At 40.0% G+C, this 72089-nt stretch overlaps 2 protein-coding genes across 2 annotated transcripts; both read left to right on the forward strand.

The window, feature by feature from the left end:
- The first annotated feature begins 15819 nt into the window (after positions 1–15819).
- Positions 15820–35356, forward strand: LOC130360930 (taste receptor type 2 member 40-like). Its single transcript, XM_056563485.1, has 2 exons — positions 15820–16528; positions 35241–35356. Exons 1-2 carry the CDS (start codon positions 15820–15822, stop codon positions 35354–35356), a joined length of 825 nt encoding a protein of 274 aa, XP_056419460.1.
- A 634-nt stretch (positions 35357–35990) lies between these two features.
- On the forward strand, positions 35991–44881 carry LOC130360931 (taste receptor type 2 member 40-like). Its single transcript, XM_056563486.1, has 2 exons — positions 35991–36690; positions 44805–44881. Exons 1-2 carry the CDS (start codon positions 35991–35993, stop codon positions 44879–44881), a joined length of 777 nt encoding a protein of 258 aa, XP_056419461.1.
- Positions 44882–72089: the final 27208 nt, after the last annotated feature.

Raw genomic sequence — 72089 nt, forward strand, 5'->3', positions numbered from 1 at the left:
TTGTGATCGGCTTCATCATCATCAAAAGATGTGTGCACGTCACTGATGTCCTCCTCGTGTTTCACAACAGTGTCTGCCTCAGGACCCTGAACAATTGAAACACCGCCTCCCACGTCACTCTCCGCATCAATACTTGCCCACCTTGCGGATCAAGCGACGCATGTCTCCTCACATTCTTGGCTGCCCATTGGATGCTGACTGTCCTCTATTACATCGTCCTCACTAAATAGTGGAGCTGAACCCAAAGCATGAGATACTTCTTTGGGAGAGGGAACAGCATAGGACAAAGGCAATGGGATTACAGGGACTGCTCCTAGGCCATGCCAACTGAGGGTTGTGTCTGAGGAACCCACCGACTCTTGACTGGGGTTGTCAGATGTCGCTTGTGATGATGGGGATGAGTGTGCAAACCAATTGACGAGGAGAGATGGGTCGACGATAAGACCGCTGGGTGTTAATGGGAGCTCAGGCCTATTGCTGCGACTCCTGCTGCCCCTCGCCTCAAGTCTGCTGCCAACTCTGCCTGATGTATGTAGGCCTCTGCCCCTTCTCTGTGCATGTCCTGGCACTTCCCTGCCTGACATATGAGGGTATAGAACAGCAGTAGGCGATTACTTATGGCTGTCCTTTCAAAGTATATAGGCCCTAGACGGAATAACAGTTACTAAATAGTACACTCCTTTGTTGTCTGTATGCCCTTTGCACTGATGAGCGCACTGGTATGCGTATTTCTACGCAGAAAAAACACTTTTTTTTTTTTTTAAATACACCAGCCAGTGTATTCTAATGTGTGGAATAGCACTGAATTCCTCCATTCACTTTACATCATCTATTCCAAAAGTGAATTAAAAAAGACATGTATCTCAATGTTCTATAGTATTTCATGCTGTGTTCAAAGATAGAAACTATCATATCTAGCTTTCTATCTATGTATTTATGTATCTATTTATCTATCTTGAGTTTTTTCATTTTAAACCCTCAACATCACAGCAAGTTACAGTAGAAATAGTTATCATCTATAATGTTGCTCTTTATTCTCACGTATTTAATGTCTTTGTTCAAAATGATTACCAGTTATTTATTGTAAAGCTTAGGAAAATTCTTCAGCCCTTTCGGGTTCCTGATAATTTATGTTAGTGATGTTGGATACACAGACATGAAACATTTTATATGTCATATGGTATGTAAGACAACGAAAAGAAAATGGAGCGCACCTCGTGCAGATTAACCAGTGGGAACTGTGGAATAAGCAGAGCCAAATGGATGGCCCCTTATCTCTAGAAGTTATGCTGAGAGCAAAACATCTAAAACAGAATAGAACGGAGAACGCAGCCTCTAGTGCCCTCCTGTGGTCCAAGTTAGACGACCGGTACAAAGTGGCAAAACGATGGGTGGAAAATCCTTCCAAAATGAAACATCAATCAGGGTGCAGAACTCTTAGAAGGCTGAAGAAGGTACAAAATGTATTGGGAGATAAAAGTGCAACGCTAGACTGGGGAGCATTTCCACCCCGGACCCAGGCTGGAAACGCTCCCCAGTCTAGTGTTGCACTTTTATCTCTCAATACATTTTGTACCTTCTTCTACTTTATGAGAGTTCTGCGTCCTGATTGATGTTTCATTTTGGAAGGATCTTCCACCCATCGTTTTGCTCACATGGTATATAGTTATATGTACTGTAAAACAAAATAGATAATGAATGGTACAGAAAATAAATATTAATATGGATTCTATAAACAGTCCAGGATGAATTGCTAGAGTCAGAGGATTCTGCATTGTTTATCAGGACGCCCAGAAATTGTTGATAGTAACTTATATAGTAAAGACTCCTAAGAGCACAAGGGCCATTTACACCTACTGTGATGTCTCCACAATGTGCACATGAGGCTGGTCAGGACCTTATATACCGGGTGATTTAAAAAGGACAGTGAAATAAAGTCCTGGAGTTAAAGTAACATTTGTGGTAAATGGGAGCTGAAACAAGATGACAAACCAAAATGCTTTAACTTTTGCAGGACCGATTGAAAGAGGAGAAATTGGCTAACATGCAGGTGATCAGCAAGTAGGTGACCTTTTACCTTGGTTAGAAGGTCAATCATCACACCATTAAAAATTGAGGCTCAGAAAACCCATGTGTCCTCATCGAGCCTATGAGGAACTCACCCAAAGCAACGTGTTTTGTGCAATGAACAGACGCAAAGTCTCTGGTCCCTTCGTATTTTGTGGAGGATCCTGTAACCGGCCGCTCCCACCTGTAATAGTGTAGGAATTGCTTCTGCCAAATATTAGTAGGATGGTCACCTCCACATTTCTATTTGGATGTTCACCGATACCTGAATGAAACTGTACAGAAATGTTGAATCAGCTGCACTGGTAACAATTCACCACTGTGGTGCAGGCCTCTACAAGTACCAGATCTAACACCCTCCTGTTTCTTTCTGTTCGGAGGGTGGGGGGGGGGGGGAGGTTTCTATGGCAAAGAAGAGTATCTTCCCCCTCAGTCACAGGATCTCACCGACCTGAGACAATGCATCACTGACACAATGGAGGTTATATCCGAGAAGATGATGGAGCGTTTTGACAGAACTGGACTACAGCATAGACATCTGCTTTGTTACCAATGGAAATCACTCTGAACATTTGCAGTGTATAGATAAAACTTAGATAGATATTTTGGGGGAGATTTATCAAAACCTGTGCAGAGGTGAAGTTGCTAAGTTGCCCATAGAAACCAATCAGATTTCTTCTTTTATTTTTGAAAAGGCCTCTGAAAAATGAAAGTAGCGATCTGATTGGTTGCTATGGGCAACTCAGTAACTTTTCCTCTGGACAGGTTTTGATAAATCTTCCCCTTTGTCTTTTTATGGTAAAAAAAATTACGTTATGTTCTCTCATTTAAGAATCCCGAAAATATAATTCTGCACCGTCTCTTTTAACCCTGTATTATGTTATGTACAGAAAGATAAGACATCTTGATTTCCTTGCACATAATGAGAGGGAAGAGCACAGAGGAATCACAAGGTGTCTCGGTAGCTATAACTTATTGATGTATTGAATTTTATGACTGATTTGGTTTGTGCTCCTGGGCTAATCTTTTACCTTTTTTTGTTATTTTATCATTTGTTATTTTTGATGTTGTTGTTTTTTATACTGTAACTGTAGTATGCATGTGATGGTTACATTTTTGTTTTATATTATACATTTCTGTGTGATTTAGTTCTATGTACTTCACTTCTGTGTATAATATCGTTTCTTTTTATTTAGATACACTGTTGTTGGTGTGCGGTGAGGGGGACTGTCCCCTTTAACTATTGTGGAGACTTTTTTCTAGCACATTATATTATAATTGTGTAACAAAGCAAACTCTGCAGTTTTCCACGTCTGACAATCTCTGGCTGGAGATGACCGGGTTGCCATATTTTTGATTAATCAAAAAACTCCTTTGATATATTTAATAAAATCGCAATCTGAGGGTCCAACCTTTTTTCCCCCCGCTAATATTGGCCAGACCCTCTTCCCTATAAAAGAGCGGATGTCCACTGTTAGCAAATTGCCCACCCCACCACTCATCAGCGCAGTACCTATTCAGCGTTTTTTGGGGGTGTAGGCATTTTTTCTGGAATAATTGTGTGTTTTTTCTCTCCCCTTAAAAGTTGATAAAATGGCCCGCAGGGTATTTTCGGTGGAGGAGACATGTGCATATGCACAGAAAGTGCCAGGGAGGGCAACAAAGACCCCACTTTTCTGTTGTCTTCCTCGTCCTCCTCACCATCTAGTGATGATGAGAATGCGACGGAGACGTCGCCGTACGAGGCCACAAACACTTCATTCAAGTGACCCAGTGTCCCACACTAGTACGAGTGACACTGTCATCAGTACTAGTGTTCCAACCCCTCAGACAAGTTTACCTGTACCCTTCACCGGTGAACTTGTCTGGAGAGCCCCACAGATCAGCCCGTGATTCTTTAGTTTTTTGGCAACACAGTAGTCCAGATTAAGATTGTCAGATTCACTGAAATGACATTTTTCAGTTATTTTTTCAGTGATGACTTTGTCAATCTAATGGTGGAGCAGACAAACCAGTACGCCCAACAATTTGTCGCCCAACTCCCAGATTCCCTTTTGGCTGGTCTGCCATTCAGCCGAGATGAGGATGTTTTGGGGCCATCAAAGGGAGGTCTCTTTTAATGAATCTCTCATAAACTTTAAAGTGAGACTAATCTTCAATCAATATATCCCCACTAAGCGGGTGCGGTATTGCGTGAAACTCTATAAACTATGTGAGAGTACCTCAGGGTACACTTACAAGTTTAGAGTGTATGAAGGATGGGGTTCCTGTATTGAACCCTCAGAATTTCCCCCTACACTGGGAGTTAGCAGGAAACTCGTGTGGAACCTTTTGCACCCACTGCTGTATAAGGATTACCACCTTTACCTGGATAACTTTTATACCAGTATCCAGTACCTCTTTTCAAATCCACGGTCGCTTGTGGAACAGTGCTGAAGAATCAAAGAGGCTTTCTGACCTATCTGCAGGCAATAGGTTAGGGACAAACACACACAAAACATTCCCAGAATGATGAATCAGAGCATAAGTTTTGGGGCGGACACACGTTGTACTTTTGGCTATGCTCTGGGTCATCATTTTGGGAACATAATTGGCATATCAGTATGAAAATTGCTATTTTTTTCCTCCTAAACTAAACTTCATCCATTCCTGGAAAATAAATTTAGGGAACACCCGTTCATTCCAAATTTCCACTTTACCTCTATTCACTTTCCCCACAGGTTGTACTGTCTGTAATGGGGTCACATGTGGGTGTTTCTTTTTTTAAAATTTCCTTTGAATGTATGTAACCGTCATCTACTGATATGTCACAGGCCCCAAATACCTCTATGACTCTTGAGCCCTGTTGTGCACACGTGTGGCACATTGCATCCCCATATGGGGTATTTCCATACCCAGAAAAAAAAGGCTTCAAAAATTGTAACCCAATCCCTCCTATTACCCCTTCTGAAAAAGAAAATTTGGGGGTAACGCTTGCATTTAAGAGTAAAAAAATTAGTTTTCCCTTCTTATGGCCCACTGTTGCAAACACCTTTAACATGTAAATACGCACTGTACCCCTTGTTATGTTCCTTCAGGGGGTGTGGTCTCAAAATTGAGATCTCTTGGTCAAGTTGTTGTTTTTTTTTAGATTGTCAGAAACTCTGCTATTTCAGTCCAAATCACCGCCTTAGGCCTAAATGTGATCTGTGTTCTCTCACTCCTTAGCCTTGTTGTACACTTGTAGAGCATGTTACATCCACATATGAGGTATTTCCTTACTCCGGAGAAATTGAGCTACCAATATTGTCTTTTTCTCCTATTATCCTTTGTGAAAATGAAAAATTTGTGTAACTATTCCCCTTATTACGTTACTTGAGGGGTACACTATTATGGCACCATGGTAGCTGTAAATGCATGTGGCCCCTAACTTCAATTCCAGCCTAATTCCCTCTCCAATGGCGCTCCTTCTCTTTTGAGCCATAGTTTGAACCTGCAGAGCGCTTTCCATCAAAATGTAAGGTATTTACATACTCTGAAGAAATTAGGTTTTAAATTTTGGGGGCTAACACCAGCATTTTAGTGTTAAAAATCTAATTTTTAATTTTTTACATCCCACTTTAACTAAAGTTTGTCAAACACCTTTGGAGTGTTAAGACTCACTGTACCCCTTGTTACATTCATTGCAGGGTTTAGTTTCCCAAATAACGTGCCATGTGAGCTTCCTAAATGTAACATGCCCCCCAAAAAACCATGACAGCAAATTCTCTCTCCGAAATTCCAAATCCCAAGTTGCTCCTTCCCTCCTGAGCCATGTTGTGCGCCTGCAGAGCACTTTACGTCCATATATGAGGTATTTCTATACTCAAGAGAAATTGGGTAACAAATTTTCAGGGGGAAATGAAAAAAAAAAAAAAAGGACAAGGACATCTTAGTGTAAAAAATTGATATTTTGAGTTTTATTCTCCCCTATGTTGCTATTCCTGTGAAACGCCTAAAGGGTTAACAAACTTTCTGAATGCCATTTTGAATACTTTGAGGGGTTAATTTTCTACAATGGGGTCATTTATGGGGGATTTCTTACAGAATAGCCCCTCAAATCAACTTCAACTTCAGAAATTTGTGAAAATTTGGTAAAATGCTGCTAAACCTTGTAGCTCTCTAATGTCATCAAAAAGTAAAAACATGTCAACTTTATGATGCCAACATAAAGTATACATATTGTATATGTGAATCAATATGTAATGTATTTGGCATGTCCATTTTCCTTATAAGCAGATAGTGTCAAAGTTAGAAAAATGCTACAATTTTCCACATTTTCATGACATTTTTGATTTTTTTTTTTACCAAGAAATTATGCAAGTATCGAGGAAAATCTGCCACTAGCTTAAAGTAAAATATATCACGAAAAAATATTCACGGAATCAGAATGATAAGTAAAAGCATCCCAGAGTTATTAATGCATAAAGTGACAGCGGTCAGATTAGCAAAAAAATGGGCTCATCCTTAAAGGGGTACTCCAGTGAAAAACTTTTTTTTTTAAATCAACTGGTGCCAGAAAGTTAAGCAGATTTGTAAATTACTTCTATTAAAAAAATCTTAATCCTTCCAGTACTTATTAGCTGCTGAATACTACAGTGGAAAATCTTTTCCGTTTGAAACACAGAGCTGTCTGCTGACATCATGAGCACAGTGCTCTCTGCTGACACCTCTGTCCATTTTAAGAACTGTCCAGAGTAGGAGAAAATCCCCATAGCAAACATATTATGCTCTGGACAGTTCCTAAAATGGACAGAGATCTCAGCAGAGAGCTCTGTGTTCCAAAAAGAAAATAATTTTTCTGTAGTATTCAGCAGCTAATAAGTACTGAAAGGATTAAGATTTTTTAATGGAAGTAATTTACAAATCTGTTTTACTTTCTGGCACCAGTTGATTTAAAAAAAAAAACAAAAAAAAACATTTTCCACCCGAGTACCCCTTAAGGTCAAAATGGGCTTCATCCTTAAGGGGTTAACATTGTCAATAACCATATTTCAAGCAGTGATACAATGATGAAGAGATGAAGACACTTCCATGCTCATGTGATATCCTATCCTTACATATTGCTCTACATTCACTTCTGTAAAGAATAAAATATCTGGATACATTACTTTTTGTCCCTTTTACTTTGACTCATAAATAATTCTCAGTTGATTTTATTCTTTATCATATGGATTTATATGGGGATTTCTTGTGTGTAATGATAGAGTGTCAGCTGGTTGTGTTATATCTACTCTTCTAAAGTCCTCAAGTTCAGGTTTTTGAAGAAGATTTTAACTCAAAAAGCCAGGAATGTAACATAAATGAGAATTATACATACAGGAAATACTCTTTTAAAAACCTTAAAGGAGTACTCCAAGATGGAAAAATTGTCCTCCATACTGCCGGCAGTAAAAAAAAATAAAGATATACATACCTTCCTTCGCTCCCCCATGGTTTCCGCCGCGACCCTCGTCCTGGTTGCTGGTGGTCGGTGAGTCAGTCTCGACTCGGCCGGCGATAGGCTCAGCGGCAGTGGGACGTTTTCGACCCCAGCAGCAGGGGGTATGATGGCTCATTTTTTGCACCATGATCTGAAGTTTTTAGCGGTAACATTTTTATATTGATAAGACTTTTTGATCGCTTTTTATACATTTTTTCATGATCTAAAAAGTGACCAAAAATATGCTATCTTGGACTTTGGAACCACAACCATATTGATCTGTGTGCTCTGCACTCAATTGATAAAGCCTGCCAGGCTTTATCATTCAGAGCGCAGGAGCAGCCGCAGCAGGAGAGGTAACAGTGGATCGCGGTGTGTGTGTGTGTGGGGGGGGGGGGGGGGGGGGAATCAACCACACTGGACCACCAGAGAGCATTTAAATGTCCCTTTGGATGCCAATGTCAACTTTGAAGGCATCTAAAGGATTAATAGCCGGCCGTGGCAATCGCCATATGTCGGCTATTAATGCCGGCTCCCAGCTATAGGATTCAGCTGGGGGCTGTGCAGTATGAAGCGAGCTCGAGCCAGGAGCTGAGCCGCGTCATACAACGGTTGCCGGCTCAGGACAAGCCAGCTTGTCCTTTGTTGGCCGCCAGTTAAGAACTGTCCAGAGTAGGAGAAAATCCCCAAACATATGCTGCTCTGGACATTTCCCAAAATGGACAGAGATGTCAGCAGAGAGCACTGTGGTCATGATGTCAGCAGAGAGCTCTGTGTTCCAAAAAGAGAAGAAGAATTTCCTCTGTATTATTCAACAGCTAATAAGTTATGGAAGGATTAAGATTTTTTAATAGAAGTGATTTACATATCTGTTGAACTTTTTGGCACCAGTTGATTTAAAAAAAAAAAAAAAAAAGTTTTCCACCAGAGAACCCCTTTAACCCAAATAGTAGAAGTTCCGCTGTGTAAGCATAGCCTTAGCACAGCAAGTTATATGTATTTTTCAACCCCACCCTCATAGTACACAAGAAAAAACACTGTGGGGGGAGATTTATCAAAATCTGTCCAGAGAAGAAGTTACCCAGTTTCCCATAGAAACCAATCAGATTGCTGCTTTCATTTTTATCAAGGCCTCTGAATAATGAAAGAAGCGATCTGATTGGTTGCTATGGGCAAGTTTTGATAAATCACCCCCTGTATGTATACGTTCTCCTCCCTCTTATACCAAAAATCTATGCTTAAATCTATACCACTATATAGGGTACTTTGTATGAGCTATAGGCCCCACCTCACAAAATCCTATCCCTCATTGTTTAAGGCTTTGGGGGGGAGTCACATTTATTTTCTATTACAGTGATCCCTCAACTTACAATGGCCTCAACATACAATAGTTTCAACATACGATAGTCTTTTCTGGACCATTGTAACTTGAAACCAGACTCAACATACAATGTACTGACAGTCCAGATCTGTGAAACATGTCAATGACTGGAAGAACCGACCAATCAGAATGGGCATTTTACTGGTAAATCGCCTGTAGTACTGAAGTACAAGCACTGACTGTTGTCTGTAAGCGCCCCCTACAGTACATGGAGGAACTGCAAGTTCTGTACTACTACTTACCTGTGCCAGGGTCAACTGCTTCTTTTGGACACCTGGAAAGGGTGGCTCAATTTGGGACACTGTGTGTACGGTACAGGACCCTGAAGAAGCTCCTGTCCTCTACATAAACCATTGTTTCCCAACCAGGGTGCCTCCAGCTAAGGGCTGTCCGGGCATGCTGGGAGTTGTAGTTTTGCAAAAGCTGGAGGCACCCTGGTTGGGAAACACTGACATAGACAGTGATTACAGCTCCCGGCAGATCGTTATTACTTTTATATATAAGGATTTGCTTTATCTGTATTACTTATCTACTTATTTATCTTTAATCCTCACTTTTTCCTATTTTTGGATGACATCTTGGGGGCTTCAGAACCAATTACTAGGTTTCCATAGAGTTATGGTCTCAACATACAAAGGTCTCAACATACAATGGTCTCAACATACAAAGGTCTCAACATACAAAGGTCTCAGCATACAAAGGTCATAACATACAAAGGTCATAACATACAAAGGTCATAACATACAATGGTCCCAACATACAATGGCCCCAACATACAATGGTCATCCTGGAACCAATTAATATTGTAACTTGAGGGACCCCTGTATTTTCGTATTATTTTTGTACCACAGAAAAAAAAAAAACTAAAATCTTGGCCTCTTGGTGTCTCACTTCCCTTCAAACGGCCGCCCACTGTCTGCTGCAGTCTTGTAGATGTTTTGTTTTTTCATGGTATGTCCCCCTTTAGTCATTTTTTCCCCCCAAACTTATTGGCCCATATTTATTAATCAGCCTGAAACCCTAATTGTCTGGTTTTTAGCACAGCAACCAATCACAGTTAATCTTTCACTGTACAAGAGCTCATTAAAGGGCTTTTTTTTTTTAATCCATTGGTGCCAGAAAGTTAAACAGATTTGTAAATGACTTCTATTAATAAATCTTAAACCTCCCAGTACTTATCAGCTGCTGTACGATCCACAGGAAGTTCTTTTCTTTTTGAATTTCCTTTCTGCCTGACCACAGTGCTCTCTGCTGACACCTCTTCCATTTTAGGAACTGTACAGAGTGAGAGCAAATCCCCATAGCAAGCCTATCCTCCTCTGGACAGTTCCTAAAAAGGACAGAGATGTCAGCAGAGAGCACTGTGGTCAGATAGAAAGTAAATTCAAAAAGAAAAGAACTTCCTGTGGAACATAACAGCAGCTGATAAGTACTGGAAGGATTGAGATTTTTTAATAGAAGTCATTTACAAATCTGTTTAACTTTCTGGCACCATTTGATTAAAAAAAAATATTTTCCAGTGGAGTACCCCTTTAACCCCTTTATGACCCAGCCCATTTTCACCTTCAGGATCTGGGCAGTTTTTTGAACATCTGACCACTGTTATTTTAAACATTAATAACTCTGTGATGCTTTTACTTATCACTCTGATGCCGAGATTGTTTTTTCGTGACATATTCTACTTTATGTTATTATTAAAATTTCACTGATATTCGCATCCTTTCTGGGTAAAAATCTAAAAATGTCATGAAAATTTTGAAAATTTAGCATTTTTCTAACTTTGAAACTCTCTGCTTGTAAGGAAAATGAATATTCCAAATAAATTACATATTGATTCACATATACAATATGTCTACTTTATGTTTGAATAAAAAAATTGACAAGTTTTTACTTTTGGAAGACACCAGAGGGCTTCAAAGTTCCGCAGCAATTTTCCAATTTTTCTCAAGATTTTCAAAATCGTAATTTTTCAGGGCCCAGTTCAGGTTGGAAGTGGATTTTAAGGGTCTTCATATTAGAAATACCCCATAAATGACCCCATTATAAAAACTGCCCCCCCCCCCCCAAAGTATTCAAAATGACATTCAGTAAGTGTTTTAACCCTTTAGGTGTTTCCCAGGAATAGCAGCAAAGTGAAGGAGAAAGTTCTAAATCTTCGTTTTTTACACTCGTATGTTCTTGTAGACCCAGTTCTTGTAAAAGGAGAGAAATCACCCTAAAATTTGTAACCCAATTATTTTCTCTCAAGTAAGTAAACACCTCATATGTCTATGTAAAGTGTTCGGCGGGCGCAGTAGAGGGCTCAGAAGGGAAGGAGCGACAATGGGATTTTGGAGAGTGAGTTTTTCTGAAAGGGTTTTTGGGGGGCTTGTCACATTTAGGAAGCCCCTATGGTGCCAGAACAGTGGACCCCCCACATGTGACCCCATTTTGGAAACTACACCCCTCATGGAATTTAATAAGGGGTGCAGTGAGCATTTACACCCCACTGGCGTTTGACAGATATTTGAAACATTGGACTGTGCAAATGAAAAATTGTATTTTTCCTTTTCACAGACCACTGTTCCAAAAATCTGTCATATACCAGTGGGGTGTAAATGCTCACTGTACCCCTTATTAATTTAAATGAAGGGTGTAGTTTCCAAAATGGGTTGTTTTGCGTTTATGTCAAAACCGCTGTAACAATCAGCCACCCCTGTGCAAATCACCTCAAATGTACATGGTGCACTCTCCCTTCTGGGCCTTGTTGTGCGCCCCCAGAGCACTTTGCGCCCACATATGGGGTATCTCCGTCGTCGGGAGTAATTGAATTACAAATTTTGAGGGTCTTTTTTCCCTTTTACCTCTTGTGAAAATGAAAAGTATGCGGCAACACCAGCATGTCAGTGTAAAAAATGTAATTTTTATATACTAACATGCTGGTGTGGACCACAACTTCACCTTTTCATAAGGGGTTAAAGAAGAAAAAGCCCCCAAAATTTGTAAGTCAATTTCTCCCCAGTACGGCGATACCCCATATGTTTGCCAAAACTGTTGCCCTGAAATACGACAGGGCTCCAAAGTGAGAGCACCATGCGCATTTGAGGCCTAAATTAGGGATTTGCATAGGGGTGGAGATAGGGGTATTCTACGCCAGTGATTCCCAAACAGGGTGCCTCCTGCTGTTGCAAAACTCCCAGCATGCCTGGACAGTCAATGGCTGTCCGGCAATACTGGGAGTTGTTGTTTTGCAACAGCTGGAGGCTCTGTTCCGGAAACAGTAGCATACCAGACGTTTTTCATTTTTATTGGGGAGGGGAGGTGGGCTGTGTAGGGGTATGTGTATATGTAGTGTTTTTTACTTTTTATTTTAGGTTAGTGTAAGTGTAGTGTAGTGTTTTTAGGGTACAGTCACATGGGCAGAGGTTCACAGCAAGTTTGCCGCTATCTCAAACTTGCAGCACTCACTGTAAACCTCCGCCCATTTGAGTGTACCCTGTACATTCACATTGGGGGGAGGGGGCAAACATCCATCTGTTGCAAACTCCGAGCATGCCCTTTGGCTGTCTGTACATGCTGGGAGTTGTAGTTTTGCAACAGCTGTAGGCACACTGGTTGCGAAACACGGAGTTAGATAACAAACTGGTGTTTCGCAACCAGTGTGCCTTCAGCTGTTGCAAAAACTACAAATCTCAGCTTGCAGTTACAGCAGAAGGGCATGCTGGGACTTGTAGTTATACAACAGCTAGAGGCATACTGCTACAACTCCCAGCATGCCCTTTGGCTGTCTGTGCATGCTGGGGGTTGTAGTTATCTAACAGCTGAAGGCACACTGGTTGCAAAACACTTGAAAGTTTATTACTTAACTTAGTGTTTCCAAACCAGTGTGCCTCCAGCTGTTGCAAAACTACAACTCCCAGCATGCATGGTCTGTCAGTGCATGCTGGGAGTTATAGTTTTGCAACAATTGCAACAGCTGGAGGCACTGTGGTAGGAAACGGACAATGTTTCCCAACTAGTGTGCCTCCAGTTGTTGCAAAACTACGACTCCCAGCATGCCCAGACTGCCCAGCATGCTGGAAGTTGTAGTTCGGCAATATCTGAAGGATCAGATGTTGCCGAATGACAACTTCCAGCATGCTTGGGCAGTCTGGTATGCTTTTACAACATCTGGAGGTCCACAGTTTGGAGACCACTGTATAATGGTCTCCAATCTGTGCTCTTCCAGATGTTACAGAACTACAATTTCCAGCATGCCTAGACAGACGGAGCATGCTGAGATTTGTAGTTTTGCACATCTGGAAGAGCACACATTGGAGACCATTATACAGTGGTCTCCAAACTGTGGACCTCCAGATGTTGCAAAACTACAACTCCCAGCATGCACAGAAAGCCAAAAGCTGTCTGGGCATGCTGGGAGTTGCAGTTTTGAAGCTCCAAGAGGCAGCGGTGAGATCGCTTTACGGCGATCTCACTGCTGCCAATGAAGATGCTGCCCTGCTGCTGCAAACTCACCGCCGGGACCGCCTGGAGGACGCTGCTCGCGCCGGGACCACTCGGGACACCGCATGGCAGGGTAAGTGACGCTGGGGGACGGGTCAGGGACACTTAGCAGAGCGGTGTGTGTCCTGATCCCCGTGATCGAGACTCACACACCGCGCTGCTAAATATTCTCATTGCGAAACGCTGCTATCAGCTAGTCAGATTTGATTAGCTGATAGCAGCGATTGCTGGGGGGGAGGGGGGATGAAACCCCCCGTGGTCGCATGGTAAGATGGCTATCATCCAACCACTATCTTACCGGGCGCTGCGAGATGCCACGAGTAGCGGCAAAAATGTTCATGACGTACCTGTATGTCATGGGTCGGGAACACCTTGCCACTCATGACGTACAGGTATGTCATAGGTCGGAAAGGGGTTAAGATATGAAAGCTGAGCTGGGATTGGTTGCTGTGGTGAAACCCAGACAATTATGGTTTCAGGGTGATTGATAAATCTGGGCAATTATGTTGTAAACACACTTTTTTTCATCAGTCTTTACCAGTGTTAAGCAAACCAAAATTGTAAAACCTGGTTTCAGCCAGAAGTTTGGGAAATATTTGCTTAAATATTGCCCGTTTTGTTTTGACTCAACCTGGTTACGTGGCATCAGTGCCATGTGAGAAATATACTAAGACCAATATTACCAATAATGCCAGTATACAAGAAGGAATATTATCACCATACATATTACCGTCATACTGTCACTGACCAAATCCTGTATACTGAGACCAATATTACCAATAATACCAGTATACAGGGAGGAATATTATCACCATACATATTACCATCATACTGTTACTGACCAAATCCTGTATACTGAGACCAATATTACCAATAATACCAGTATACAGCGAGGAATATTATCACCATATATATTACCATCATACTGTTACTGACCAAATCCTGTATACTGAGACCAATATTACCAATAATACCAGTATACAGCGAGGAATATTATCACCATACATATTACAATCATACTGTTAGTGAACAAATCCTGTATACTGAGACCAATAATATCAATAATTCCAGTATACAAGGAGGAATATTATCACCATGTATATTACCATCATAATGTTTAACAGGAACAAAATGGTACACCACTTAGATCTGCACACAGGTTACACTTAATAGAGGACAATACACTTTTAGTGCTCTTATCACCCTAACTGGCTGGCTACTATTAACCTTTCAGTTATTGTACACACCAGTGCTGCAGCACACAGTCGCTGTGTACTACACCGTAAATTGCACTCTCCCAATCTCACCCCCTTCCCTGTCAGTGCTTCTAGGCTGGATTTGCCCACAATTGCACTTTCTCTCCCAATCTCTCTCCCTTCCCTATCTGTGCTTCTAGGCTGGATTTGGGTTTGAGGTGAATCGCTGCTGTAATACACCCCCAATTGCACTTTCTCTCTAAATCTCTCTCCCTTCCCTATAAGTGCTTCTAGGCTGGATTTGGGCTTGAGGTAAATCTACTATAAAAAAAAAGCTTGTGCAATACACACTGCTCTCTGTCCCTGTCTCTCTCTGCAATAGAATGCTAATGTGAGTGGCCACAAGATGGCTGCCAATAATATAGGGCTGTGGCATCACAGGGGAGACTGTCTGCTGATAGACTGCATGTGATTCAAGGTCATCCTGCCGACCCTTGATCCCGCCTTCCCAGGATTCCTTGCTCCATGTCCTCACATGTGGATCCGCCATTTTAGATGCCCTGGAGCCTGGACAGCACTAAATGGACTTTAATTAAACGATTCACACAATCTAATCGTGGCGATATTTGCATTCGTTATGAATCAAATTTTTCCTGAAATTCGTAACAAATTCCGATTCATCAGGTTCGATTCGCTCATCCGTAATTATTATTATTATTATTATCATCGAATAAAATGGCATAAGGAATACACTGAGTGTGAGAGAATTTACTTTTCCCCACAGTTTCTAGTTCACTGTAGGAATTAAGAAATTAACTCTTCCTTTCCAGCAGGTTGGCCCAGCTGCCTCACCTTTAGGAAGAGCTAACATGCAACTAGGAGCTAAAAGTTGGGCATAGCTTTGGGATCTCCCATTATGTAACATTATGATACACGTCATAGATTCATTTTTCTGGGTTGAAGGTTCTATCTACAGATTCCCCTCAGTTTAAATCACGAGACAATGAACTAATTTTTTATTGAGGTTACACAAGAGCACAGTGGTTGTTTTTTCTTACATGTATTTGTTTGTTCTACAGAACACATTTGTATATTTGTATAGAGCGGATTAGAGATTTGCATGAAAAAACAACCTGCTAGAAGAATGTATCTGAGTAATGGAAACAAAACTGTTATAAAGAAGCTGAGCTGATAGGATCTGTATACAAAACCTTAGACGATACAAGAAAGAGAAGATTGTACATCTTAGAAGGATGACTGCATTGTCTCTCTCATACATTCTCCTGGCCGTGCTCTATGTGGAATGTCTGGTGGGATTCACAGTAAATATGATTATTGTGGTGGCTAACTTCATGAAATGGAAAAGCCTGAGATCTCTCCCGACCTGTGATAAGATCTTTAGCTCTTTGGCCATGTCCAGAGCTTTGTATTTTATAAGTATTGCTTTGCGGAACTCCATCTTTGAACTTCTTCCGTGGCTAATAAAAAGCAAAATGTTAAGGTCAACCGTGTACATTCTGACTTTGTTCATGTTCTCCAGCAGTCAGTGGTTGGCCACCCTCCTCTGTGTCTTCTACTGTGTGAAGATTGTGACCTACGACTATAAACTCTTCATCTTCCTGAAGACCCGGATCTCCATCATGGTCCCGCAGTTGATTCTCTTTTCTCCGCTGATCTCACTGATCTCCAGCCTTCCATTGGGTTGGTTTGTCTTTGAATCAGAGCCTCAAAATGTATTGAATGGTTCCAATGAAACTATGGTGGACTATGGAAGTGCTCCTGGCTCAGGCTTCAATAACCAGTTCATGATTTTTGCTGTCGGCTCCTTTCCACCATTTGTTATATTTTGTGTCTCCGTCTCCTTGTTGATTCATTTCCTTCTCATTCACACCAGACGGATGAGGAGCAATGAGTCACATATCCAGAGCCCAAGCCTAAAATCTCACTTTGGTGCTTTAAAAAGTATGAGCTTATTTTTGATGCTACAGATGATGTTTTTTCTATGTATGAGCCTTTTCACTTTTGGTATATTTTTTACTGCCAATTTTACATTTTTGACAAGTTCCATAATAACGTGTAGCCTCCCATTGGTCCATTCCCTCTATGTGATCTCTTCCAGCGGTGAGGTGAGGAAGATGTTTATTTCAATGTGTCTGGGTGTTATCAGAAGTTCCTAAAGGATCCTGTACACTCCTCTCACCCATGTATGTAGAATTATTATAGTTATTAAATGTTCCCAGACATTTGTTAAATAAATGGGAAGTGGGGATTTTTTTTTATTCACTTTTTTATGTAATTCTACATTTCACCATTAAAGCAGTAACAATAGGCTTGTTTATACTTTCTGCAGCTAACTTGTCAGCTTTGCTATATAGACTGGAGCAGATGAGCAGAGGCATCTCTTTCTCATTTGACTGTGACAGATTAATGTCAGCTATGTTGCATTTCTGCATATCTAGATAAAACAAGGATAATACAACTGTAAGATGGATAGATAGTTAGATAGATAGATAGATAGATATGACATAGATAGATATATAGATAGATATGAGATAGATAGATATATAGATAGATAGGAGATATATGGATAGATAGTCCAAGGAGAGCAGCCCAATCCGAATAAAGTGCACTTGTGCAAAAAGCCCAATATCCCTCATCACAGGCTTCCAGATAGCAGCAAAAAGAAAACAGCAGAAACACTAGATAGATAAATAGATAGATAGATAGATAGATAGATAGATATGAGATAGATAGACACATGTGAGATATATCTATCTATCTATCTACATTGTTAATCCCTGGCCACTGGGGCAAGTCACTGCTTTCATCACACACACACACACAAACACACACACACATACCTATACAGTTCCAGCATTTAACAAATAACAAACACATTGGCCCAGATTTACTAAAACCGTCTCATATTTACGCAATGGAAACATAGACTATCCAATCTAAGAATACACCATATTCATGAATGCATCTCATGCTAGCTGGTGAATCTGTAACATTCTTAGGCTGTTTAGTCTATGATTTAGAACAACTCATTGTGAGGGAAAGTTTCTAAAAAATAGTTTAAAGCTTTATAAATATGACCCAACTTTATGTATGACACTTTTTGGTGCAGATCACCGTACATCAGAATTCTGGTACATTTGCAACATAAATCTGCCTTACTATTTCTGTTTTACAAACTGAGATTAAAATAAGGAAACTGAAGTAGAATGAAGAAGTTATTCTCTTAGTTTAATGCATTGTTTATTATGTGATTTTACCTTCCAATATTTTTACATTTACGCTGGAATCAATGAAAAACAGTTATTTTGATTGGCCTAATTTACTCCCTAAAGGGGTTCTCCGCTGCCATGCCTTCCTGAGCTCCGCTCGCAGCGTCCGGAAGTTTATTACTCCGAACGCTGTGTGCGGGCTTCCGTGTTCGAGGCCGCCCCCTCGTGATGTCACGCCCGCCCCCTCGTGATGTCACGCCTGCCCCCTCAACGAAAGTCTATGGGAAGGAGACGCGACCGCTGTCAGACATCTTATCCCCTATACTTTGGATAGGGGATAAGATGTCTGATCACGAGGGTCCCGACGCTGGGGACCCCCGCAATCTCCCTGCTGCACCCGGCATCTGTTTTAAGTGTTGGGTGCAGCACCGGAGGTGCCACGCTTGTGATGTTATGACCATGCCTCCTTAATGCAAGTCTATGGGAGGGGGCGTGACAGACACCATGCCCCCTCGAATAGACTTGCATTAAGGGGGCATGGCCATGATGTCATGAGTGTGACTGTGACATCACGAGCCTCCGCCCCACATCGCCAGTCATCCGGCACGTTGTGAAGTTCGCTCTGTGCACCGGATGTCTGGGTTGCGGCAGCTGAGATTGCGGTGGTCCCCAGCAGCAGGACCCCTGCGATCAGGCCTCTTATCCTTTGGATAGGGGATAAGATGTCTAAGGGTGGAAAAACCCTTTGACCCCTTAAGGACTGAGCCCATATTGGCCTTAAGGACTCAGACAATTTAATTTTTACATTTTCATTTTTCCTCCTAAAAATCATAACTCTTTTATATTTTCATCCACAGACTAGTTTGAGGGCTTGTTTTTTGCGCGACCAGTTGTCCTTTGTAATGACATAACTCATTATATCATAAAATGTATGGCGCAACCAAAAAACACTATTTTTGTGGGGAAATTAAAAAGAAAAACGCAATTTTGCTAATTTTGGAAGGTTTCGTTTTCACGCCGTACATTTTACGGTAAAAATGATGTGTGTTCTTTATTCTGAGGGTAAATACGATTAAAATGATACCCATTATTACATACTGTTCTATTATTGTTGTGCTTAAAAAAAATCACAAACTTTTTAACCAAATTAGTACGTTTATAATCCCTTTATTTTGATGACCTATAACTTTTTTATTTTTCCGTATAAGCGGCGGTGTGAGGGCTCATTTTTTGCGCCATGATCTGTACTTTTTTTTGATACCACATTTGCATATAAAAAACTTTTAATACATTTTTTATAATTTTTTTTTATATAATGTATTAAAAAAGTAGCAATGTTGGACTTTTTTTTTTAAGTTCACGCCGTTCACCATACGGGATCATTAACATTTTATTTTAATAGTTCGGACATTTACGCACGCGACGATACCAAATATGTCTATAAAATTTATTTTTTACGCTTTTTGGGGGTAAAATAGGAAAAAACTGACGTTTTACTTTTTTATTGGGGGAGGGGATTTTTCACTTTTTTTTAACTTTTACTTTTACATTTTTTTTACATTTTTTTACACTTGAATAGTCCCCATATGCTCCTAATCTGGGGGACATCTATGCTGCCTAATCTGGGGGACAAGTATGCTCCTAATCTGGGGGACATCTATGCTGCCTAATCTGGGTGGCATATATGCTGCCTAATCTGGGGGACAACTATGCTCCTAATCTGGGGGACATCTATGCTGCCTAATCTGGGTGAAATCTATGCTGCCTAATCTGGGGGACAACTATGCTCCTAATCTGGGGGACATCTATGCTGCCTAATCTGGGGGACAACTATGCTCCTAATCTGGGGGACATCTATGCTGCCTAATCTGGGTGACATCTATGCTGCCTAATCTGGGGGACAACTATGCTCCTAATCTGGGGGACATCTATGCTGCCTAATCTGGGTGACATCTATGCTGCCTAATCTGGGGGACAACTATGCTCCAAATCTGGGGGCATCTATGCTGCCTTATCTGGGGGACAATGATGCTCCTAATCTGGGGGACATCTATGCTGCCTACTTTGGGGGACAAGTATGCTCCTAATCTGGGGGACATCTATGCTGCCTAATCTGGGGGACATCTATGCGGCCTAATCTGGGGGACAAGTATGCTCCTAATCTGGGGGACATCTATGCTGCATACTCTGGGGGACAAGTATGCTCCTAATCTGGGGGACATCTATGCTGCATACTCTGGGGGACAAGTATGCTCCTAATCTGGGGTACATCTATGCTGCCTAATCTGGGGGACAACTATGCTCCTATTATGGGGGAAATTGATTTGAAGTTTAGCAGTAGCTAAATACATGCTTAATGCAAATGTCAACATTGATCTTTAAATATAAGGGGTTATGAAACCCTCTTGGGTACTGCGAATGACTGCTCCAGACTCATTCTGTGTCTGTCACAAACTACTTGCCTCCCTGGTGCCTCAGGCCTTGGGCCTATAATTTTTTGAAGTTTAGCTGTAGCTAAATACATGCTTAATGCAAATGTAAACATTGATCTTTAAATGTAAGGGGTTATGAAAACCTCTTGGGTACTGCAAATGCATGCTCCAGACTCATTCTGTGTCTTTCAGGAACTACTTGCCTCCCTGGTTCCTCTGGCCTTGGGCCTTACATTTTTGGATGTTTAGCAGTAGCTAAATACATGCTTAATGCAAATTTCAACAATGATCGTTAAATTCTCTGCGCTCTGCCAGGGCCTTCTCCTACCCGACGACCTCACTTACCAACTCACTAACTAATCCAATCGCTTATAGCGACGGGCGGTGTGTACAAAGGGCAGGGACTTAAGCAACGCCAGCTTATGACCCTCACTTACTGGTAATTCCTAATTTTAAGGTTATATAATTGCAATCCCAGATCCCCATCACAAACTGGTTTCAGCGTGCAACATGCACCTGTCCTTGAAAGATAGAGAGACGCTAATCCGTTGAGTGGAGCGCTAGTGCGGCCCAGGACATCTGAGGCCATAACACACCTGTTATTGCTCGATCTCGCAATTGCAAGGTAAGGGGTTATCAAAGCCTCTTGGGTACTGCTGAGGCATACTCCTGACTGCTCCTGGTGCAATGTATGGGGTAATTAAACACTCTTGGGTAGTGTTATTGTTAAATTTACTGGTAATTTTATCAGTAATAAAATAGAATTTTGCAGAATGCAAACCGTTACACAACAGAACCCTTGTTGCGTGGGATTTTTTAATGGAAAAAATGAATAAATAGATGGAGAGGGATTAACTCTGCTGAATCATTTTTGGCGATTAGAATCCTTTTGTCATCTGATTTTTTGGAGACAGATGCGCTTACACACATGTAATAATTTTTTTAACCAAGTTTCAAACATTGTGTGGTTTATTATTTTTGAGTAGAATGTCTTTTGGTGGTCCACCATCCTGCATTAGAGAGTCTTCTGAACTGCTGTATATGCACTTTTTTTCTTTTTTTTGAAGGTATTTTGTCAGACAATTTCAATAAAATTTTGCGTTTTTTTGGGGTGGATTGTGAAGCCCGGGTGACGGGTGTGTAGTGTGTACTCATGCATCAGTCAACTCCAGTCTGTGTCCGTTAGGCAATATATGGGTTACTGATGCAGCAGAGGTGGGGCCTTGGTCTTGGAATTTCAATTATTTAACAAAATTGAACATATTGTGTGGTTTATTATATTAGAGAAGAATGTCTTTGGGTGGTCCACCGTCCTGCATTATTGAGTCTTCTGAACTGCTGTATATGCGCTTGTTTTGACAAAAAGGTATTTTGTCAGACAATTTCAAAAAAAAAATGCGGTGGATTGTGAAGCCCGGGTGTGTACTCGTGCATCAGCCAACTCCAGGCTGTGTCTTTCAGGCAATCTATGGGTTATTGATGCAGCTGAGGTGGGGCCTGGGTCTTGGAATTTTTTTTTTTAAATTCAACAATTGTGTGGTTCATTATTTTTTAGAAGAAAATCTTTGGGTGGTCCACCGTCCTGCCTTATAGAGTCTTCTGAAATGCTGGATATGCGCTTGTGCTTACACAAAGTTAGAAATAAAAAAAAATAAAAAATTATACAATTTTGTTGATTTTGGGGCGGATTGTGAAGCCCTGTGTGTACTGGTGCATCAGCCAACTCCAGGCTGTGTCCTTCAGGCAATAAATGGGTTCCTGATGCCACAGAGGTGGGGCCTGGGTCTGGGAATTTAAAATTTTTGGATTGCGGGTGATACAAAAAAAGATGGACACACCCTAATCCGTTCAGTGGAGTGCACCTGCGGCCCCGGACATCTGAGGGCATAACACACTTGTTATTGCTCGATCTCAGGAGAAGGTGGGTTCATCATCGGGAGAAGAGAGTTGCAGGTTGCCCTTGAGTCAGCAAGGCGGTAGCACGGTTGGCAGTCAGCGTGGTGTGGCAGTAGTGGAAATTCTGGAGCCAAACGTGCCCGGGGGAGACCACCTGCTTCGCGGCAGCTCACCTTACCGGGATTTAGCGGGTTACCAGCACCGGTCGATGAAAGATAAAGACACACTAATCCGTTTAGTGGAGCGCGCCTGTGGCCCGGAAATCTGAGGGCATAACACACCTGGTATTGTTCGATCTCGTAATTGATTGTGCAAAGGTAGGGGGTTATTAAAGCCTCTTGGGTATTGCTGAGGCCTACTCCTGACTGCTCCTGGTGCAATGTATGGGGTAATTAAACACTCTTGGGTAGTGTTTTTTTTATTTTTTATTTACTGATAATTTTATCAGTAATAAAATAGAATTTTCCAGAATGCTAATCGTTACACAACGGAACACTTGTTGCGTGTGATTTTTTAATGAAAAAAAAAAAACGGACAGGGATTAACTCTGCTTCATCATTTTGAGCGAAAAAAGTCCTTTGGTGATCTGATCTTTTAGAGACAGATGCGCTTATACACATATTGAATTTGTTTTTGTAAAAAAAATTCAAACATTGTGTGGTTTATTATTTTTGAGAAGAACGTCTTTGGGTGGTCCACCGTCCTGCGTTATAGAGTCTTGTGAACTGTTGGATATGCGCTTGTTCTTACACAAAGGTATTTCTTTAAACAATTTCAAAAATGTTGTTGTTTTTTTAGGGGGGATTGTGAAGCCCTGGTGTGTACTCTTGCATCAGCCAACTCCAGGCTGTGTCATGCAGGCAATATATGGGTTACTGATGCCGCAGGGGTGGGGCCTGGTTCTGGAAATTTCAAATTTTGGAAATTTCTCATTGTTTTGATTTTGGAGGGGGAATTGTGAAGCCCTGGTGTGTACTGGTGCATCAGCCAACTCCAGGCTGTGTCCTTCAGGCAATATATGGGTTACTAATGCCGCAGAGGTGGGGCCTGGGTCTGCTAATTTCAAATTTTTGGATAGCGGGTGCTACCAATGAGAAATCTTTGTCAAAAATTTCATATATTGTGTTGTTTTTTTGGGGGGGATTGTGAAGCCCTGGTGTGTAGTGTACTAGTGCATCAGCCAACTCCACGCTGTGCCATTCAGCCACTAAATGGTCTCCTCTTGCTGCCAACATGTCCACGCTATGTCATTCAGTCACTATATGGTCTCCTGACACTCATGCCACCACCAGGCTCTGTCATTGTGCTGCTGTGGGGCAGTGATTCTAAGAGCGATGCCGGTAATCTGCATGTTATTCTGAATAACAGTATTATTTCACTACCCCAGCACACTCCATATGCGTTTTAGGACAGCACAAATTGTTCTATACCCCTATAGATGCTGTATGTAGGCTAGAAATAGCCTTTTTTAATATCGATTCGTTGCGAACAAATTCGGATCAAAACAAACTTTTCGGGCAAATTCGGCAAATCGGCCGAATCAAATTTTTGAAAAGTTCGCTCATCTCTAGTGGACATGAGATGATGAGGAATAGAATGAACCTGATATGAATGTAATAATGTTCCTCATCTCTGGATAAAGTCCTATTTGTGATTGAGACATCTGTTAGATTCTGTATCTGTATTTCATAAAAATGCCAAACAAGTGGAAGACTAGAAGATATGGAAATGAGCAGAGAAGCCAGAAGGAACCATGGAGCCAGGGTGGAGATCTTGGTCTTCAGAAAGATGAAGAACTTCCAGTTGTAGCTTGTAATCTTCACACAGTAAAAGACACAGAGGACTGTGGCAAACCAGAGATTAGTAGAATGTAAAACCCTTGTGACTATTGTTATTATAGACTCAGCCAGAAATGTGTCCTCAAATAGGTCATGGAGAATAGGAAGGTGATAGATGAATACAATGAAGGGGAATACGCTTCTGGAAATTGCCAAAGAGCTGAGGATTTTATCCCCAATATTAAGAGATTTCATTGTTTTCCATTTCATGAGATTTGCAGCCACGATGATGAGATTTATTATGACTCCGGCGATGCATTCAGTATACAGCACAGATAGAAGAACAAGTGTTATTGTATCCATCGTATTGTTTCCTCTGAGATAGATATTGTGACTCGTCTGCAGGGTGGAAGCCGTTGTGTAATGATCAGGTTATGTGTTTTCCCTATACAGATTTCATGTCCATCTCTCATGGAAATTCTATTCATCTGTTCCAATGCCATGTAAATATCTGACTGGAACACTGACTATGAAAAATATCTGCAGTGTTCTATCCAGAATCACTCACACTCACAAAACTACATTAACCCCTTAATGACCCAGTTATTTTTCATTTATAGTCATAATGCTGTCAATTACAGACCCATATGAGGAACCAAAATTCACATTTATTAACTTTTTTGACATTTTATTAACTATTTTTTGTCCCCATAGGGGGCTATTACTTTTAGTCTTTAGATTGCAAGTACTGAACAATGTTGCTCCATAGAACAGAATTAATCAGTGTTTTCTCTGTCTCCATGGGTCCAGTCTGCCATTGTTCTTGGAGCATTAATTGGACGACAAGAAGGAAGGTAAGAGACCTCTAGTCGTCCTCTCAGCTGATTGGCACCCCATGATTTTGCCACAAGTATCCCAATGAGGTCCACTAAGCTACCTGCATGTGAATTTTCCAGTTTAAAACATGCAATCCACTTTGATCATGGTGTCTAAGGGGTTAATGTCAAACATTGGCCCAATTGTCGATGTCTGTCATTAATAGTGGATCCTAGGTTTGAAGCGGGTGCAGCTCCTTCATATCATGGGAGCATGCTCATGACGTACATATACAGTAAAGGCTATAAATGTTGGCACCCCTGACATTTTTCAAGAAAATGAAGTATTTCTCACAGAAAAGGATTGCAGTAACACATGGTTTGCTCTACATATGTTTATTCTCTTTGTGTGTATTGGAACTAAACAAAAAAGGGAGGAAAAAAAGCAAATTGAACATAATGTCACCAAACTCCAAAAATGGGCTGGACAAAATTATTGGCACCCTTAACTTAATATTTGGTTGCACACCCTTTGGAAAAAATAACTGAAATCAGTTGCTTCCTATAACCATCAATAAGCTTCTTACACCTCTCAACCGGAATGTTGGACCACCCTTCTTTTGTAAACTGCTCCAGGTCTCTCTTATTGGAAGGCGCCTTTTCCCAACAGTAAATTTAAGATCTCTCCACAGGTGTTCAATGGGATTTAGATCTGGACTCATTGCTGCCACGTCAGAACTCTCCAGCACTTTGTTGCCATCCATTTCTGGGGGCTTTTCGACAAATGTTTTGGGTCATTGTCCTGCTGGAAGACCCAAGATCTTGGACGCAAACCCAGCTTTCTGGCACTGGGCTGTACAGTGCAACCCAAAATCCGTTGGTAATCCACAGATTTCATGATGCCTTGCACACACTCAAGGCACCCAGTGCCAGAGGCAGCAAAAAAAAAAAAAAAAACATCATTAACCTCCACCATATTTCACAGTAGGTACTGTGTTCTTTTCTTTGTAGGCCTCATTCCGTTTTCGGTAAACAGTAGAATGATGTGCTTTACCAAAAAGATCTATTTTGGTCTCATCTGTCCACAAGACGTTTTCCCAGAAGGATTTTGGCTTACTCAAGTTCATCTTGGCAAAATTTAGTCTTGCTTTTATACGTCTCTGTGTCAGCAGTGGGGTCCTCCTGGGTCTCCTCCATAGTGGGGTCCTCCTGGGTATCCTGCTATAGCGTTTCATTTTATTTAAATGTCAACGTATAGTTCGCACTGACACTGGTGCTCCCTGAGCCTGCAGGACAGCTTGAATATCTTTGGAACTTGTTTGGGGCTGCTTATCCATCATCCGGACTATCCTGTGTTGAAACCTTTCATTAGCTACAGTGCCTGTATGGCATGTGTGGTGCCAGAACAGTGGACCCCCCACATTTGACCCATTTTGGAAACTACCCCTCACCGAATTTAATAATGGGTGCAGTAAACATTTATACCACACTTGCATTTGACAGATCTTTGGAACAGTGGGCTGTGCAAATGATTTTTTTTTATCACGGACCACTGTTCCAAAAATCTGTCAGACTTTTGGCACCAGGGAGGCTTTGTAAACACACATGGCCTCCAATTTCGGACACATTCTCTTTTCAAAAGCCCAATGGCACTCCTTCTCTTCTGAGCATTGTAGTTTTCCTGCAGAGCACTTTACAATCACATATGGAGTATTTCCATACTCAGAAGAAATGGGGCTACAAATTTTGGGGGGCTTTTCCCCCCCTATTTTCCGTTGTGAAAACTAAAAATGTAGGGTAACACCAGCATTTTAGTGAAAAAACTTTTTTTTTTTCATTTTCACATCCAACTTTAACAAAAATTCCTCAAACACCTGTGGGTTGGTAAGGCTGACTATACCCCTCGTTACGTTCCGTGAGGGGTGTAGTTTCCAAAATGGGGTCACATTTTTTTTTGCGTTCATGTCCGAACTGCTGTAACTATCAGTCACCCCTGTGCAAATCACCAATTTAAACCTCAAATGTACATAGTGCGCTCTCACTTCTGAGGCATGTTGTTCGCCCGCAGAGCACTTTGCGTCCACATATGGGGTATTTCCGTACTCAAGAGAAATTCTGTTACAAATTTGTGGGTCTTTTTTTTCCATTCACTGCATATGAAAACTAAAAGTATGGGGCAACACCAGGATGTTAGTAAAAAAAAAAAATTTACTAACATGCTGGTGTAGATCGCAACTTTACCTTTTCATAAGGGGTAAAAGGAGAAAAAGCCCCCCAACGTTTGTAACACAATTTCTCCTGAGTACGTAAATACCCCATATGTGGCACTAAACTGTTGCTTTGAAATATGACAGGGCTCCAAAGCGAGAGAGCGCCAAGCGCATTTAATGCCTAAATTATAAATTTGTGTCCTCCATTAAAATACCCTACAGCAGTGTTTCCCAAACAGGGCGTCGTACGCTGTTGCAAAACTCCCAGTGGCTGTCCGGCAATACTGGGAGTTGTTGATTTTAAACAGCTGGAGGCTCCATTGAGGAAACAGTGCTGTACAAGACATTTTATTTTAATTGGGGGGAGGGACATGGGTGTAACTGTGTAGGGGTATGTGTATATGTAGTGTTTTACTTTTTATTTTGTGTAGGTGTAATGTAGTATAGTGTGTTTAGGGTACATTCACATGGGTGGGGGTTTACAGCGAGTTTCCCGCTGGTAGTTTGAGCTGTGGCAGAGAATTTGCCACGTGGATGCCAGGGACCCCGCCTGTCCCGATGGCTCGTGATTAATCAGTCGTCCGGACTGATAAATCACGCGATCGTGAGGTGGCACCTATCACCCTTTTTTTCTGGGTCACCACTTATCGTCGGTCTGCCGACATAGGGGTCTCAGGACCCCTTCGTTCTCAGGTTCCTCCCAGGGGTTTGCAGGGAGTGCTTGCTGAACTATTTCCAGGGTATCAGGGCCTACCTGTACACCCTGGGTCGTTAAGTGGTTAAAGAAATGGAAAGTGGGGGTTTTCTTTTTTTTTCTTTTCTTTATTCATTATTTTTATTTGCTTTTTAATTTTATGTAACTCTACATTACCCCATTAAGGTTGTAACAATAGGCTTTTTATGCATTCTACAGCTAACTTGTCAGCTTTGTTACATAGACTGGTGCAGATGAGCAGAGTCATCTCATTCTCATTAGACTGTGACAGATTAATGACAGCTCTGTTACACTGCTGCAGATCTAGATAAAATAAGAATAATACAACTATAAGATAGATATGAGAAAGATATGTGGTGTCCCGGTACCGTATCCTATACGTTACCTGTATAGAGGTCCCCATAGCCAGGGTCCCTCTTGTCTAGTCTTACCCTTGTCACCTCTCACTTAGTCAGTAGATATATAGTAATTTTATTGGATATTTAAATAGCTATAGGTATAGAAACTATATATTTGGTTATTTGCCTGTACGGAGCGTAACAGGACCTGCGGGTCACATGATCAGGTAGAATCTCTATGGTTTTGCTTAAGGACCTTTGGAGGTCCCTGTGACGTCTTCACCCACCATGCCTTGTAATGGTGAGTGACAGCTGACACGGACCAATCCAGGGCGGCCCTGCCCCTGCCCATATAGGGGAGCGGCAGCCATTACTAGCTCTCTTTCCTCGTGAGCTGCTGATGAGGACGGATTTGCTCAGCTGTCATCAGCAGTAACTAGGCTTAAGCCTTGCGGCAACGGTCATCTATAAAAACTGTGAGTTACTTCAATCCCTATTACCTCAGCAAGATCACCGGACCTAAATATTCCCCTAAATCCGGACGGATCTCTACAAAAATCCTAAATCTAATAACTCTTTGGATAGGTGAATGGTCCTCAGCATCTGTCAATCACTGCCGTGCTATATAGAGACTGTATTACTGAGACTGTTACTGTTAATTGGATGAAGCAAGTACTTCAGTAAAGTTTATGCAAGCTCAAGTTCATCTCCATTGTGGACCTTCATTCATTTAAGCACGCACCTATTGTTCCTGGGAAGGGTGGCGATAGGCCGGAGATTTACCTCAGCGTATTAACCCTCACCCTGGCGTCATGAGTGACAGGGGTAAATTAACCCCTTATATTCTGAAGCAACACCCCAACTACACCATACCCCCCAAGAGCTACCACAGATACATAGATATGAGATAGATAGATAGATAGATAGATAGATAGATAGATAGTCCCCAAGGAGACCATAAATATGCACTGGATGTACTACTTGATGTTTGAGAATGGCTTGGTGAGAAAGCCAAAATGTTACACACGTTGTTGTCTGAATAAAGGCCACCATTTTTTCACTATACTGGTGTGCAGCTGCTCATTCGTTTTAGATAGATAGATATAGGATAGAAAGATATGATATAGCTTAATCGATAGAAAGAAAGATATGATATAGATAGATATGAGATAGATAGATAGATAGATAGACAGATAGAGTCCCCAAGGAGACCATAAGACCCAAGGAGACCATAAATATGCACTGGATGTAATACTTGATGTTTGAGATTGGCTTGGTGAGCAAGCCGAAATGTTGCGCACATCTAGGGGATCTAAAATGGTGGCTACAAGTATGAGGACAGTGTCTGTTTGTGTGTGTTATTAAGAAAAAAGATCAATTCACCTGAAGCCCACATCAATGCAGGCAGGCATATAGACAGGGACAGTAGGAAGATAGAGAGAGTACCCTTTGGCCCTGATTTACGAATTGTCGGGTTGTGTGCCAGAAATTCTGTCTGCGCTAGAATTTGCTCCAGAATTGAAAAAAAAAACGACAAACTCTCCATTTTACTCAGAAAACCTGAAAAGGGGGCGTGATCACCATAAAAAGGGCGTGTTCCTGACATTTTCACACAAAAAACAACTAAGGTTTCCACTGAAAACGTGTTGAATTTGAGCTGAGGAAAACCCTACAGATCAGATAATGTGTAAAAAAAAGCAAAGTGTAGGGAAAACTGCAAAATGTAGTGAAACCTTAGTAAATACCATGAAAAACCTACACTCCACTTTTAGTAAATCAGGGCCCTTATGTTGCAAGTGTACTGGGGTGTAGTACTCTAAAGCTAATAGGGGCCAGTTAGTGTGAGGACTAAAAGACCCAGTCACCTACTTAACTATTGGAAGGATTAAGATTTTTTAATAGAAGTAATTTACAAATCTGTTTAACTTTCCGGAGCCAGTTGATATATATAAAAAAAGGTTTTGCCTGGAATACCCCTTTAATTCAGGTGTAACCGTACTAGGCCGTATTTTCGTATCCTAAGTGTGATATATACACACTCAGCGCTTTTAGGTATTTTCCTGTTAAACTCATAGGGGTCAGTTATCGTTAAAGCCATGAATACCTACACACCTGCTTTCAACACCTAATTCAGGTGTAACTGTACTAAGGTGTATTTTGCTATCATACGTGTAATATATACGCACGCAGAACTTTTACGTTTTTTGCTGTTAAACTCATAGGGGCCAGTTGTTATTAAAGCCATGAATACCTACACACCTGCTTTTAACACCTAATTCAGGTGTAACTGTACTGGTAAACAATGAATAAGTGAATATTCAGCTCACCTTCACCTTGATAAGTGCACAGATCCGCACCCGGTCCAGTGCTGAAGCTTCCAAGAAAAATCGCACACTCAATCCAGCACTTAAATAAACTTGCAGCTTTTATTCATCAACACGAGGGTACAAACAGGTAAAATTAGGTCAGGACAACCACAGACGCGTTTCAACGCATGCGCGCTTTTCATCGGTGACATCATGCATTACACAGGTGAGGTCTTTTATATTCTACCTGGAGGGTGAATATAAAAGACCTCACCTGTGCAATGCATGATGTCACCGATGAAAAGTGTGCATGCGCTTGAAACGCGTCTGATGTTGTCCTGACCTGATTTTATCTGTTTGTACCCTCGTGTTGATGAATAAAAGCTGCAAGTTTATTTAAGTGCTGGATCGAGTGTGCGATTTTTCTTGGTAACTGTACTGGGGCGTATTTTCCTATCATAAGTGTAATATATACTTACTCTGCACTTTTACGTTTTTCCTGTTAAACTCATAGGAGCCATTTATTGTTAAAGGCAATAAATACCTACACACCTGCTTTTTAAGCCTAATTCAGGTGTAACTGCACTGGGGTTATTTTGCTATCATAAGTGTAATATATACATAACTTTTACGTTGTTTCCTTTTAAACTCATAGGGGCTACTCAACACTTTTACGTTTTTCCTGTTAAACTCATAGGAGCAATTTATTGTTAAAGGCCATAAATACCTACACACCTGCTTTTAATGCCAAATTAAGTTGTAACCGTACTGGGGCCTATTTTCCTATCATAAGTGTAATATATATGCACTCAGCTGTTGTACAAGTATGTCAGGCAGAGAAGTACCAGGATGTGCACAGAGGAGTGACAGAGGCCTATATTCATCAGGCGCAGGCAGAGGTCGCAGCAGATTAGGGGCATGGGCCAGCAGGAGTCACAGCGAGAGGCCTGAGCTCCCGGTTTCAGCTAGCAGTCGAATCTTGACCAGCAACCCATCTGCCATCATGGATTGGTTAACACGGTCATCCACTTCATACAAAGTGACATCTGACACCCCCAGTCAACAGTCGGTGGGTTGTATAGCAAGTCACATGCAGATTACAGGCATCACTATTAGAATCACTACCGTAGAGCATCTGGATGTGACAGCAGGGTTGGGAGACCATATGGCGTCACAATTGAAGAGATTAAAGAGATTTTTTAATTTAATTTGCATTTCATTTTATTTAATTTTAATGTATTTACATTTTTTTTTAAATCCTTTTTTGAGGACCCATTGGAGGGCAAGTCTGGTGCCAACAGCCATGGTAATTCCAGCTCCAAGTAGTGGAAGTGTTAAGAATTTTAAAGGGTACCTCTCATCAAAAAAACTTTTGATATATTATAGATTAATGTATGCAGAATAACTTTACAATTGCATGTTATTAAAAAGTATGCTTCTTTCTATTTAATTTTCCACTTTGAAGAAATGACCACTAGGGGTCTCCCTACCAGTCCTGGCAGCAAGCATTTCAGACTCATGCTGGAGTCCTAAACACTACGAGCTGCCAGTCTGCTTTGTTCACAGAGGAGAACACTCAGAGCTGCCAGCCTGCTTTGTTCACAGCCTGTTTGACTGTGAACAAAGCAGGCTGGCAGCTCTGAGTGTTTAGGACTCCAGCATGAGTCAGAAATGCTTGCTGACAGGACTGATCGGGAAAAATACAATAAAAAGAAGCATATTTTTCATTAACATGCTATTGGAAAGTTATTCAACATTCATTAATCTAAAATATATCTAAAGTTTATTTGATGAGAGGTACCCTTTAAGTAGAAGAAAATTACAAATCTGGAAAAAAAAATTTGAACTGGTGGCAAAACATTGATCTCAGAGTTCCCCTTGTTCAACAACCTCACTCACGTTTATGGAACGGACTGTTGCAGAAATTTCTACAACTTAAACTGCCCCCATTTTAAATCCCCCCTTGAAAACCTTGTCACATATAATATGTATTATTATATTATATTATAGCACTATATTATAGCACTATATTATAGCACTTTTATCACAGATCTTAGTGTTTTTGGAAATTTGTATTTTTTGCACTTGTATGTTCTATAATCAGGGCTGTAGCTCTGATTAGGCGAGAGAGGCGATCACCTCAGGTGCACAGTCGCAAGGGGGGACAGCGGCCAGGGCTGCATTGGCCCTTGCCGCTGCACCTGCTTAAACAGGGAGTCCAGCACACATTACACTGAGGCATTGATTCCCAACCGGGGTGATAGGACACTCTGGTGGGAATTATGGCGCTAACATTTTTTGATTTTCCTGCCCAGGATTGCGCACCTGTGAGTCACAAGTGTGCAGGTCAGGTGGGAGGGAAGTCTGTGTGCAATGCCTCATGTATCCTCCCTCTCCTGCGGAGCAGTCTGGACCCTGGATTCTCCCTGTTCCCTCAGCAAAAAGATGTGGATGGAGGGAAGGAGCAGGGGCGGCGCTGACAGAGGCCTACTCAGCTTCAGGTAGGGCACCCCCACCCTTCTTGCACTCCTCTACACCTCTCTGTCACTCCTCTACGCCTCTCTGTAGCCCTTGGATACCCCTCTGTTATTCCATACACCCCTCTGGCATCCCTCTATACCCTTCTGTCACCCCTATACACCCCTCTGTCACCCCTGTACGCCCCACAGTTACCCATGTACACTCCTCTACACCCCTGTCTCCCATGTACACCCCTCTTTCACTGTGTGGGGTAAGGCTGGAGGCATTGTGTGTGGGTGAGGCAGGAGGCATTGTGTGTGGGAAAGGCTAGAGGAACAAGGGAAAGGCAGGAGGCATTTGGTGTGCTTGTGGGGGGGGGAGCTGGAAGCATTTAAGTGCGGCTGGAAACATTGGGGGAGATTTGTCAAAACCTGTGCAAAGGAAAAGTTGCCCAGTTGCCCATAGCAACCAATCAGATTGCTTATTTAATTTTGCAGAGGCTTTGTTAAAAATGAAAGAAGCAAGCTGATTGGTTGCTATGGGCAACTGGGCAACTTTTCCTCTGCTCAGGTTTTGATAAATCTCCCCCCTTGTGCGTTGTGGGAAGGCTGGTGGCATTGTGTTTGGAGGAGGATGGAGTCATTTATAGGGAAAAGGGGTGAATAATGCTGGAAAAGTACAGATCCTAATATGTTTGTGTTGCAGGTTCTGCCCTGAAGAGTTTTGGCTGGAACAGATTATCATGAAAAAAAAAAAAAAAGAGAATGATTCTGATCAGTGAATATGTCATTTGTAATTCACTATATAAAACCATACTATAATCTACATATTAAAAATGTTCTGTTCTTGCCTAAGGAGCAAAAAGAGCTAGCTACAGCTCAGTCTGTAATGCACATCAAGTAACAATGTTTAGCACTTCTCTGATTGCTGTTATAAGAGCCTTGTAGTTTGCAGATTTTGTTTAAAGATGTTTTATAATTTATTAAAAGTGACTTGTAAATTTCATAATCATAATTACCATTCTAATAGGTTATAGATAAATAAACACTTGTATATAAATGAAAAGCTGCACAGCTGTCTGGATTGAAGTGTGAATGTGAGAGATTCGTGGAATAGCTTGGATATGAAGAGTGCTGTAGAAGGGACACTAATGTGAAAAATTTTTTACAAGAACTTCATAGGTGTCCATAGCCTTTAAATTATTTAATTAAAGTGCTGATTTGACTCTAAGTAAGGTTTGTGTTTTTAATGTGAAAGTGTCCAAAACATTTTGTATTTAATTCAGGCTTCAGTTTTCGATAACTTTTGTAGTTTGCAGACTTTGTTTAAAGACATTTTATAATTTATTTAAAGGGACTTTTACATTTTTTAATAATATTCAATATAACTTAAATAAATAACTGCTATACATAAAAGCCAGGTAAGAAGTCCAAAATGGAAGGTAACTCTTGTAACTACATTCTCATGGCATGAAGGACATTTCCAAAAAAATCTGAATGTCATACTGAATAACAGTATTATTTCACTAACCTAGCACACTCCATATGTGTGATACGGCAAGGCAAAGTGTTCAAACACCCCTACTGAGGCTCTCTGTAGCCCGGAAATAGCAAATTAATGCGATTCTAACGAAATTTTGGGGGAAATTTCGTCAAATCAGCCGAATCAAATTTTTCAAAAATTCGCTCATCTCTATTTGCAACATAAATTTGCCCCACTATTTCTGTTTTACAAACTGAGATCCAAGTAATGGAATGGAAGTAGAATGCAAAAGTTATTCTTTTAGTTTAATGTATCACATTTTATATGATTTTACCTTCCAATATTTTTACATTTTCTCTGGAATCGATGAAAAACAATTATCTTTATTGGCCTAATTTAGTCCTTGGAGACAAAGTCATCTCTAGAACTCATCTTTTTCACGCTAAATTTGGATTGTTATAATATTTGTTATTTTTACAAATATTATATGAAATCTTGTTTTTTTTAATTAATTTTAGTTTTTTAGGCTTCATTTAGAGATGCAAATATTTTTGTGGTTTAAATTAGAATTTTAGATCATTTTAATTCACCCTTCTTTCTTATAATATAATCTACATGCGATTTATTGTTAGCTTAAAAAAATATTTATTGCATTGTACAAGATATTGGGATCAGAGGATATCAAATGTGTGATCTGTGTGATATTTGCTATTAAGTTATACATAATAAATTTGGTTTCATTACATATGTAATTTCTTGTATTTTTTATTAAATCATTGTATCAGAAATTAACTCTTTATCTTGACTTAAGAGTAATAATGTAGTTTGTTTTTATTTCAGAAGAAAACATCTATGTATGTTCTATCAACAGGCAGTATAGGAAGTTATCCCTTCAGTACTTTCTTTTTTCAACAAATATTACACTAATAGATGATCTGTAACAACCAGCAGATGCATCATACTAGAGCAGTTACAATTGGCTGCCTTAACTTATTTTTGCTTTTCTTTATAGATTGGGACATACTGAGCAGAGTCATCTCTTTGTCATTAGAAGGACCAGTCACCTTTATCATAGTGAGGAATGCTAAATTGACCAAGTTATTGGTTATAGAACACTATACACTATAAACTGTATATAGACCCATATATGAAGCTTTTCCACTAAAATGAGAGTTCTGGGGTGTTGTACTCCCTATATTTTTTTAAATTGTAGTAATCTATAACTTTTGTTTGCCAATTGACTCCCATTCATTTCAATTGCCATAAAGCACACACACACACACACACACACACTATTCTTTTTTCCCTGTAGGCAATACAATCCAATATATTCATTCAGCTAGCATAAATATATAGCTAAAGCTATACATATGGCTTTTAATTATAAAATGTACAGAAGAAAAGAAGAAAATGCATTTTGAAGGAGAAATTCCTCCTATGAAACGCATTGACTGTTCTATATTGTATGAATATGGGCCTAATCTTTTTTTTATTTTACTGAATGTTTGTCACTAAACATGGGTGATAGTTGTAAATCAGGTCAGCATCGGCAAAGGTCAAAATGACCTTAATGTAGTTTTGTAGATATTTTTCATAGTCAGTGTTCCGGGTCAGATATTTGCATGGCACTGGAACAGATGCCTAGAATTTCCATGAGAGATAGACAAGAAATCTGTATAAAGAAAACATATAACCCGATCATTACACAACGACTTCCACCCTGCAGACGAGTCACAATATCTATCTCAGAGGAAACATTACGATGGATACAATAACACTTGTTCTTCTATCTGTGCTGTATACTGAATGCATCGCCGGAGTCATAATAAATCTCATCATCGTGGCTGCAAATCTCATGAAATGGAAAACAATGAAATCTCTTCATATTGGGGATAAAATCCTCAGCTCTTTGGCTACTTCCAGAAGCTTATTCCTCTTCATTGTCTTAATTTTACACCTTCCTATTCTACATGATCTATGGGAGAACACGTTTCTGGCTGAGTCTATAATAGTAATAATCATAATGGTTTTACATTCTAGTAATCTCTGGTTTGCCACCGTCCTCTTTGTCTTTTACTGTGTGAAGATTACAAGTTACAACTGGAAGCTCTTCATCTTTCTGAAGACCAAGATCTCCACCCTGGCTCCATGGTTCCCTCTGGCTTCTCTGCTCATTTCTTTATCTTCTAGTCTTCCACTTGTTTGGGGCATTTATGAAATACTGAAGCAGAATCCAACAGATGTCTCAGTCACAAATATGACTCTATCCAGAGATGTGGAGATTGAAATCAGTCTTATCATGTTCTTGTTTTATCTCATCACCTCATGTCCACCATTCCTAGTATTCTTGGCTGCATACTGCCTGTTACTTCACTCTCTTTGGATGCACACCAGACGGATGAGGAGCTCTGGGTCCGGATTTCGAAGCCCAAACTTAGAATCTCACTTCAGTGCTGTGAAGAGTATGAGCTTCTTCTTAGTTTTACAGATTATATACTTTTGTATGGTGATGTATACAATTGGTGCTGGGTACAAAAATATATATGAATGGTTTATCATCACATTTGTAACGTGCAGCGCACCCTTCCTCCATTCACTTTACATGATCTTTTCTAACAGTGAACTAAAAAAGACATGTATCTCAATGTTCTATAGTGTTGTATGCTGTGTCCAATGATAGAAACTGTAATGTTTGTATTATCTATCTATCTATCTATTCCATATCTATCTATCTATTTCATATCTATCTATCTATCTATCTCATATCTATCTATCAATCTCATATCTATCTATAACATATTTATCTCATATCTATCTCATATCTATCTATCTCATATCTATCTATCTCATATCTATCTATCTATCTCATATCTATCTATCAATCTCATATCTATCTATAACATATCTATCTCATATCTATCTCATATCTATCTATCTCATATCTATCTATCTCATATCTATCTATCTATCTCATATCTAGAAAATACAGGAAAGCAGCACTCCAAATGAAAAAGTGCACAAGTGCCTACTGTGTCAGGTCCAGGTTAGGGAAACCCTTAGCTACAAAAATCCAAAAAGAACAGTGGCACACCCAGTGTACAAAAGAAAAGTTGTTTTATTCAAAAAAAACGTGTAAGGCGACATTTAGGCTGGCTCACCCAGCCATTTTCAAGCAACAAATGACACACTGTCAACGGTATATATAGGGTACTAATTACAAATTAGTGAACAAATAGGTGAAAAATACATAAAATGCAATAAATATATCCATAAAAAAGTCTATAGTACCACGTATTCACATCAGATGTATAATCCGCAAGTTAACATCCGATGTACATCTGTGTTTACAGTATAAAGTGCATAATCTCATATCTATCTAATATCTATCTATCTCATATTTATCTCATATCTATCTATCTCATACCTATCTATCTCATATATATCTATAACATATCTATCTATCTATCTATCTCATATCTATCTATCTATCTCATATCTATCTATCTCATACCTATCTATCTCATATCTATCTATAACATATCTATCTATCTTTATCATATCTATCTCATATCTATCTATCTATCTATCTATCTCATATCTACCTATCTATCTATCTCATATCTATCTCATATCTATCTATCTATCTATCTATCTATCTCATATCTATCTATCTCACATCTATCTATCTAAATAAATCCAAATAGCAGCAGCACACGAAGTAGTAGATGCAAAATTAAGAAAATGTATTACATAATTCCAGTTTATACAGAGCAACGTTTCTGCGACCTCTCATCACAATTCTCATGCTCCTATCTATCTATCTCCTATCTATCTATCTATCTATCTCATTTCTATCTATCTATCTATCCATCTATCTCATATCTATCTATCTGTCCATCTATCTCATATCTATCTATCTCATATCTATCTATCTATCTCATATCTATCTATCTCACATCTAACTATCTATCTATCTATCTAGGAAAAATAGAAAAGAGCAGCACAACTTCTCATAGGTGTAATAGCGGGTGCAGGCAGTAGAAGGTCCTGGGTCAGGGGTCCCATGGATATCCACGCCAAGAGAAACGAGGAACGCTGCACTCCAGAAGTATAGGTGAAAAAGATTTATTGACCTGACATCAAGGAACAACGTTTCAACTGCCCAATTGCAGTCTTTCTCAAGCTATCTATCCATCTATCTATCTATCTATCTATCTATTTATCTATCTATCTTTCTCATATCTATCTATCTCATATCTATCTATCCCATATTTATCTATCTATCTCATATCTATCTATCTCATATCTATCTATCTATCTATCTCATATCTATCTATCTCATATCTGTCTATCTCATATCTATCTATCTATCTATCTCATATCTATCTATCTATCTCATATGTATCTCATATCTATCTATCTATCTATCTATCCCATATCTATCCCATATCTATCTATCTATCTATCTATCTCATATCTATCTATCTATTAAATATTCAAAGCATAGAAAGGCAGCACAACCCGGTTAGAGTGCAAGTGCAGTGGGTGCAAGCAAGATATACAGTCCAAGTCACAGTCTGTTTGTAGAGCTAATAGCAAAGAGGTTCTGCAGCACTCCAAGAGTAAATTCAAAGTGGTTTATTTTCCCACGTAGGATTCAACGTTTCACCGGTCTCACAACGTCTTTTTCAAGCATGAAAAAGCTGTTGTGAGACCAGTGAAATGTTGTATCCTACATTAGAAAATAAACCACTTTGAATTTACTCTTGGAGTGCTGCAGAACCTCTTTGCTGTTATCTATCTATTTCATATCTATCTATCTATCTATCAATCTCACATCTATCTATCTATCTATCTATCTATCTATCTCATATCTATCTATCTCATATCTATCTATCTATCTATCTCATATCTATCTATCTCATATTTATCTATCTCATATCTATCTATCTATCTCATGTCTATCTATCTAGCAAAGATCTATCAGCTGCACACAAAAATAAAAAATGTTGGAAAAAAGGTGAAAAAATGTACCGTACTCCTAAAAAAAAAGTGTCTTTAAAGCAAGAAGGCTTTCATCCAGCACAATCCGGTCCTCATCAAGCAGTGTATAATTGGTGACTTTCACACAGTTATAAAAAGGTAGCAATTAAGTATCTGTAGTAAACAAATCAAATCACATAATAAAATTACATGAATATTCCACATAGTGTCACTAAAAAAATTACAATAATTTACTAAATAATAATAATTACATAAAATATGCATAAATTGCCAAGTGCATACGATATTAAATATTTTCTATAGGTGGGAAATAATTGATAGTCTACTTCCACATGTAAACATTCAAAAACATTACATTGGGGTCAGAAGCGCTCACTCGACAGATACAATACTACCATGAATCACGGACTCTATTACCCCGCTAGCGGTCAATCGGAGTGCAGGGTCTCCATTGCTATAGTAGCCCTCGGCCTCTCTATTGCCCAGGCGCAGTCAGAGTTGTCGCCTGCATGGTGACCATATCTGTGAAAACAAAAAACATTCTGCTACGCTGCATAATAGTAGAAAAATCTTTATATTACTAATCTTAGTGGATAGAGACTAAGGGCAAAGCATCAGAACATAATCACTATATAATACAATAGGACTATTTACAACTTTTATAGACTATTGTTACAAACATACCCAACTCGTGTATATCTGTGTATAGTGAACTGTGTTGTGCAGTGTTATTTCAGTATTCACAGATACACACAAGTTGAGTATGATTGTAGCAATAGACTAAAAAAGTTTTATGTTTTCCTACTTTAATATAATATATACATGGTCTATAGATGGGGAAAAAACTAAAAGAATTGTTTAATTTAAAACGCGAAGAGGAGATAGCATTTTCCATTTTATACCCTCTACTTAACACATTAAAAAAAGTTATAAATAGTTATCGGTTATTGTTGCTTTATACTCTCAATTTTTTTTTTTTTCCCAAAAACATCATCCAGCCCTTTTGGGTTCCTGATATTTAGGTTAGGAATGTAAGATATTCTGATAGGAAATATTGCATATAGTCTAATGTGTTGTAAAAAAAAATAGATAATGAATGGTACAGAAAATAAATATGAATAAGGATTCCATAAATAGTTTATCCAGGATGAATTTTGAGAGTCAGAGGATTCTCCATTGTTTATCAGAACGCCCAAAAAATGTTGATAGTAACGTATAGAGTAAAGGCTCCTAAGAGCAGAAGGGTCTTTCTTATACAAGGACAAGTGTCGGGTGTAATACAACCGGTCAGCACATCTCCACCTACTGTGATGTCTCTACAATGTGCACATGAGGCCGGTCAGGACCTTATATACCGGGGGATTCAAAAAGGTTGATGCAAAAGTAAAGTTTTATAGTTAAGGTAAAATTTGCCATAAATAGTCAGTGACTTAAAAATTCATAGCAATATCAGGCTGACAAAAATAGGACTACAGGAGCCACAAACCACGGTATGGCATATTTTATGAAAACATCTGCATTATAAGTCGTACAGAAAAACCAGACGACAAACCAAAATGCTATGACTTTTACATTGACTTTCAGGACTGATTGAAAGAGAATGAATTCCCTGACAAACTGGTGTTTGTAAAAGGTGACCTTTTACCTCTGTGAGAAGGTCAATCTTCACAACATGAGAAAATGGGCCCCAGAAAATCCATTTGTCCTTAATAAGCAGTTGGGGGACTCATCCAAAGTAACGTGTTCTATGCAATGAGCGGTGCAAAGTTTAGGCTTCCATTTTTTTGGGAGGAGTATCCTGTCACCGGCCTCTCCTACCTAGACATGGTATAGGAATGGTGTATACCACAGAAAGAGGAAGATCTGCCAAACATAGTTAATCAGCTGCATGGTCACCTCCACAACTCTACCGGAATGTTGAATCGGCCGCACTGGATTAACCAAGGATCACCAAATCTACCAACTTGTGGATTCTTTCTGTGGGGATACACAGCCACAGAATACAAACAACCTGAGACAAAGCATCACTGACACAATGGAGTTTGTATCCAAGGAGATGCTGACTGCGTCTGGACAGAATTGGACTACAATTGAGACATCTGTCATGTCACCAATGGAAATCGCTCTGAACATTTGCAGTGTATAGATAAAACTTTATGACTGTGTCTCTTCATTGAAAATACATTTGTGTTATGTTCTCTCAGTTATGAATCCCAAGAATATCCTTCTGCACCATCTTTTTGAATTACCCTGTATTATGTTATGTACAGAAAGATAAGACATCTTGATTTCCTTGCACTTAATAAGAGCTAAGAGTACAGAGGAATCATAAAGTTTCTTTAATTAAAATAGAGACACAGCATCTCCGAGAGGGATGGGGGACGTGCACAGAGGGTAGCCCAAATATCAGCATAAAATAGTCAGGTCAGTCCGGAGGATCTCTGCAGGAGGAGATCTGGGGGAACTCTGGAGAGATACCTAAAGTGGAGAAAAGATGTCCCTACAGAAAAGAGATCAGATTTAGCGGGGATAGCGGTGATCCTTCATTATTGATTTATTGGATTGCATGTGGGTTACTTTGGCCATTTTGGTTTGTACTTCTGGGCTGATCTTTTCTCATTTGTTGGTTCTATTTATTATTATGTCATTTTATTATTATGTTATTTTTATATTACATTATTAGGTTGATTGTAACTGATTATGTTGTTTTGGTGTTTTTATAGCTGGAGTATGTATACGATGGTTACATTTTAGTTTCATATCATATATTTCTGTGTGAGTTTGTTATATGTTATTCCACTTCATACTGTTCAATTGTCTCTATGTATAATATCATTTCTTTTTATTTAGATACACTCTTGTTGGAGTGAAATTTGTTTCACTCTCCCCTTGAACTATTGTCAGAAGTTTATTCTTGCTCATTACTATTATCATTTCAATTGGTTTTACTATAAATCAAAACTGCCATGTTGGCTTTCTAATGCAGTTTGCATAAGTCCTATTGACATTAATGGTAGTTTCACCAAAGGGGCAGAATCGGGAGCTACTCTGTGTACATAACTGTGTTTACATAAACAGAGAAGCTCATTGGGATACACTGTTTGCTCAATTTCCATTAATTTGAATAGGAATGATACAAATTGCATAACAAAGTATAATTTGCAGTGTTTAGCACCTGGCCATTTCTGTCTGTCACAGACTGGAGAAGACCGGACGACCATTTTTTTAATTCATTAAAAAAAAACAGCTTTAATATTACTAATGTCAATAATCATGTTTCGAGCAGTGATACAATGATGAATACATGAAGATGTTTTTATGTCCATGTGATATCATATGCTTACATATTGTTCTACATTCACTTCTCTCAGTTTTTGGCCTCAAAAATCGCATTAAATACCTGAATGTTAAAAACAGAGTAATTGTGTTTCAATTTATTTTAACATACATATTTTTTTTTCTTAGATTTGTTAAATCCAACCTTTCATTCAAGAGTGCAAAAAATCATAAATCATAAAGAAAATTTTAGGAAATAAATTTCAAGGTCTAAATCATTTGTAGGGTAAAGGGGAGGATGATGCTGGAAAAGTGCAGCGCCTTATATGTTTGTGTTGCAGGTTCTGCCGTGAAGAGTTTTGGCTGGAACAGATTATTATTATTATTATGTCCTGTGCCAGATGGGAAAGAAAAAAAAAAAGAGAATGACTCTGATCAGGGAATATGTTATTTGTGAGTTGTTGCATTAAACCGTATTGTAATCTACATATTAAAACATATTTAAAAAAATGTATTCGGTAATATTCATTTTGTAATATACAAAATGTATTTTTTCCAAGGGGTGCCCCAAGCAAAAATGGGGGAGGGGGGAGGGACAATTTTCTGTTCTCGCCTCAGTCAGTCTGTAATGCCCGTCATGTAACAATGTTTAGCACTTATCTGATCACTGTTATAAGAGCCTTGTAGTTTGCAGACTTTGTTTAAAGATGTTTTATAATTCATGAAACTTGTAAATTTTATAATCATAATTATTCAAACATTCTAATAGGCTATAGATAAATAAACACTTATTTATATTTAAAAAAAAAAGCTACACAGCTGTCTGGATTGGAGTGTGAAAGTGGGAGATTATTGGAATAGCTTGGATATGAAGAGTTCTGTAGAAGTGACACTAATGTGAAGAAATTCTTACAAAAATATCATAGGTGTCCATAGCCTTTAAATCATTTAATTAAAATGCTAATTTGACTCTAAGTAAGGTTTGTGTTTATAATGTGAAAGTGTCCAAAACATTTTATCGTGTTTAATTCAGGCTTCAGTTGTCGAGGATTTTTGTAGTTTGCAGACTTTGTTTAAAGACGTTTTATAATTTATTAAAAGGGTCTTGTAAATTTTTAAATAATATTTAATATAACTTAAATAAATAATTGCTATACAAAATAGCCAGGTAAGAAGTCCAGAATGGAAGGTAACTCTTGTCACTACATTCTCCTGGCATGATGGACATTTCAAAAAGAATCTGCACGTCATACTGAATAACAGTATTATTTCACTAACCCAGCACAAACCCTATGTGTGTTACGGCAAGGCAAAGTGTTCTACACCCTTATTGAGGCTCTCTGTAGCCCGGAAATGGCCATTTTGAAAAGCGATTCAACGCAAATTAATTCGTATCTAACCAAATTTTTTCGGAAAGTTCATCAAATCCGCCAAATCAAATTTTTCAAAAAATTTGCTCATCTCTATTTGCAGCATCAATTTGCCCCACTATTTATGTTTTACAAACTGAGATCCAAGTAATGGAACTGTAGTAAAATGCTGAAGTTATTCTTTTAGATTAACGTATCATCTTTTATATGATTTTACCTTTCAATTTTTTTAACGTTTACTCTGGAATCAATGAAAAACAATTATCTTTATTGGCCTAATTTGCTCCTTGGAAACAACGTCAACTCTAGAACTCATCTTTTTCGCACTAAATTTGGATTGTTCTGATATCTGTTATTTTTACAAATACAAATGTTATATGAAATATTGTTGTTTTTTCTTTATACATTTTATTTTTTTAGGCTTCATTTAGAGATACACATATTTTAGTGGTTTATTTGTATCAATATTTATGCTATCAGAATTTTAGATCATTTTAATTTACCATTCTTTCTTATAATATAATCTGCATGTGATTTATTGTTTGCTTAAAAAAATATTTATTGTATTGTATAAGATATTATGGTTAGAGTATATCAAATGTGTTATTTGTGTGATATTTGTTATTAAAATATACATAATAAATTTGGTTTTATTACATATTTAATTTCTTGTATTTTTTATTAATTCATTGTATCAGAAATTAACTCTTTATGTTGACTATTAAGTAATTATGTAGTTAGTTTTTATTTCAGAAGAAAACATCTATGTATGTCCTATTAACAGGCAGTATAGGAAGTTATCCCTTCAGTACTTTCTTTTTTCAACAAAGTATTACACTAATAGATGATCTGTAACAACCAGCAGATGCATCATACTAGAGCAGTTACAATTGGCTACCTTAACTTATTTTTGCTTTTCTTTATAGATTGGGACATACTGAGCAGAGTCATCTCTTTACCATTAGAAGGACCAGTCACCTTTATCATACTGTGGAAGGGCTAAATTGACCAAGTTAAGAACACTATACACTATAAACTGTATATAGACTTGTATATGAAGCTTTTCCACTAAAATTAGAGTTCCGGGTGGAAGGGCTAAATGGACCAAGTTAAGAACACTATACACTATAAACTGTATATAGACTTGTATATAAAGCTTTTCCACTAAAATGAGAGTTCCACTAAAATTGCAATTGACTCCCTTTCATTGCAATTGCCATAAAGTGCACACACACACTATTCTTTTGTCACTGTAGGCAATACAGTACAATATATTCATTCAGCTAGCATAAATATATAGCTATAGTTATACATATGGTTTTTAATTATAAAATGTACAGAAGAAAAGCAGAAAATGCATTTTGAAGGAGAAATTCCTCCTATGAAAAGCATTGACTTTTCTATATTGTATGAATATGGGCCTAATCGTTTTTTATTTTAGTGAATGTTTGTCACTAAACATGGGGGATAGTTGTAAGTCAGGTCAGCGTCGGCAAAGCACCATTCTTATTCCAAATCAGGACCCAATTTTTCTACCGGAGTACCCCTTTAAGGCCAAAATTACCTTAATGTAGTTTTGTGAGTGATTCTGGATAGAACACTGCAGATATTTTTCATAGTCAGTGTTCCGGATCAGATATTTGCATGGCATTGGAACAGATGCCTAGAATTTCCATGAGAGATGGACATGAAATCTGTATAAAGAAAACATATAACCCGATCATTACACAACGGCTTCCACCCTGCAGACGAGTCACAATATCTATCTCAGAGGAAACATTACGATGGATACAATAACACTTGTTCTTCTATCTGTGCTGTATACTGAATGCATCGCTGGAGTCATAATAAATCTCATCATCGTGGCTGCAAATCTCATGAAATGGAAAACAATGAAATCTCTACATATTGGGGATAAAATCATCAGCTCTTTGGCAACTTCCAGAAGCTTATACCTCTTCATTATCTTCATCTATCACCTTACTATTATACTCAATCTATGGGAGAACACGTTTCTGGCTGCGTCTATAATAGTAATATTCATAATGATTTTACATTCTACTAATCTCTGGTTTGCCACCGTCCTCTGTGTCTTTTACTGTGTGAAGATTACAAGCTACAACTGGAAGTTCTTCATCTTTCTCAAGACCAAGATCTCCACCCTGGCACCATGGTTCCTTCTGGTTTCTCTGCTCATTTCTATATCTTCTAGTCTTCCATTTGTTTGGCACTTTTGTGAAATACTAAAGCAGAATCTAACAGATTTCTCAATCACAAATATGACTCTATCCAGAGTTGTGCAGCATGATAAAATTGATATCAGGTTCATTATTTTCCTCATAACCTCATGTCCACCATTCCTAGTATTCTTGGCTGCAGACTGCCTGTTACTTCACTCTCTTTGGATGCACACCAGACGGATGAGGACCTCTGGGTCCGGATTTCGAAGCTCAAACTTAGAATCTCACTTCAGTGCTGTGAAGAGTATGAGCTTCTTCTTAGTGTTACAGATTATATATTTTTGTATGGTGATGTATACAACTGGTGCTAGGTCCAAAAATATATATGAATGGTTTATCATTATATTTGTAATATGCAGCGCACCCTTCCTCCATTCACTTTACATGATCTTTTACAACAGTGAACTAAAAAAGACATGTATCTCAATGTTCTATAGTGTTGTATGCTGTGTCCATTGATAGAAACTGTAATGTTTGTATTATCTATCTATCTGTCTATCTATTTATCTATCTATCTCATATCTATATATCTTTCTTTCTCATATCTATCTATCCATCTATCTCATTTATATCTATCTATCTCATATCTATCTAAATAAATCCAAATAGCAGTAGCACACGAAGTAGTAGGTGCAAAATTAAGAACATTTATGACATCATTCCAGTGTATACAGAGCAACGTTTCTGCGACCTCTCGTCACCATTCTCAAGCTCCTATCTATCTATCTATCTATCTATCTATCTATCTATCTCATATCTATCTATCTAATATTCAAAGCATAGAAATGCAGCACAACCTGGATAAAGTGCAAGTGCAGTGGGTGCAAGCAAGATATACAGTCCAAGTCACGGTCTGTTTGTAGAGCTAATAGCAAAGAGGTTCTGCAGCACTCCAAGAGTAAATTCAGAGTGTTTTATTTTCCCACATAAGATACAATGTTTCACATAGTCACTATATAATACAATTGGACTGTTCACAACTTTTATAGCCTAATGATACAAGCATACCCAACTCGTTTATATCTGTGTATAATGAACTGTGTTGTGCAGTGTTATTTCAGTATTCACAGATACACAAAAGTTGAGTATGATTGTAGCAATAGACTAAAAAAGTTTTAAGTTGTCCTACTTTATTATAATATATACATGGTCTGTAGATGGAGAAAAACTAAAATAATTGTGTAATTTAAAAAGCGAGGAGGAAAAAGCATTTTCCACTTTATACCCTCTACTTTACACATTAAAACAAGTTATAAATAGTTATCGGCTATTGTTGCTTTATACTCTCATTTTTTTTTCCAAAAACATTATCCAGCCCCTTTAGTTTCCTGTTATTTAGGTTAGGAATGTAAGATATTCTGACAGGAAATATTGTATATAGTTTAATGTGTTGTAAAACAAAATAGATAATGAATGGTACAGAAAATAAAAATTAATAAGGATTCCATAAATAGTTTATTCAGGATGAATTGTTAGAGACAGACAATTCTGCATTGTTTATCAGGACGCCCAGAAAATGTTCATAGTAACTTATATAGTAAAGGCTCCTAAGAGCAGAAGGGCCTTTTTCATACAAGGACAAGTGTCAGGTGTGATACAACAGGTCAGCACATCTCCACCTACTGTGATGTGTCTACAATGTGGACATGAGGCCGGTCAGGACCTTATATACCGGAGGATTCAAAAAGAATGATGCAAGAGTAAAGTTTTATAGTTAAGGTAAAATTAGCAGTAAATAATCGGGGACTGAAAAATTCAAAGCAAGACCAGGCTGACAAAAATAGGAGTACAGGAGCCACAAATCACGGTATGACATATTTTATGAAAACTTCTGCATTATAAGTCATACAGAAAAACCAGACGACAAACTAAAATGCTGTGACTTTTACATTGACTTTCAGGACCGATTGAAAGAGAGCGAATTCCCTGACAAACTGGTGTTTGTAAAAGGCTGACTTTTTACCTCTGTGAGAAGGTCAATTTTCACAACATGAGAAAATTGGGCTCAGAAAATCCATGTGTCCTTATTAAGCAGTTGGGGGACTCATCCAAAGTAACGTGTTCTATGCAATGAGCGGTACAAAGTTTAGGCTCCCATCTTTTTGCGGAGGATCCTGTCACTGGCCTCTCCTACCTAGACATGGTAAAGGAATGGCATATACCACAGAAAGAGGAAGATCTGCCAAACATAGTTAATCAGCTGGATGGTCACCTCCACAACTCTACCAGAATGTTGAATCGGCCGCACTGAATTCACCAAGGATCACCAGATCTACCAACTTGCGGATTCTTTCTGTGGGGATACACAGCCACAGAATAGGAACAACCTGAGACAAAGCAGCACTGACACAATGGAGTTAATATCCTAGGAAATGCTGACCACGTCTGGACAGAACTGGACTACAACCGAGTCATCTGTCATGTCACCAATGGAAATCACTCTGAACATTTGCAGTGTATAGACAAAACTTTATGACTGTGTCTCTTCATTAAAAATACATTTGTGTTTTGTTCTCCCAGTTATGAATCCCAAGAATATCATTCTGCACCATCCTTTTTGAATTACCCTGTGTTATGTTATGTACAGAAAGATAATCTTGATTTCCTTGCACATAATGAGAGGGAAGAGCACAGAGGAATCATAAAGTTTCTTTGATTAAAATAGAGACACAGCATCTCCGAGAGGGATGACTGTTCATTGGGGAGTTGAGTTGCGGAGTACGTTATCATAATTAATCATTGGGATGTTTAGGCATCATCAGAATGGTTAGGACAGTATCATAAATAGATAAGTGATCTAGGATGGATATGGTGCTGGTCGCCTTGTATAACGTCATAATTAGATCTTACCTAGGACTGAGGGTACAAGGGATTTTCCCGGCAATAACAGACTTCTGGAACTTATCCCATTATAACTGATTGAATATGTGTTATGTTTTGTTTTTTTAATGTGTTCATGGAATAATTGTTAAATTCGCTAATTCAGACGAAGAGGGGGAAATAACTTCCCTTCTAATACTAGATCTAATGTATTAGTGTTTTAAGGACATCTCCTAAAAAGTAAGAGGTTTTTGAGAGGGCTTTAGTTGGCAACAGCTGGAGGCACCCTAGGGTTTGTGGGTTTTTTGAAGGAGACAGAGGGGCTGTAGCTGCAGGGGGGCTTTGGAATGTGCAGGAGAAACCTGACCTCACTTATGGAAATCATATACGGAGAGGAAGTGGGGGAAGGGAATTACACAGATTTGTATAGAAGGAAAATGCAGTTTGATGGAAAGCATGTGGTGAGTTCAAAATGGAATTGATAAATTGTAGATATTAAGGCAGTTGCAAGTTTGAAATATATTGATGGTTGATGGGATAAGAAGGTGTATATATATACATATATATATATATATATATATATATATATATATCAGTGTAATATACAGTTATATATAACAGCATGATTCTTGAGAACAATTGTGATTTGACTTAGTTATGGTATTTCTCTGAATGGATATAGATAGGCAAAAGAATGTGAGGTGAATAGATAGGCATAAGGTGTTGGCTGAAAGTATGATGCAAATATTTAGGTATTGAAGTTAACACCGATGTATATACAGAGATACATTTGTTTATAAACTGGTGATAGGATGGTGAGAATTATCATATTTTCAATTAAGAGAGTCTTTTTATTAACCCCTTAAGGACGCAGGACGTAAATGTACGTCCTGGTGCGGTGGTACTTAACGCACCAGGACGTACATTTACGTCCTGTGCATAACCGCGGGCATCGGAGCGATGCCCGTTTTATGCGCGGCTGATCCCGGCTGCTGATCGCAGTCAGGGACCCGCCGGCAAGGGATCCGATCATTCAGAACGCCGCACGGAGGTCCCCTGTCCTGCCTCCGTCCGGCTCCCTGCGTCTCCTGCTCTGGTCTGAGATCTAGCAGACCAGAGCAGAAGATCACCGAAAACACTGATCTGTTCCATGTCCTATACATAGAACAGATCAGTATTAGCAATCATGGTATTGCTATGAATAGTCCCCTATGGGGACTATTCAAGTGTAAAAAAAAATGTAAAAAAATGTAAAAGTAAAAGTAAAAAAAAAAGTGAAAAATCCCCTCCCCCAATAAAAAAGTAAAACGTCCGTTTTTTCCTATTTTACCCCCAAAAAGTGTAAAAAATGAATTTTATAGACATATTTGGTATCACCGCATGCGTAAATGTCCGAACTATTAAAATAAAATGTTAATGATCCCGTACAGTGAACGGCGTGAACGAAAAAAAAAAAAAACGTACAAAATTGCTACTTTTTTAATACATTTTATTAAAAATAAAATTATTAAAAATGTATTAAAAGTTTTTTATATGCAAATGTGGTATCAAAAAAAGTACAGATCATGGCGCAAAAGATGAGCCCCCATACCGCCTTTTATACGGAAAAATAAAAAAGTTAGAGGTCATCAAAATAAAGGGATTATAAACGTACTAATTTGGTTAAAAAGTTTGTGATTTTTTTTTAAGCGCAACAATAATAGAAAAGTAAGTAATAATGGGTATCATTTTAATAGTATTGACCCTCAGAATAAAGAACACACGTCATTTTTACCATAAATTGTACGGCGTGAAAATGAAACCTTCCAAAATTAGCAAAATTGCGTTTTTCGTTTTAATTTCCCCACAAAAATAGTGTTTTTTGGTTGCGCCATACATTTTATGATATAATGAGTTATGTCATTACAAAGGACAACTGGTCGCACAAAAAACAAGCCCTCATACTAGTCTGTGGATGAAAATATAAAAGAGTTATGATTTTTAGAAGGCGAGGAGGAAAAAATGAAAACGTGAAGTCCTTAAGGCCAAAATGGGCTGAGTCCTTAAGGGGTTAAGCAAGGGGGAGGAGTGTGAAAATTGAACTGTTTGTATAATATTATGGAGCTAAGAATCCCTTATGGAGTGACACCTTAAGATCATAACCCAGATTTTACCTTTCTTTATTCCATGTTTCTTTCTCTTTCTCCCTTTTTCTCTCTCTCTCTATCCTTCTAGGCTACTAGTCTCTGCCACGTGCTTACTCCTAAGGGGTGCAGCCATGTTACCACTCCCAAAAGTGAAGTTCCTCCCCCAGCAGCCATTTTGGCTCCTGCAATTAGTTCTCACCTCCACTCCCCTATAGCCATTTTAACATACCTAGTCAAGTGAAACATATATGATAAATTAGGAATACACGGAGTATGACCAGTGAATGGATTTAGGTGAAACTGTGTATGTACATGATTATGTCATAATGAAACTACTTGATGATATTTTATTAATCTCTTAATAAGTTTGTTTTCGCAGGAGTGCAAGATGGATAAAAAAAAAAGGAAATTTATAAGGAAATGCAATTAACTGTCTGATTATATTATAGGAGTAACGAGAGAAGTTTGGCCAAGGAGAATAAAATAAAACGTAAAATAAATGAAAAAGTGATCACTTTTTAATTAATGAATATTACTTTAACCATTTAATATCAGCTAATGGTTTATTGATTATAAATAATGCGCATTGAAGATGATTTTTTCCCAATTTTTGAAAGAGCTCTGTATATATTTTTATTTATTACATTTTATTTTTGGTGAGAATGTGGCCCCTGTCTGTGTGTTATATGTTGAGTATTTGTAAATGTTGGTATTGTTACATGTTACATGTGTATGGTATGTCTCCATGTAGGCACTGATTGCTCAAGAATTTTTGAGGAATGAACAAACTGAAAGAAAAAAGCAATACTCAAAGGGGTGGTGACCAGTGACATAAAGGAGTGGGAAGAGAATGACAGGGCTTATAGGAAGATTGACAGAATAGCCTTGGTCTAAGGAAACACAGTCACATTAAATTGAAGGAACTACAAATCTACTGTTTAAACTTGAATGTGTTATAGAACCTGCATACACAACGTGATATACCTATACATTCTACCTTATATTTATTTGAATAACATCAATTTTAAGTGGATAACTTTATAATGATATTTAGTGTAATATGAAGATGCTGATTGTCTTGAACTTATAAAAAAAAAAAAAATTCAAGGGCCATGATAGGATATCGGAGAATCCATGGTTAATGCTGAGTCATAAATGTAAGTTTGTTCTAAGTAATGTAAAGATGTAATACATAAGACAGGATATATGGTGACCACACACAGAATGAAGTTCTACTGCAATAAACCACTCAATCTGAGCTGGTGGTTCAGAGAAGTAGAGTTGAAGGTATTCACTGAGATGTGTACGATATCTGAAGGTATGACACAATGAGTACGGGTACACTTTAATTGCCGCCCAGAAGTATGGGCCTATTGACATAAGAGTGTTCTTGAATCCCTGAGCGAACCAATCTGTAGTTTGTAATTCAAGTATTCAAAGTCCGAGAGCGGCCAGAGAAAGTGGCCATCGTAAAGATCAGAGACACATGAAGGAAACAGCCCCAGAAGCCAAGGGGATTGAATGGTGAAGGAGGCTGCCAAGGCTGCAGTGCTCCTGTGCCCCTACAATGATGGTACAAAGTGTACAGGTGGATGGGCAATGTGGAATTTTCTGGTTAGGTCTCTTGCAGGAACCAGCAATGCATGCTGAGAGAGACCAATGGAAGAAGAAAGAGGTGGTACAGGGCAAAGACGGCATCCGCAAAGAGTTGGTAAGAAAATGTATGTGCCAGCAGTCTTGTACCCCATGCTAACATATATGACCCCATACACTAAGCAGAGGGGAGCTATGTGCATAGCAATGTCAGTACATTGGGTCGCCTCAGGATTCAACAATGCAGAAAGAAGGTTTGTGCAGACGTGATCATTTACATCTGACATATGACCTAGGTAAAAACAATAAAGGTACCTGACCAACACACTCTATAATCATCTTACCTGTTTCAGAGAATATGAGTAGACTTCATCTAACTGCCTGGGGTAGGTCAATATCAGTATCTCCTTGTCGAATTGTACTGATCCCTAATCATAGATACAGTAAAGTATACAATTAAGAACCTTTTGTGAAACTGTACCTAGTTCAGATTCTGTAATTGTCACCCATTTCTTCAAAACCTATGCAGGAAATAAGTGAGGAAAGAGAAGATTGCATATGATGATTCTGTATAGATGTATCTCTGAGAACTGTTAATGTCAGGATCCGGACTGGTATGCAGCAAGGACACTGGAGGTGGATCCTCTGTGTCAGTGGGGTGATGGCGTGGGCCATACCAGGGGAACGGAGTCTAAGGGGTTACTGGTTTTCACCAGAGCCCGCCGCAAAGCGGGATGGACTTGCAGCGGCAGGTAACCCCCAGGTCGTTCCACCCGATAGCGACTCAACCCCAACTGACAGCTGAGACAGGCGCGGTACACAGGGACAAGACAAGAGCAAGGTTGGACGTAGCAGAAGGTCAGGGCAGGCAGCAAGAGTCGTAGTCAGGGGCAACAGCAGAAGGTCTGGTTACACAGGCTTGGGAACACACTAAACGCTTTCACAGGGCACTAAGGCAACAAGATCCGGCAAGGACAGGAAGTGGAAGTGGGTTTTTATTCACATAGAGCAGGTGGGAGCTAATTAGGAAGATTGGGCCAGGCACCAATTAGCGGTGCGCTGGCCCTTTAAATCTGAGAGCCCCGACACGCGCGCGCCCTAGAGAGTGGGGCCGCGTGCACCGGGACCCAGCAGGAGATCGGGACAGGTGAGTGGGACGGGGTGCGATCCGCGAGCGGGCACGTCCTGCTAGGCGGATCGCATCCCCGCCGGGCACAACTGAGCAGCGTCTCCGGTCAGCACTGCCGACTGGAGCGCTGCAGGGCAGGAGACGCCGCGAGCGCTCCGGAGGAGGAGGAGGAGCCGGAGCACTCGGCGTAACAGTTAAATCTATGTCTATGCATAACCATGGTTGTTCCAAAGGGAAAGATAATCACAACGGATTGTTAGGATGTGACGTTGTATGAGGAGAAACAGTAGGTGAACATGTACAAATAGCGGGGTGCAACAAGTATTTCAGTGAGTAATAATGTTATAAAGGAATACTTGGTGTAAGATTATAGAAAGGATAGACTTAGCTAGCGGGATGAGATGAGTAAATGGTAACTATCGTAAAGTATGGGATACTTGGGGATATGAAGTTCAGAGTTAAATTAGGAAGGAATTAAACTGGGGAATACACATTAGTCAAGACACATCTGCCTATACACACTTCCATTAACGAACCTACAAAGATATCCAAACCACACTTTAGAGGAAAACGTACAGCCCCTGCTGGGAGTTTTGATCCCTTTGTGTATATTGATGTTAAAGGAGTCCCAAGGGGGGTCCCAGATGAGTTTTATAGCTAGAGGTCAAATAAAAAGACGGAGTTGAGTCAATAATATCCCAGATTTCCATGAGTAAAATTAATTATATCTATTATAACCAACAAAGATTAATACATTTCTTTGTAAATGCTCTTCAAGGTTAGGCCGAACAACTAAGAGCCACATCCGCTAACATATTCCAAAATGGTACGGCATTAGATATGATGTATGGTGTAAAAGGAAAAAGAGGGGTAAACAAGATGTTTGGGAGATTTGTTGCGCATATATCTCAGCCAATATAGGACCGGTAAAATAATCATACTCATAATTCTAATAATCTTGCTTTGTTGTGTGTTGTGTTTTGCCTAAAGAAGAAGTGTGAGATGACCGACAAGAATGCCACGCCAGTGATGACAAATGTGGACTTTGAGATTACAGATGAAGGCTAAACCCCATTACAGAGCTTCAATGCCATCTATAACACCAGTGAACCTTAGGGACAGCACCTGACTCCATATGTGTAAAGTGTGAGGCTAAGGGGGTCCATGGATAAGCCATGGGTTTGGCTAAAGTGAAATGTTCGAGAAAACACATTGGGGCAGATGAGTTAGAATGATGGAAATTAGGGAAAGAGAAAATTGGTCATTTTAGGGGGGACTGTGATAGATATTTATAGGTGTGTATACATAAATTTTATATACTGTATATGTAAAATGCCCATTTATGATGAAAACTTCACATTTCTGTTACTTGTCCACTCCTCCCCTATCTGCTCTCCCCCCATCTGCTCTCTCTCATATCACCCCTCCCATCGTGTGATGACTTTGAACAAAGAAAGCCTGGGAAAATTACAGGAAGTGGAGTGCCATGAGGACAAGGCACATTCCTCATGATATTTGCACACTCCCTAAATGCTAGAACATCCCCTATCAGGAGGTGGAAACTTATGTTAATGACGAAGGTGATATAAGCTTGAACGATTTGAAATAAAGGCAGTGGACAGCACACAGAACACTAAAGCACAATGGCTCTGTCTGATTTATTTCTCTATGCTTCGGTATATACATTATGTACAAGAACGATGAGTTAATCCACCACACCAGTAAACCAGGGCTTAAAGGGGCATTCCACCGATGGTTTAAGAGATATTCCGCCCATATACATCTTTTCCCCTATCCAAAGGCATTCTGTGCTGGGTGCTGCTCCCATCTCAGAAACACTGGTTTCCAGGACTGGAGAAGTGACTTCATGCCACACCCCCTTGGGATATCATGCCACACCCACTCTATTCATGTCTATGGGAGGGGGCGTGCTGCACAGATATTGCGGGGGGTCCAAGCAGTGGGACCCCGTGATCAGACATCTCAACAAGATGTCTATGGGTTAAATATCCCTTTAAGAATTGTCATTCTGTTGCATTTAGAGGGTCAATGACAACCTGTAATTCATCAAACTAAAATTAACACATCCTGATTAGTCCTGATTAGTCTATGGTATTGACAAGGGGAGGGGGCTACTTCTGTTCAGCAATGGTGATCCCGTTGGTTGCCATGGCAGCAGGAGGCCAGCTGATGGCCCCTCTTTGCCTAGTACTACAGCCTGTGAGGTACAATTATAGGCTGGATCGCACAGGCTGATTGTCAGTCTTCTGCAGTACAGATGTGCAGCATAGCATAGCAGCATAGTATAACAGGCAAAAAGGGAAAACATAAAAAAAAGATAAAATTTTATTCAATAAATAAAGTGTTAAAATATAAAACAAATGCTCTTTTTCCAATAAAGCCCTGTATTATCACCCCCCCCCCCAAAAAAAAAAATAAAAAAAATAAAAATAAAAAAACAACAACAAAAAACACCCAAAACTATACAGGTATTGCCACTTTTGTAATGACTTGTAGAATAAGACAAAAGTGTTATATATCCCGCACAGTGAATGCCATAAAAAAACAACACAAAAGTACAAACATCGCTAATTTAGGTCCAATAAATGAACATAAAATAAATAAGATCGAAAGGTAGCATGTATTGAAAAAATTGTACCAAACAAAGTAAAGCTCATCATGCAAAAAACAAGCCCTCACACAATGGCATTGGAAGAAAAATAAGAAAGTTATGGCTGTCAGAACATTGCAACACAAAAAAGGTAAGGTAAAAAAAAGGATTTTGCTGTGAAAATAAAAAAGAACATAAAATAAAAAGCTATATAAATTGGGTATTGTCATAGTCACACCGACCCACAAAATACAGGTAACATCATTTGTACCATACAGTGAAAACTATAAAAAAAATTATAAAAACACTAATAAGAAAAAACTCTAGAAAGTTTTGCATTTCTCACAATATTTTGGAGTTTTTCACCAAAAAATGCTTCATGTATCAACAAACAATTACCAGTAATATGAAGTACATTACGTCATGAATAACCAATCTCAGAATCTTGCCGCACAATAAAAGCATTTCAAAGTTATTACAACTTAAAGAGAACCAGGCCAGATTTGAAAAATTGAGGTTGGACATTAAGGTAAAAAAAGGAGGGGTACTCCGCTGCTAGACATCTGATTGTTGGGGTCCCACTGCCGGGGCCCTTGCAATCTCCCGCAGTTTGTTTAGAACACTGGATTCCAGCGGCAGTGGTCGTGAAGTCATGGTCACGCCCCCTCCAGTCTATGGGGGGGGGGTGTCAACACGCCCCCTCCAATAGACATGAATAGAGGGGGCGTGACGTGATGTCACGAGGGGCCATGATGTCACGGTCATGACCTCCGGATCTGAGCGTTCTGAAAAAATGTACAAAAAATCTAAACGCTTACAATTTTGCACCTACAGACCCATATTAGGGCTGTTTTTTTGCGTCACCTATTGTACTTTGTAATGACATCCCTTATTTTATAACATAATCTGCAGCTAAACAAAAAATATATATATATTTGTGGGGTGAAATAAAAAAGAAAAACTTTTCAGTAAAAGTGCACTTTTTGGTAAAAATGACATCTTATCTTTATTTTGTAGGTCCATACGGGTACAAGACAATAGAGCAATTGGCTTCAAAAGAACCCAGCTCAACGGCGCTGATCGACCACACAGGTGTACAGGTAATAGAGGATTTATTGACCAGAATGCCACGCGTTTTGCTGCACATGCACAGCTTCCTCAGGCATGACAAGGGAGGTACACAGCAAGTTTATATAGGTAAGAATTAACCATTTCGTTAATGACATAAACCACAGGGAGGATTAATCACCTGTGTTTTCATCAGTACTCACATTGCGAGTAGCCGTGGGTGTTCCATAAAATACGGACCCCATGGCAAATCACAATATGCAGTTCACAGAAGACAATAACATATAAAATGACTATAATTTATAAACATTAATCCAAAAAACAAAATATTATTGCACAAATTCTACCACATATAAAAAGCTCTGCAGGGTATACAACCCCAAGAATTATAAAAATAAATAATAATTAAAATAGAAAAAAAAATGATTAATAAAGAATAGAATGTACAATGCAATAGTCTCAATGACCTAACAATAAAGATTACAATGACAATTATGACAGCAAATTACATATGGTGTACACAGAATATGATGATAATATAAACAGAAGACCTGTCAAAAAAAAAAAAAAATATATATATATATATATATATATATATATATATATATATATATGAAAAATTTTATGAATAATTGTCAAACATTTTTCACTAATTTTCAAGTATAATACGGTTACAAGGATACCCAATTTATGTACCGTATATACTCGAGTATAAGCCGACCCGAATATAAGCCAAGGCCCCTAATTTCACCCCAAAATCCCATGAAAAGCTATTGACTCGAGTATAAGCCTAGGGTGGGAAATACATCATCCCCCCCTGTCATCCACCAGACCCTCATCAACATCACCCTGTCATCATCCCCCCTTCATCATCACTGCCTGTCATCATCCCCCCTTCATCATCACCGCCTGTCATCATCCCCTTGTCATCATCCCACACCCCCCTTCATCATCCCCTTGTCATCATCCCCTTGTCATCATCCCCACCCCCCTTCATCATCCCCTTGTCATCATCCCCTTGTCATCATCCCCACCCCCCTTCATCATCCCCTTGTCATCATCCCCTTGTCATCATCCCACCCCCCCTTCATCATCCCCCTGACATCATTCCACACACACCCCCTTCATCATCCCCTTGCCATAACCCCCCCTTCATCATCCCCTTGTCATAATCCCACACCCCCCTTTCATCATCCCCTTGTCATCATCACCACATGTCATCATCATGGTCTTCAACCTGCAGACCTCCAGATGTTTCAAAACTACAACTCCCAGCAAGCCCAGGCAGCCATCCGCAGGTTGAAGACCACTGAGGGCGGAGAGTTCACTCGAGTATAAGCCGAGGGGGGTGTTTTCAGCACGAAAAATCGTGCTGAAAAACTCGGCTTATACTCGAGTATATACGATAGGTTTAAATTTATTTTACTACTTAAAAAAATCATAAATACATGCACCAAAATTAGTATGTTTAAAATTGTCATCTTCTGACCCCTATAACTTTTTTATTTTTTCGCAAACGGGGATGTATGAGGGCTAATTTTTTGCTCTGTGATCTGTAGTTATTATCAGTATAGTTTAGCTAACCTTATATTTTAATAGTTATATTTTAATTTTAATACTTCAGACAATTACGCATATTGCGGTACCACATATAATTTTTTTTATTACATTATTTTATTTAAAATATGGAAAAGAAGGGATTCAAGCTTTTATTAGCAATGAGTTAATTCACTTTTATACATTTTTTTAACACTTTATTTATGTATTTGTCCCCATAGGGTGCTATAACATGCAATCTATTAATTCCATACACCGATCAATGTTGAGCTTTGGTTCACCATTGATCAGTGTTATTGGTTTTCTGCTGCTCCAGCTTGCAGAGCCTGGCTGGAGCATCAGAGGAGTGATCGGATGGCAAGGGGGCAGTTAAGGGCCCTCCCACTGTCCTCTCAGCTCCTCTGACCTGCCGGGATAATTCAACTTTGATTGCAGAGTCTAAAGGGTTAATGCCAGGCATCGGACAAATCGGCGGTGCCCGGCATTAACCTTTGGTCCTGGTGTAATAGATGTATCTATGTTTTTCTTCCATGTAAAATGTTCATTTAGGAGCCCCCCTCCCCCATCTGCTCTCCCATCTCACCCCCACCATCATGTAGAGGAAGCCACAAGGACAAACATCCTACTTCCCCATCTGCTTCCTCCGGTATCACCCCTCCCATCGTGTGAAGTCTTTGAACAAGAGAAGCCCGTGAAACTGTGCAGGAAAGGCATAGTAGGGGGGTGGGAACTTATGCTAATTACAGAGGTGATATAGACAAGTGAAGGACTGAATAAAGGGAGAGAAGCATTTGAAACCGACATGGCTCTGTTTGATTTACTTTGGTATATAGATTCTGAATACGGATTTGGCTGGGAGTAAGATAGCTACAAGAGCACTGATAAAATCTATTCGTAGAATGGAACATCTCTCAGCAGTTCTTGAAAATAACCTAACCAGTTTCAATACAATATGGCTAGACTGGGAGGTATACGATGCCTGATAGTTACAATGGTAGAATTGTGGGTGACTCGGAGAGGACCGAGCAGTGATATAGCATTGCAATTTGACTGCCTTTTCACTTTTTCCTTTTCTCTTTTTTGTCTAACTTTTCTTACTCTCAATCCCCTAGTTATTACATTCAATATTTTATAATTATTAACATGGCCCTCTTGAACTCTCTGAGAGCCATATGTACTTTTCCCTACAGGTGATCCATATGGAGTCTATACCATAACGTATATTTCCTGACTTAGTGCTACAATTTAGCCTACGAAATAGTTACGATAATAGATCATGGTAATAGAGGTATTTGGTGATACATAAATGTAATTAGAATAGTTATGATCTTATTAGATATCATATATACTAACAATTGAAGAGGAAATATGGAAATGAGACTCATATAACTGCCTGTACTCTTTCTATTTGTTATTATATGTAGGTTTATTGTCTTTATGAAAATGTTAAACGGTAAAATCATAAATAAATAGTTATACAGAAAAAAAATCTATATGAGGTGTCGCCCAACCTGTGGGGCCCAGGTTTACGATCATAATCTAGTCGCGCTGATTGGGGAATCATTGTGAACCATAGGAGATGGCACAGAGGAAGGCAGTGGATCATCTCTGGAAGTACAGTAAGAACACCTTCTTGTCACAGTGCCCCTGCCCTGCCCTTCCTTTGGTTTATCTTGATGCCTTAAGTTGACTGGCTTGTGAAGAAGCAGAGACAGGTAATCTCACCCAGAGCCAATTACCCATGTACCTGTAATAAAAGTAGCTATCTACTGTCCGAGTGTGTATGAAATGTGAATGAGTGAATAGACAGGATCCTGTTGGGGAGGAGTTGATTGAGTCGCCTGTAAGAATTGCATTGTTTGGGGTATAAGGTCTCTTGGGGGATTTCCAGGGACTTCCCAAAAATTACAGATTCTCTGGACTTTTTCCTTGGTCGCTTTGGAGGATTGAGTTGTTTGGGGTGAGCTGATGATCCGAAGAGAGGGTATCGGTGGAGTTTTGGCGCAGGACACCGATTAAACAGGCCTATGTCCCTTGGGGGAATTGACTTTTGGGGTAGACTGTCATCTAGGACAGTGTGTCTTAAAATAACATATTTCCAGGGACTCCCCATAAATAACATATCCTCGGGACCTTGTCCCATTATAACTGATTGTATATGTGTTATGTTTAGTTTTTTAATGTGTCCATGGATTATTGTTAAATTAGCTAATTCAGATGAAGAGGGGGAGGCAAACCTTCCCTTATAATATTAGATCTAATGTATTAGTGTTTTAAAGATATCTCCTAAAAGTACAGGAGGGTTTTGAGAGGGTTTTAGTTGGTAACAGCTGGAGACCCACCAGGGCTTGTGGGTAGAGATGAGCGAACTTTTCAAAAACTTGATTCGGCCGATTCGCCGATTTTCCCAAAAAGATTGTTTCGATCCGAATTTGTTTGCGGCGAATCAATATTAAAATAGGCTATTTCTAGCCTACATGCAGCTTCTATAGGGATATAGGACACTTTGCTGTGTCCTAAAATGCATATGGAGTGTGCTGGGGTAGTGAAATAATACTGTTATTCAGAATAGCATGCAGATTACCGGCATCGCTCTTAGAATCACTGTCGCACAGCAGCACAATGACAGAGCCTGGTGGTGGCATCAGTGTCAGGAGACCATATAGTGACTGAATGACATAGCGTGGACATGTTGGCAGCAAGAGGAGACCATTTAGTGGCTGAATGGCACAGTGTGGAGTTGGCTGATGCACTAGTACACTACACACCAGGGCTTCACAATCCCCCCCAAAAAAACAACACAATATATGAAATTTTTGACAAAGATTTCTCATTGGTAGCACCCGCTATCCAAAAATTTTAAATTAACAGACCCAGGCCCCACCTCTGCGGCATCAGTAACCCATATATTGCCTGAAGGACACAGCCTGGAGTTGGCTGATGCACCAGTACACACAAGGGCTTCATAATCCCCCCTCCAAAAACAACACAATGAGAAATTTTTTCAAAGATTTCTCATTGGTAGCACCCGCTATCCAAAAATTTGAAATTTCCAGAACCAGGCCCCACCCCTGCGGCATCAGTAACCCATATTTGCCTGCATGACACAGCCTGGAGTTGGCTGATTCAAGAGTAAACACCAGGGCTTCACAATCCCCCCAAAAAAACAACACAATATATGACATTTTTGACAAAGATTTCTCATTGGCAGCACCGGCTATCCAAAAATTAGAAATTTCCAGACCCAGGCCCCACCTCTGCGGCATCAGGAACCCATATATTGCCTGAAGGACACAGCCTGGAGTTGGCTGATGCACCAGTACACACCCGGGCTTCACAATCTCCTCCAAAAAACAACATTTTACAAATTTTTTTAAGAAATACCTTTGTGTAAGAACAAGCGCATATCCAACAGTTCACAAGACTCTATAATGCAGGACGGTGGACCACCCAAAGACATTCTTTTCAAAAATAATAAACCACAATGTTTGAATTTTTTTTACAAAAACTAATTCAATATGTGTGTAAGCGCATCTGTCTCCAAAAGATCAGATCACCAAAGGACTTTTTTCGCCCAAAATGATGAAGCAGAGTTAATCCCTGTCCGTTTTTTTTTAATTTTCCTAAAAAAATCACATGCAACAAGAGTTCCGTTGTGTAACGATTAGCATTCTGGAAAATTTAATTTTATTACCGATAAAATTATCAGTAAATAAAAAAAAAAACACTACCCTTGAGTGTTTAATTACCCCATACATTACACCAGGAGCAGTCAGGAGTAGGCCTCAGCAGTACCCAAGAGGATTTAATAACCCCCTACCTTTGCATGATCAATTGCGAGATCGAGCAATACCAGGTGTGTTATGCCCTCAGATTTCCGGGGCCGCAGGTGCGCTCCACTGAATGGATTAGCATGTCTCTATCTTTCATCGACCGGTGCTGGTAACCCACTAACTCCCGGAAAGGTAAGCTGCTGCGAAGCAGGTGGTCTCCCCCGGGCACGTTTGGCTCCAGAATTTCCACTACTGCCACACCACGCTGACTGCCAACCGTGCTACCGCCTTGCTGACTCAAGGGCAACCTGCAACTCTCTTCTACCGATGATGAATCCCCCTTCTCCTGAGTTCGAGCAATAACAGGTGTGTTATGCCCTCAGATGTCCGGGGCCGCAGGCGCTCTCCACTGAACGGATTAGGGTGTGTCCATCTTTTTTGGTAGCAACCGCAATCCAAAAATGTTTAATTCCCAGACCCAGGCCCCTCCTCTGCGGCATCAGGAACCCATAGCTTGCCTGACAGACACAGCCTGGAGTTGGCTGATGCACGAGTACACACCCGGGCTTAACAATCCACCCCAGAAAAATGCTAAATTTCATTGAAATTGTCTGTCAAAATACCTTAAAAAAAAACAAAAAAACAAGCGCATATACAGCAGTTCAGAAGACTCTATAATGCAGGACAGTGGACCACCAAAAGACAATCTACTCAAAAATAATAAACCACACAATGTTTGAAATTTGGTTAAAAAAATTATTACATGTGTGTAAGCGCATCTGTCTCCAAAAAATCAGATGACAAAAGGATTCTAATCGCCAAAAATGATTAAGCAGAGTTAATCCCTCTCCATCTATTTTTTTTTCATTAAAAATTCACACGCAGCAAGCGTTCCGTTGTGTAACGGTTAGCATTCTGCAAAATTCAATTTTATTACTGATAAAATTACCAGTAGATTTAACAATAACACTACCCAAGAGTGTTTAATTACCCCATACATTGCACCAGGAGCAGTCAGGAGTAGGCCTCAGCAGTACCCAAGAGGCTTTGATAACCCCTTACCTTGCCCGATCAATTGCGAGATCGAGCAATAACAGGTGTGTTATGGCCTCAGATGTCCTGGGCCGCACTAGCGCTCCACTGAACGGATTAGCGTGTCTCTATCTTTCAAGGACAGGTGCATTTTGCACACTGAAACCAGTTTGTGATAGGGATCTGTGATTGCAATTATTTAACCTTAAAATGAGGAATTACCAGTAAGTGAGGGTCATAAGCTGGCGTTGATTAAGTCCCTGCCCTTTGTACACACCGCCCGAGTTGGTTAGTGAGGTCCTCGGATCGGCCCAGGCGGGGTAGGAGAAGGCCCTGGCAGAGCGCCGACAATTTAATGATCATTGTTGAAATTTGCATTAAGCATGTATTTAGCTACTGCTAAACATCCAAAAATGTAAGGCCCAAGGCCAGAGGCACCAGGGAGGCAAGTAGTTCCTGAAAGACACAGAATGAGTCTGGAGCATAGTTACATAGTTACATAGTATGGTTGAAAAAAGACATATGTCCATCAAGTCCAACCAGGGAATTGAAGGGAAGGGTGTAAGGGGATAAGGGAAAGGGATGTAGTTTTATAATTCTGCATGAGCATTAATGTTATTTTGTTCCAGGAATGTATCTAACCCTGTTTTAAAGCTGTTAATTGTTCCTGCTGTGACCAGTTCCTGAGGTAGACCGTTCCACAAATTTACAGTCCTCACGGTAAAGAAGGCGTGTCGCCCCATTAGACTAACCCTTTTCTTCTCCAGATGGAGGGAGTGCCCCCTCGTCCTTTGGGGGGGTTTAACCTGGAACAGTTTTTCTCCATATTTTTTGTATGGGCCATTTATATACTTATATACGTTTATCATATCCCCCCTTAAACGTCTCTTCTCAAGACTAAACAATTGTAACTCCTTTAATCGCTCCTCATAGCTAAGATGTTACATGCCCCATATTAATTTAGTCGCGCGTCTCTGCACCCTTTCCAACTCCGCAGTGTCCCTTTTATGAACAGGCGACCAAAACTGAACAGCATATTCCAGGTGAGGCTGTACCAATGCTTTATAAAGGGGGAGTATTATGTCCCTGTCCCTTGAGTCCATGCCTCTTTTTATACATGACAATATCCTGCCGGCTTTGGAAGCAGCAGCCTGACATTGCATGCTATTCTGTAGTCTGTGATCTACAAGTACACCCAGATCCTTCTCTACCAGTGATTCTGCCAGTTTAATCCCCCCTAAGACATACGACGCATGCAGGTTATTAGTACCCAGATGCATAACTTTACATTTATCCACATTAAACCTCATTTGCCAAGTGGATGCCCAGACACTTAGTCTATCCAAGTCATCTTGTAACTTATGCACATCCTCTATAGACTGTACCGTGCTACAAAGCTTGGTGTCATCTGCAAAGATAGAAATAGAGCTGTTAATACCATCCTCTATATCATTGATAAATAAATTAAACAGCAGCGGGCCCAGTACTGAACCTTGGGGTACACCACTAATAACCGGGGACCAATCAGAGTATGAATCATTGACCACCACTTTCTGGGTACGATCCATGAGCCAGTGTTCAATCCAGTTACAAACTAAAGTTTCCAAGCCCAAGGACCTTAACTTACCTGTCAGACGTCTGTGAGGGACAGTATCAAACGCTTTAGCAAAATCCAGAAACACTATATCCACAGCCATTCCTCTATATACACAGCCCCCCCTCTATATACACAGCTCCCCTCTATATCCACAGCCATTCCTCTGTCAAGGCTTCTACTCACCTCTTCATAAAAGCAAATTAGATTGGTTTGACAACTTCTATCCTTAGTAAACCCATGCTGGCTATCACTTATAATACAATTATCCCCTATGTATTCCTGTATGTAATCCCTTATAAGTCCTTCAAACAATTTACCCACAATGCACATTAGACTTACCGGTCTATAATTGCCTGGCGAAGACCTAGAGCCCTTCTTGAAGATTGGTACCACATTCGCCTTGCGCTAGTCCCTTGGCACAATACCTGACACCAGAGAATCTCTAAATATCATGAACAAGGGTACAGATATTACTGAACTTACCTCTCTAAGAACTCTTGGGTGTAGTCCATCCGGCCCTGGAGATTTGCTTACATTTACTTTACTTAACTTACCTTGTACCATCTCTACATTAAGCCAGTTCAGTACATTACATGATGTGTTACCAGCACTGACCTGGCCAATGTCAGCTCCTTTTTCCATGGTATATACAGAACTATAGAACCCATTCAGTAGCTCCGCCTTCTCTTGATCGCCCGTTACAACCTCCCCATTATCATTATTAAGGGGTCCTACATGCTCTGTCCTTGGTTTTTTTGTATTTATATATCTAAAAAAATATTTATGATTAGTTTTGCTTTCTTTGGCCACCTGTCTCTCATTTTGAATTTTTGCTATTTTTATTACATTTTTACAGATTTTATTAAGCTCCTTGTACTGTTTAAATGTTATCGCTGACCCATCAGATTTGAATTTTTTGAAGGCTATTTTTTTTTGTTGTTTATTGCTCTTTTAACCTCATTTGTCAGCCATGTAGGATTTAGTTTTAATCGTTTATATTCGTTCCCCTTTGGTATATATTTAGCTGTATAGTTATTTAGAGTTGATTTAAAGATGTCCCATTTACCTTCTGTATCAGTATTTGAGAACACCTCCCCCCAGTCTATGTCCTGTAGTGCAGATCTCAGCCCAGGGAAGTTTGCCTTTTTAAAGTTATATGTTTTTGCCTTCCCCGCCTGTCTTTGTTTTCTACATTTTAAGTCAAAAGTATATTGTGGTCGCTATTACCAAGGTTTTCCCTCACAGTTACATTACCAACCAGCTCTGCGTTGTTGGAAATGATCAGATCCAACAAGGCATCACTTCTTGTTGGGTCCTCCACAAACTGGCCCATAAAATTATCCTGCAATAAATTTAGGAATTTTCTCCCCTTTGTAGTTTTAGCCAACCCCGGACCCCAATCTATATCTGGATAGTTAAAATCTCCCATTATTACCACTGTACCTGCCCGGGCGGCCCTCTCTATTTGTTTATACAGCCGACCTTCTATCTCTTCAGTGATATTAGGGGGTCTGTAGATTACACCAAATACTATTTTTTCAGTATTTCCCTCCTTTTGTAATTCTACCCACAGTGATTCCACATCCTCAGAATCATCACACACTATGGCATCGTTCACACTAACTTTCATAACACTTCTTACATACAGACAGACTCCACCACCTTTTCTGTTCATTCTATCCTTGCGAAACAATGTAAACCCCTGCAGATTAACAGCCCAGTCATGCGAGGAGTCCAGCCATGTCTCAGTGACCCCAACTATATCAATATGTTCCTCCGGTATCAAGGCCTCAAGCTCCCCCATTTTATTTGCTAGGCTTCTGGCATTTGTGAACATACACTTTACATTTCCATTAAGTTTTACACATATAGGCCCTCATTTACTATTCTAAACCCGACCTCTTTAGTCGGGTTTTTTTGTCGCATCTTTGTCTGCGCCATGTCGCAGACATCGTGCGCCAGTCTGCGACACTATGCGACATTTTTTCCCGACGGACCCGATGTGGATTCTCCCAAATCCGAAAAAGGGGCGTTACCCGACATTTCTGAGCTTTCCCACGTATTTATTAAGGTTTCCAACCCGAATTTGTTGAAATGTTGTGGATTTTTTCCCGACAGCTCAGAGGAGTTGGAAACCAAAACCTACAAAACCCACATGCGACAAACAGGATGCGACATAATAATAAATACCAGGGGAAAAAAGCAGTCGGGTAAGAAAGCAACATAGACTTACAACCCAATTTTCTTAGTAAATGAGGGCCATAGTCTCACTAACGGGATTTTCAGAGTTATTGGGGTTAATGTTATTATTTGAGTTATAAGGGCTAATTGTACTATTTAAGTTATTGGGGCTAATGTGATTTTTTGAGTTATTGGGTCTAACGTTATTATTTAAGTTATTGGGGCTAATGGGATTTTTTGCGTTATTGCGTCTAACGTTGTTATTTAAGTTATTGGGGCTAACGGTATTTTTTGAGTTAATGGGGCTTAATGTAGTTATTGAGTTATTGGGGCTAATGGAATTTTTTGAATTATTGGGATTACAATTTTTCGGGCTACATTTATTTTTACAGCTGGTTTGTAACGCATGAATCTCCTTATAGACTGCTGTTAACCTCCCCCCACAGGACTCCTCTCCACCCACCATTATGTCCTGACCCCTCTCTAACCTATCCATCCCACTGTCTGCTTTCTTTGCTTTATTATCCTCCCCCCCACTCACCTAGTTTAAATACTCAGCCACCCCTTCCAGGATTCTCTCCCCCAGCACAGCAGACCCCCTTCCATTCAGGTGCAAATTATCCGTAGAATAGAGTTTGTACCCCAAAGAAAAGTCAGCCCAGTGCTCTAAAAACCCAAACCCTTCCCCCTCACACCACGACTTAAGCCATGCATTTAATAGTGTTGAGCGGCATAGGCCATATTCGAATTCGCGAATATTCGCGAATATATGGACGAATATTCGTCATATATTCGCGAATATTCTCATATTCGTTATATTCCCGTTTTATTTTCGCATATGCGAACATTCGCGTATGCGAAAACTATCATATGTGCATATTAGCATATACAAAATTAACATACGCGAAAATTCGCATATGTGAAAATTCGCATGTGCTAATTCTCGCATATGCGAATTTTCGCATATGCGAATTTTCGCGCGCCAGTCTCACACAGTAGTATTAGAGCCTTCTTTACACCACACAAGCTGGAAGCAGAGAGGGATGATCACTGTGATGTGTACTGTGAAAAAAAAAAAAAAAACAAAAAAAAAAAAACGAATATTCGTAATTACGAATATATAGCGCTATATTCGCGAAATTCGCGAATTCGCGAATATGCGATATTCGCGAATAATATTCGAATTGCGAATATTCGTGAGCAACACTAGCATTTAACTCCCTAAGCTCCCGCTGTCTTTCCTGCGATGCGCATGGCACAGGAAGTATTACAGAGAACACAACCTTGGAGGTCCTTCCCTTCAGCTTGGCACCTAGTTCCTTGTAATTATTCTTCAAGGATCTCCACCTACCATGTATTCTGTCGTTGGTTCCCACATGGACCACGACAGCTGGGTCATCCCCAGCCCCCCCTAGTAATTTGTCCACCCTTTCCACCACATGCCGAACCCTGGCACCAGGGAGTCAGCAAACCATTCGGTTGAGGTGGTCTTGGCGACAAATTATTCTATCCGTCTTCCTGATTATAGAATCCCCTACCACAACTAATTGTCTTGGCCTACCTGCGTTACCATCCCCCACACTACTAGTTGAGCTGTTCCCCCGGCTGCTAGGGAGACCAGTATCTACTAGGATTGCCATCTCTGATACTGAGGCCCTCGCATCATCGCCCAACTTGGCAATTTTACTTGGGAGATCAGAAGCAGAAGTGACCTTCCTTTTCCTTGCCCCCTTTCCAGTCCCTCTAACTACATTAACCCAGCTCCCTACTTGGGCGTCCTGGCTATTTTCTCCAACCTCCATTTCTACCCCACTAACTGCTTGCTCTGTAAGATTGTCAATCGCCCTCAATGTTGCATTTTGCTCCTCTAGATCTCTAATACGAGCTTCCAGGTGGGCAACATGCTCACATTTGTCAAAGCGGTATTCACCCTGAATCTGCTGCTCCAGAGATGTATACATGTGGCACAATGTGCACTGAAGAAAACCTCCAATCCTGCTGTCCATATCCTTGGTGACAAACAGCTGTTATTAACTATTAAGAAAAACTACTTTTATCAAGGGAGTGTAATACTTAAAGTTACAGTTGGTCCTGCTTACAACTCCTGCTTTTTAAACTTCTGCTTATAAAACTTCTCAGATGTAACACTTAATAATACAACACATTAGAATACAGACCCAGCTTCAGTTAGACTCCCTCAGAGCAGGGCTCACAGAGTTTCCCAGTTAGTTTTATACACCTGAGAGCAGTTAATCAATTAACCCCTCCCCCAGGTGTGCTACAGACAGGAGGGAAAAAAAATGCAAGGACTATGCAACCGCTGGAGCATGCATTTGCAGTACCCAAGAGGATTTCATAACCCCTTACATTTAAAGATCAATGTTGACATTTGCATTAAGCATGTATTTAGCTACTGCTAAACTTCAAAAAATTATAGGCCCAAGGCCAGAAGCATCAGTTTTCCCCCTATTAGGAGCATAGTTGCCCCCCAGATTAGGCAGTATAGATGTTCCCCAAATTTTGTTGTAGGAGAATGGTCTATCTACTCAGACCCATCTGTCATTGGTGGCTGAAAATCCTGGCTGATCCATCCCTGATTCATCTTGACAAATGTCAGTCTCTCCACATTTTTAGTGGACAGACGAGTTCGCCTTGGGGTGACTATGGCCCCGGCCGCACTAAACACCCGCTCTGATGGCACACTACTGGCCGGGCAGGACAGCTTTTACAGGGCAAACTCATAAATCGAGTTTGGCTGCCCAGAAATCCAGCAGATCTTCAACGTTTGTTGGCATGGTCATGTCAAGGTAACCCACCACCTGCTGGTTCAGGTCCTGCTCCATGTCCACCTGCTGCTGATGAGTAGCTTCACTATGCGCCTGAAGGAAGCTACTCATCAGCGACTGTAGACTCAGGCTGCTGCTGATTGAGCCAGTACTGCTCCTGACACCCCTCCCCAGCAGCCACGGCAGTGAAAGGTGAGCGCAGAGGGCCCCTTGAGTCAGACCTGCGAGTGGATGGACCATGTGGCCGATAGGCATCGGCCAACCGACTGCGTAGAAGCTCCCTGAAGTAGGTCAGTTTGTCCTCCCTCTCAGTGGGTGTAAAAAAGGCCCTCATTCTGGGCTGGTAGCGAGGGTCTAATAAGGTTGAGATCCAGAGGTCATTGCGCTGACGAATTTTGACAATTCGGGGGTCACTACGCAAGCAACTCAGCATGCATCGTGCCCTTTGTGACAGTGACTCGCTGGGACTACCTCCCTCCATCTCCACTGCATACTGCCACGGTGTGTCTAGGTCCTCTGTCTCGCCTCCCTCGTAATAACCCTCCAGCTCCTCCTCTCCTGTCCAATGACCAGAAACACCGGCCATCTCATCCACCATAAACTGTGCTCCGCTCTGCCCCTCATCATCCTCCTCCAGTTCATCCCCCTCAGGACTCATGTAGCCTTCTAATGTAGGCGCAACATCTCCATTGCCGTGACCAGCCATGTTTTCAATAATTTTTTGGAGTAAATTTAGGAGTGGAATTACGTCGTTCATGGCGTAATTCGAGCGACTAACCAAAAATGTGGCTTCCTCAAAGGGCCTCAGCAAACGGCAGGTGTCACGTATGAGCTGCCACTCGTTCACATTGAAGTTACACAGGGGAGTACTCCTATCTGCTTGTATCATCAAAAAATCCATGAGGGCTTTTCTTTGTTCATATAGTCTGTCCAACATATGAAGGGTGGAATTCCAACATGTGGCAACGTCACAAATGAGACTATGTTGTGGGATACCGTCCTGACGCTGCAGCTCAAGCAAAGTGTGCTTGGCGGTGTACGAGTGGCTGAAGTGCATGCACAGTTTCCTTGCCATTGTCAGGACGTCTTGCAAATGGGGTGAAGACTTGATGAACTTCTTGACAACCAGATTCAACACGTGTGCCATGCAGGGCGAATGGTTCACACTTCCTTGTCGCAGCGCGGCCACAATGTTCTTCCCATTGTCGGTCACCATGGTTCCCATTTCCAGATTTCGTGGAGTAAGCCATACTCGGATTTCTTCCCTAATGAACTTTAGCAGTTCCTCCCCTGTGTGATTCCGTTCGCCAAGGCAAACCATGTGAAGGACGACTTGACACCGCTGTGCCCTACACACGTGGTACAATGAAGGGCCACCGAGATTTGGATGTGCAGTGGAGGCCGAGGACACGGGGGAGGAGGAGGAGGAGGCGCACACTGAAAAAGGACCAACTGCCTGGGAGCGAGAGCGTGGAGGAGGAAGCGGTGTGACCTGTCCAAGTTGCTGCTGTGGCAGTGCAGTAACAACACAGTGGGCCGTAAAAGACATATATTGTCCCTGCCCGTAGTTACAGCTCCACACATCAGCGCTGCCGTGCACTTTTGAACACACCGACAGGCTCAAGGACTGGTCCACCTTCTCTTGTACAAACTTATGCAGGGCTGGTACTGCCTTCTTCGCAAAGAAATGACGGCTTG

The sequence above is a fragment of the Hyla sarda genome, chromosome 3, assembly GCF_029499605.1.
Source record: "Hyla sarda isolate aHylSar1 chromosome 3, aHylSar1.hap1, whole genome shotgun sequence".
Taxonomy (NCBI): Eukaryota; Metazoa; Chordata; class Amphibia; order Anura; family Hylidae; genus Hyla; species Hyla sarda.

What these genes read in the sequence shown, in the direction of transcription:
- LOC130360930 (XM_056563485.1), top strand. Translation starts at nt 15,820, where the DNA reads ATGACTGCATTGTCTCTCTCATACATTCTCCTGGCCGTGCTCTATGTG. An exon ending in TCACTTTGGTGCTTTAAAAA is followed by an intron (nt 16,529 to 35,240) that starts GTATGAGCTTAT and finishes TTTTCTTTATAG; the next exon opens with ATTGGGACATACTGAGCAGA.
- LOC130360931 (XM_056563486.1), top strand. Translation starts at nt 35,991, where the DNA reads ATGGATACAATAACACTTGTTCTTCTATCTGTGCTGTATACTGAATGC. An exon ending in TCACTTCAGTGCTGTGAAGA is followed by an intron (nt 36,691 to 44,804) that starts GTATGAGCTTCT and finishes TTTTCTTTATAG; the next exon opens with ATTGGGACATACTGAGCAGA.